The 71,879-nt window shown below is 43.7% G+C and overlaps 2 protein-coding genes across 6 annotated transcripts; both read right to left on the bottom strand.

Moving 5' to 3' along the window:
* Positions 1 to 11,895: 11,895 nt before the first annotated feature.
* actn2b (actinin, alpha 2b) lies at positions 11,896 to 32,206 on the bottom strand. 3 transcript variants are annotated; one of them, XM_018749229.2, is made up of 21 exons: positions 31,872 to 32,206; positions 28,362 to 28,476; positions 27,615 to 27,734; positions 27,384 to 27,470; positions 27,211 to 27,298; positions 26,641 to 26,719; positions 25,566 to 25,647; positions 24,647 to 24,732; positions 23,756 to 23,848; positions 23,009 to 23,239; positions 22,551 to 22,698; positions 21,979 to 22,129; positions 19,247 to 19,355; positions 18,091 to 18,231; positions 17,060 to 17,242; positions 16,633 to 16,767; positions 16,152 to 16,331; positions 15,635 to 15,781; positions 14,195 to 14,260; positions 13,023 to 13,181; positions 11,896 to 12,153 (listed from the first exon to the last, which is right to left on the bottom strand). In XM_018749229.2, the coding sequence occupies exons 1-21, from the start codon at positions 32,019 to 32,021 to the stop codon at positions 11,995 to 11,997; spliced, it is 2,709 nt and encodes a 902-aa protein (XP_018604745.2). In that variant the 5' UTR covers positions 32,022 to 32,206; the 3' UTR covers positions 11,896 to 11,994. The 3 variants fall into 3 exon arrangements, with proteins under 3 accessions (XP_018604745.2, XP_018604744.2, XP_029107350.1); XM_018749228.2 differs by lacking the exon at positions 24,647 to 24,732 and adding an exon at positions 24,053 to 24,138; XM_029251517.1 differs by lacking the exons at positions 24,647 to 24,732; positions 26,641 to 26,719; positions 27,384 to 27,470; ... (1 more) ...; positions 28,362 to 28,476; positions 31,872 to 32,206 and adding an exon at positions 24,053 to 24,138 and having other exon boundaries at positions 27,211 to 27,297.
* An 8,973-nt stretch (positions 32,207 to 41,179) lies between these two features.
* p4ha1b (prolyl 4-hydroxylase, alpha polypeptide I b) lies at positions 41,180 to 71,578 on the bottom strand. Of its 3 annotated transcripts, XM_029251272.1 has the most exons (16): positions 71,456 to 71,556; positions 67,894 to 67,991; positions 65,389 to 65,485; positions 64,710 to 64,861; positions 63,414 to 63,551; positions 62,822 to 63,061; positions 57,160 to 57,365; positions 55,640 to 55,816; positions 49,295 to 49,365; positions 48,867 to 48,932; positions 45,304 to 45,403; positions 45,011 to 45,064; positions 44,623 to 44,688; positions 44,332 to 44,400; positions 43,711 to 43,807; positions 41,180 to 42,436 (listed from the first exon to the last, which is right to left on the bottom strand). In XM_029251272.1, exons 2-16 carry the CDS (start codon positions 67,988 to 67,990, stop codon positions 42,366 to 42,368), a joined length of 1,701 nt encoding a protein of 566 aa, XP_029107105.1. In that variant the 5' UTR covers position 67,991; positions 71,456 to 71,556; the 3' UTR covers positions 41,180 to 42,365. The 3 variants fall into 3 exon arrangements, with proteins under 3 accessions (XP_029107105.1, XP_029107104.1, XP_029107103.1); XM_029251271.1 differs by lacking the exon at positions 48,867 to 48,932 and having other exon boundaries at positions 71,456 to 71,578; XM_029251270.1 differs by lacking the exon at positions 49,295 to 49,365 and having other exon boundaries at positions 48,867 to 48,937.
* Between the last annotated feature and the right edge of the window lie 301 nt (positions 71,579 to 71,879).

Genomic DNA, 71,879 nt, shown 5'->3' with positions numbered 1-71,879 from the left:
TGACTTGGATACTATAAGCGAAATTAAATTAAACTGGTTCACAAGCTTAAGTTTCATATGCTCCACTGTGTACCGCAGCTTCTTGTGGGCTTTGACCTGCTCTCCGTGACCCTGTGGTGCGGCATTTTCAATTAGGCCTCCCGCTACAGTGGAAATTGACCCATCAACATTAACTGCATGTTGACTGCTAATTAGCCAGATAAGCCCTCATGGACACGGTACATGTTTAGTACCATGCTTTGATTGTTCTTTCATTACACATAGTCCATGAAACTCCTAGAATCTTCCTTGTCTCCATGTCTCCTAAGTGGCACCAGCATCGCAATGATGAGAGCAATCACTGACATGATGGCACCAGTTCTGCTGTCATCAGGGGCTTGCGCTCCTCAACAAAGGTCATTGACTGAAACTCCACAGACATTTGCTGTTGTGCCTACAGAGGACTCTCGTAAAATTGTTCTAAAGTCTTCTGGAAGATTTTTAACCGCTTATCAACAATTAATTGGTATAATAAGCAAAGAGGAGACAAATATGTCTATTATTTTATAAAAGTTTCACGAGAGGCCCAGCACTGACTATTTTGTAATAACAACCCAAACAACAACAACTATAATAATAATAATAATAATAATAATAATAATAAACAGAGGGATGCAGTGGTGCAGATGGTTTGGCTGGGTCCTGCTTGGGGAGCCTTCCAATGGACTGGCATCCCATCCGGGGTGTGTCCCCTCCCCCTCCAGCCTTGCGCCCTGTGTTGTTGGGTTAGGTTTGGGACAAGCAGTTTCAGCCAGTGTGTGTGTGATTATAATAACAATAATACATCTGAATCAAAGAATGTAGTTTTTTTTATTATTTGTAGTAGTGTACCTACACTACTTTCCATAGGTTTATGAGGTGGTGAAGTGGTTTAAGACTTTAGTGGTACAAGACCTAGAAGGGCTGTGTTTTACTGCATTCACAAAAAGATGTAACCTCAGCTGACCAGCCTCAAAACGAGTTTAAACCTAAGGCTAATGAAGCAAATAATATGTTTTCACTGTGAATCAGGTTTAATTTAGGCTTCAGATATAGAAAAATGCAGTGTACACTCAGACCAAGAGATGCTCATCATGTTTTTGCTTATAATTCTTCACTTGATGTGACCTTCAGACAGGAGTGGTCACAGAGATTAGTAAATCAGTCATGCTGGCAAATCTCAGACTAAATGTTACAGTGGACTGGAGCTCAGCGCTATTTCTGACAACAGCACACTTTTTCAGGACTTTGTGGCCAGCCATGACCTTCTTTACCCTTGCAACTGACCTCACCCTTTACAGGCATGGAACAGCTGGCCAGAACTGGGCCACTTTCCTGGGCCGGATGCCATCAGCTGAAATTCCTGCAGGACAAAAATACCGCCAATGATATCTGGGAACAGTCCCAGAACATGAGGAAGATGATTTTAGGGTTCGAAGAGTCTCATAATGAGACTGCAGTGAAGTGCTTGATAAACTGTCCACCAGCAAACTGTCACCCATGGACCCACTCAGTGGGTTTGACACTGCAGGGTCTGCGAGATCCAGGTAGTTCTGCGGATCATTAGGAACAATTGTACGATTAAGGTGCTGTATGCCAGCTCTCCAGATAAGCTAATCAATAAGAGCTGCACATCGAAGCTTCTCCTTGGTAGTAGAGCATTGAATTTAGACAAGATGAGTTTCAACAAGATGAGAAGTTTTGTATCCCTGTGGTCTTGTGGTCAAACTGTGGAACACAGAATTAAGACAGCTGCATTACATATGCAAATTTGCTAATGTGAATTCCAGTTAGATGGTTTTTTTTTTTCAGTTAAATGATTAATCCCACCTCCAGCTGTAGTTCCCTTGAGCAAGATACTAACCCTAAAACTGCTGCAGCAAAATTATCAGGCTATACACACATTTTTCAGAACCGCTTGTCCCACATAGGGTCACGGGGAACCGGAGCCTACCCGGTAACACAGGGCGTAAGGCCGGAGGGGGAGGGGACACACCCAGGACGGGACGCCAGTCCGTCGCAAGGCACCCCAAGCGGGACTCGAACCCCAGACCCACCAGAGAGCAGGACTGTGGTTCAACCCACTGCGCCACCGCACCCCTGTATCAGGCTACATAAACAGGTAAATAATTCTAGGTTGCTTTGGAGGAAAGTATTAGATAATTATGTAAAATAAGCAAATAATATGGGTAGCACAGTGAGTAGTGCTGCTGTCTCACAGCCCCCTGGGTGACCCAAGAGGATATGGGTTCAATATCTGCTCAGTCTGTGTGGAGTTTGCATGTTCTCCCTGTGTCTGCGTGGGTTTTCTCTGGGAGCTCTGGTTTTCTCCTACTGTCTAAAGACATGCTGTTCAGGTTCTCCCATAATGAGAGAGAGAGCGTGTTCCACAGATGTCTGGATGAGCGACCCTTTGGAAGTAGTGTATCTAGCAGTGTAAGTCACCTTGGTGAATAAGGTGTGTGGGCTGATAACACTACATAGAGTTCATGGAAGTCACTTTGGAGAAAAACATCTGCTAAACACACACACACAGTCTGAAACCACTTACCCCATTGGGGGTTGTGGAAACTGGAGCCAGAGCCTAACCCGGCAACACAGGGCGCAAGGCTGGAGCGGGAGGGGACACACCCAGGATGGAAAACCAGTCCATTGCAAGGCACCCCAAGGAGAACTCAAACCACAGACCCCGTGGAGAGCACGACCTGGTCAAACCCACTGTGCCACCATGCCCCCACTACTAGCTACTAAGCAAATAAATGTAAATATGAAAACATGTGTCAGATCTGTTCAAAGACATCATGAACCTCTAATGGAAGGTGAGTTTCCTTCTATGCCCAGGAGTACACTGCTCACAAGGGATACCTGTAACTGTCAAGGGTCTCTCTCAACTGCATCCTTGAAAGTTAAACTTCCTGCCAAGTAGGTCTGAGCTTCCTGCTCAGTAACCCACTGAGTGGGTCTTAAAACATCTGTTTTATCCCTCTATGTAATCATAAACCTTTACTAAGAGAAAACCAAAACGTTAGTAGACTACAAATACTTGGTAATGACCATATGAGTTCTACAAGTACAATAGATTTGTCTCCTGGGACTATGCTCCCACAGCAATACAGGGTTTCACAGACTGCAATGCATTTAATAGTGTGTTGTGGAAAACAGCACATGTCACAGAAGCCCAGCATTTATTTGCACTGAAGACACTGAAACATCTAAAACATCTTGTCTTTCTGAGCTTTGAACTCTTTCTGCTCAATTAAAGAACCCATGGGGGACCTTTCCTTAAGCACACTACTGAAATAGATACTAGCACCGACTCAGAAAGGACAGGAAGCTGAATTTTCAAAGGTGCAGTTCGCAAAGACTGTAAACAGGTACAGGCATCCCTTGTGGACAGTGTACTACTGGGTGTAGAAGGAAACTCACCTTCCATAAGAGGTGCATTTCAAGGTAAATGATGTCTGTGAAAGTCCTAACAGCTGAAGTTTCAGGTAAGAGTCTAAACCCTTCCTAGATACTCTTCAAAACAGCAATCCTTTACCTCCCAGCTGACGGACCTTCACCCGTTTTTCCTGCCTCCTCGGCTAAGAGCCTGGGAATAATGATTGACTCATGTCTGTCTTTCACTAAGCAAATCAAAGCCACAGCTCAGACCTCTAAATACATCCTGTATAACATCCGTAGGATCTGCCCTATCTAACAATAGACTCTACGCAACTCCTTGTCCAGGCCCCTGATATCCTGCCTGGACTACTGCAACTCTCTCCTATCTGGCCTTCCAGCCTCTGCCATCAAACCTCTACAGCTGATACAGATGCTGCTGCATGAGTTGCGTTTGACCTGTGGAAGCGTTCCCATGCATCACCCCTCTTTGTCCCAGCTCAGGATTTGACCCTCGATATCTATAGGAGCTGGATCAATTAAAGCCGCAGTTATTGAAATTCAAGTGGAATTGTTTTCATCATGTAAATTTATGAGTAGAAATATGTAGTAGGGTCAGACGTCCTTATTTATTTGTTATTGAACTGACTGTAAGCATCGTTTGAGAAACACTGGATTAGTGAATTAGAACATTGTATTTTTTCTTGCAGATGTACATCACTTTGAAGAAAAGTGTCTGCTCAAGCAATAAATGTACATGTAAATATGGGTTTCTGTACAACTGGCAGAATAAAACTCCTACTGTGAGAAGTGTTTCACGTTATTACAAAATGTTAATTCAGTTCATTCATTCATTTTCACTAGCCACTTGTCTGGGTCAGAATCATGGGGGTCTAGAGCCTATCCTGAAATCACATGGCACAAGGCTTAAGGGGAGTACACCCTGGATGAGAAGCCAGTCGATCACATGGTAGACATATGTGCATACTCAGACACAAACACAGACATAGTCAGAGACTCAGGGCAATTTAGCCTTAGCAGTTCATCTGAGTCTCAAGTCTTCGGACTACGGCAGGAAACCAGAGTACCGAGAATAAACCCACACAGACACAGGCAGAACATGCAAAATCCACACATGCTGAGCTGGATTCGAGTCTACCTGCTGCACCACTACATCACCAACAAAATATTATCCTTTAAATAAAACCAAACAAAAAACTTCTTTGCATCATGTGTAAAACATCTAAATATTCTGCCAGGAATGTTTCCCCACACCTGATCACGCCTCATCATGTCACAGGGAGAAAAGAGATCCAGAAGAAGTTTAGAGTACCTTGAGATTTCTGGGGGAAAAAATCCATAGATTCACTATTATTTTTTCAATAGAATTTTTTTTTTTTTTTGTTAAGCTGATACCCATGTCCTCTGCTGGTGTGTCCCCTGCCTACAGATTCTGAAATGCCAATGAAGTCCATGACCCACTGCCCTCACCACCAAGCAATTTACATAATGCAGCCTTCACTAAAACACACATCAGGAAAGCCATCCACAATTAAAAAGCATCACTCCCTAAGCCTTGGTGAGTGAAGTGGGCTAGTCATCCTTCAGTGCAGTACAAAGGCTACCTCAGAGCTCAGCCTCTGTGCCACAAATGTGAAGTTACTGCTATTGTCCTTCAGGGGAAACAAAAAAATAAATAAATGTCACAAAAACTATTCAAAATGGGACATGAAAGCAGAGGCCATTTTAATTTTGCGCTTGGAAACGAGATGCACGCAACTTGCAATTTTGCCTGTGCTTGATGGGAAGACAGTGATGAATTTCAATGCGCTCTTTCAGTGGCGTTCGATACGTGATGCTCAAAGAACATGCGCTCTCAATCAGAAATGAACCCCCTCTGCTTTAAACAAAGACACTGACAGCTTGATGGCAACAAATCATAAAGGATCACTGGGGTACTAATTAAGTCATTATTAATGATTAGGCACTGAGTGTAGTACAGAGACGGTATATACACATAGCACAGTAAAACCTGATCAGCAGCCTAGCGCAGACAACAAGCTCACTTTTTATTGATGTCTTATGGGTGAACTCAGAACGAGCATTTTTGTCACCATGTACACAGTGGTCCAGGTCCACAGGAAGGAGTTTGTGGGAGGTTGTGTCCGCACTTCGTTTAAGATCACTTTGGTCACTGAAGGAATGTGGGGTCCTAGTCCTCTAAAGGCTGATCTCCAGCTGAGCAAGTCAGTGAGTGAGTGAATGAGAGAGTGAGTGGATGGGCAGGTGGATGAGTGAGCTTGTATGTGGGTGAGTGGGTGGGTGGGTGAGTGAGTAGGTGGGTAGGTGGGTGAGTGGGTGAGTGGGTAGGTAGGTGAATGAGAAGGTGGGTGGGTGGTTGAGTAGGTGGGTGGGTTGGTGGGTGAATAAAAAGGTGGGTGTGACTGAGTGAGTGGGTGGGTGGTTCAGTGAATGAATGAGTCTGTATGTGGATGAGTGAGTAGGTGGGTGTGTGAGGGAGTAGGTCAGTGAGGGGGGAAATGAGTAGGTAGATGAGTGAGTAGGTGATGTGGTAGGTGAGTGAGTAAGTGGGTAAGTGGATGCGAGTGGGTGGGTGAGGGGGTGGATGAGTGAATGAGTGGGTGGGTGAATGAGCAAGTGAGTGAGGAAGTAAGCATCACACACCCATCCACTTCATACACAGCTTCCCATGTTTTCACACAACACAGCACACATTAACCAAGCTGAAAAGCAACTATTTAATTCCATATGCAGATAATAAGCAAACTAAATAAAACAACAGTGAAACATAACTGCAGATACCAGGAGAGATGAACATGACAAAATAAAGTGTCTAATCCATGCATTTCCAGTCCAGCTTTGGTAATCGGCTTAGGAAACCCATCATCTCGCTTCATGGTCCATGGCAGAAATCCCTCTCCTCGGGGAGTCACAGTTCTGTGGACTGGGAAGCACATTGGTCTAATGAGATGAGGAGGAGAGCAAAAACAGAGAGGTTAAAACCTCAGAGCGATGTATTAAGTGCCACTGTATGATAATTCCCATCTTTGTCGCTTGTCAGATGCATTCTACTGCTCTCAATAGTATGTGTTCCAGGAAGTCTTTACCAACCCACCTCGCATTGTTCCTGGTGTTCGCCAGTGATAAGTTATTGTCAAAATAAAGATTGGTTCACTTGGTATCACCTTTCATAATCATAGCAACATCCATTTCACAGACTTTAGTTTCCAAACTGATTTACAAGTTAATGGTTTTACATTTATTACAGTTGAGTTGCCACTATTATTTACTTTCAAGGTATATATATGTAATATCTGTTGTTACCCATGTGTCTATATAATAATAATAATAAGAAGAAGAAGAAGAAGAAGAAGAAGAAGAAGAAGAAGAAAATTGGCAGCATGGTGACACAGCAAGTAGCGTTGCTGTCTCACAGCACTTGGGCAGCACAAGAGGATGTGGGTTCAATCCCTGTTCAGTCTGTGTGGAGCTTGCATGTTCTCCCCGTGTCTGTGTGGGTTTCCTCCCACATTCCAAAGACATGCTGTTCAGGTTCACCCACTGTTTATGAGTGACAGAGAGAGTGTGTTCCACTGATGTATGGATGAGTGATCCTTTGTAAGTAGTGTATTTAGCAGTGTAAGTCACCTTGGTGAATAAGGTGTGTGGGCTGGTAACACTACATAGAGTTCATTGGAAGGCACTTTGAAGAAAAGTTTCTGCTATAAACAAATATATTTAAAGAAATGTAATAACAATAGGGGGGTGCGGTGGCGCAGTGGGTTGGACCGCAGTCCTGCTCTCCGGTGGGTCTGGGGTTCAAGTCCCGCTTGGGGTGCCTTGCGGCGGACTGGCGTCTTGTCCTGGGTGTGTCCCCCTCCGGCCTTATGCCCTGTGTTGCCGGGTAGGCTCCGGTTCCCCGTGACCCCGTAAGGGACAAGCGGTTCTGAAAGTGTGTGTGTGTGTGTGTGTAATAACAATAATTTTATTGTTATTATGTTGTGCATATTTGAAATATAACTAATTTTTCTGAGAAATTCTTCATGTCAGTGCTCATAAGCAACTGTATGGTTTCTTCAAATGTCCTCCATTGAGGGATAAGAATTCTGCCCAAGAAGGTAATGGAATCATCAATTCAGCAGTGGCATCTGCTGGTCTATCTTTCTAATTCAATTTTCCATGTCTAATTCAGTTTTCGCAAGACCCAAAAATATCATCAGTACTTGACAAAAAAGATTAAGACAGAGAATATTGCTTCTGTAACAGCTGTGGAGGAATAGTGTCTCTCCAACAATTTAATTGTTTCTATAATTTAGTTTCTCAGCAGATGCTTTTATCCAAAGAGTCTTACACAGCTTATAGTTCATTCGTTCAAAACACCGCATGTCATGAAGCAATGAACTTTAACATTGTCTCCAAGAGTTATTAAGGCCCCGGCAGAGATTTTTCTTGAACAAACTTTTCAATAAATAACTACAGTATATACAGCTAAATATTTTTAAAATATTTCATAAATTGAGAAACAGACCAAAACAAACACCCGATTACATTCCGATTAAAGCCAAAGCCCAGGGGACACGTTGGAGATTATGATAGACATGAATTTAAATCCACAATGGTCTGAACCGTTTGTTTTGCATGAATGTCTGTTTTCCTTCACATTTCTGTATGCAAACAATACAGTGCAATGGAGTAAAAGACTGGGTTTTTGAATTATGAAATTATGTAGCTTTCAAAACAATAAAACTTTAACAAAATAGCTGCCCTAGAACCTCATGAAAGGATTAACCTCTCTGTTGAAGGGCACATCGGCTGTAAATGTAAGAGACACGTTTCATTTTAGCCAAAAAGAGGCTTTCTGTGATGCACAGCACACAGCACACAGGGGAACGGGAAACAAATCAATGAACATCGAGACCAGCATTCATATCTGATCACAGAAAATCTTACAGCCTTACAGTATAAAAAAAATCTAATATCTATATCTATAATATAAAAGTATCTATATAAACCTAATATCTATAACTATAAAAGGTGTAGCGTAGTGGTTAGAGCTACTGCCTTTAGACCCAAAGGTCACAGGTTTGATCCCCACCTCTGGCTGTAGTACCCTTGAGTAAGGTACTTAATTACAAATTATCCAACTGTATACATGGGTAAATGATTGTAAGCATGTAGTAACTGTAACCTTAACATTGTAAGTTGCTTTGGAGAAAAGTGTCAGCTAAATGAATAAATGTAAGTCACAAACAGTATGTTAGTTTGGGTGGCATTGTGGCACAGTGAGTAGTACTGCTGTCTCACAGTGCCTGGGTGGTATGAGAGAATGTGGGTTTGATCCCTGCTCAGTCTGTGTGGAGTTTGCATGCTCTCCCTGTGTCTGTGTGGGTTTCCTCCCACAGTCCAAAGACATGCTGTTCAGGTTCCCCCATAGTGTGTAAGTGTGTTTCACTGATGCATGGATGAGTAACCCCTTGTAAGTAGTGTACCTAGCAGTGTAGTCACCTTGGTGAATAAGGTGTGTGGGCTAGTAACACTACATAGTACCTGTTGTAAGTTGCTTTGGACAAAAGTGTCTGCTAAGTGAATAAATGTAAATATATGATACTTTTGTTCATGAAGTGGGAATTGAGTAAAAAGGTTACAGATGTAAAGAAGTGTAATTTTTGTACTGTTCCATATAACTGTGAAATGAGTACAGCTGTAGATCTGTGCCTCTGACTTCTTATTCATATAAGCAAACTCCTGGGCTACCATGTTGGAAATGCTGCTCTATGAAAATAAAATTAATTGAGTTTAACATCTTGGAATGACAGATATGACAAAATGTTATTTTAAGCTGAGTTAAAGCTGTTGTGGTGAGCGATGAAGTTTTGGACCAGGAGATGAACGGAAAAGGTTTGAGAAATGAGACATCAATGCACTCAAGTCAACATTGCAAGTTAGCAGGTTATCCAGGGTAATGTTGATGTTCACACCACTCTGGTAGCAAAGAGCTTTAAAACTGATTCACTTCGATTGTAATTGACGTAAAGCGATGGTAAGAAGAAACTTTATCGTTGACTGAAAATCTGTACTTGAAAAGAATAGCAATACGTAAATATGTTTTAAGGTTAAAAAAGGTGTTCACAATGAATGATGGAATTTGTATTGTTTATGTGTAACAGAAACCTGTGGGAGGCCATGCCAGCATATGTATTTAATTCTTTTATGATTATATAAAGAATCTTGTTTTGATACTCATTACTTCAAGCTAATGCTGCCTTCTTGCACATCTGCAAGCATCTGGTAATTAATGCTGAGTTCTGCAGATACCCTGGAGATTGTCGTTGAGGACTTTCTGGGCCCCAAACACTAGGCAAGGTCTCTAATACCTGGAACATTTCAGAAGGTCTGCAGGAGACTAAAGGTGGTTGTGCCAAGTTTGGCAAAGGTGAAGGGGGACAGCTGTGGGACTGCTGGGGGTGGTCCTGCATGTTTGTTATCTAAACTAAGATTTCAAGGTCATAGTGGAAAAATCTGCCCTAAAGCTGCATAAGAATGTGCTGCTGAATACTACTAAGAGAATGAGAGAATGTCTAGCTGACACAACATGCAAAGGTCTACAAAAAATGTCTGCCATGTATTCCTCTTGACAAAACAAGCTGTTTGAAGACATTCCTCCAGTATCAGTATTTTTAGCCTATTCACTAAGTTAAATTACTTAGAGCATTCTTTGAATTTTTTATAAAAGAATAATGGCAGGAAATGTGATTTAATAAGTACACTAGAGCACGACTGCCCAAGATTGAAAAGGATGAAAAATGGAGCGGTGGATGGGAAAAAGCACAATCAGCAACATCACAATGGACAGACTGGCATAGGAGTAAAGCGCAGCACATGAGAGAAGGGATGAAGTGAAGGGTTTAATGGGGGAGAGAGGCATTCGTTAAGAAAAAATGCAAGAAAAGACACGTTTCTATTGAGACAAGGAAGGATTCAAAGAGAGTTGGCGGACATAACGTTTGGGAGCTTGGCCAAGAAGAGCCTAGTGTAATGTGACTTGGCAAGAGAGCAGAAACTTCATATACTTAGTGTGTCATTTCCCACAGTTTAATCAGCTTTCCGAGAACAAATTACATATAAACACACACACGCACACCCACACAACTTTCAACAAAATCTGCATCAGAACTGAAGGAAGAAAGCTCAAAATGCCTTTTCTTAGCTTTCACTTTTAACTACTGCTTAGTAAAATACAACTCCAATGTTTTATATTATATATTAAAATATGAAATATAACATTCACGTAACTCACAGCTGCTAGGTTGCGCTATCAGACGTAGGTATTCATCCAGCTTTGTCTGTGTACAGTTTCCCAAGTTTCTTCCAGGTGCTTTGGTTTCCTCCCATACTGCAGAGACATGTTTCACATGATCTGGTCACTGTAAGTTTCCCTTTGTCTGTGTATGTGTCAGTGAATGGGTGTCTAATAATTTCCCAGCAGTAGACCGATACCTTGTCCAAGGTGTACCCTGTCTCTGACTCTGCATTACTGAAATGGTTATTGACAATGAATAGAATGACAATATCTGAATTAAAAACAGATCTGCAACACAAGACATTGAACACTTGCCTTTTTATTTATAAAATTTACTTTCTATGAAGCCTTTTGAAATGGATTTTTTTTAAAATAAAAACATTTTGCACTTTTGATTTGCTGTAGTTGATTAAGCAATTCAAACTGTGAGGGGTGGTGCAACTAATTTATAGATGGCTCTGGTAATCTGCAATCAATAAACTGCAATCAAAAATGCGATTCAAGTTATTTTTATACCAGGGTTTATTTGATGTCTGATTTGCACAGGTATAAATACATGTTATAAATTTTACAACAATTCCAAAAATTGTACCACATGCTGATGAATCAGTGTTGATAACTTCTGTTTCAACTCAAATGTTTATAAATAGCTAAAATTAGAATGCATTCTTATTCCATTTGAAAAGATTCCTAAACACAGTTTTTTGGAAAATATTTAATATCCTAGTGGCTGAAAAAGGTTTATATTATTTAGATAACGTACTGCCTACACTCACGGAGGCAATGTTCAATAAATTATTTGATATGCAGACTTCCTACTCCTTTCATAAACCCATGTATTTTGGGCAACATTTTCCTCCAGTAATGTTCTGCAAGGTTATCATCAGTAAAGTGGAAAAATTCCTGAAAATTAAGTCAATATGCTTTGTAGCACAAGTTCTGTGTTTTCTCCAAAACACAGATAATAATGATTCTTAACCCTTTATAAATTATGTTGGCAATGTGCATACTTGCTTTTCTGGATCAGAGACAAACTTAAAAATAAGTCATTAGACACCAAATCCAATTGGAGTGTTTTTTTTTTTTTACATACTAGATTTTTAAAAAATTCTGCTTTATAACTGATAAAATAAAATCTGATATTTCAGTTTACTTGCAAAAACAACCATGGTGCCACACACTGCAAATAAAAATTCTTCGATAGCACAAATAATTGTTGCATATACTGTGAGTTTTGAATATGACAAATCTGCTCAGAGGGTGCATGCATTAGGTCACAGGTCACTCTCTCCATAAAGAGCAGTGGAGAAGGACGTGTAGTCCAGGGCCCCTGGCACGGCCCCGGGACCGCGGTATGCTGGCATCCTGGAGATGCAGTACTCCGCCTGGTCCACAGGCAGCTCCCTGCGCAGCTCCTCTGCCAGGATGTAGGGCTGCGGGGACAACGGGTCACGATGTGGTCAGGAAGGTTCACAGATACTTAATGTGACTTTATTAACAGTTCTCACCACTGAGTGGGACACAAACACAAAGAAGGGCTTCCTAAGATCAAAGTCACTAATATTTTACCACAGATTTTACAAGATAATTTTTTCTAATCCAGATATTACATTTATTCATTTAGCTGACACTTTTCTCCAAAGTAACTTCCAACGTTATCCTACGTACAATTATTGACCTATTTATACAGCTGAAGCAATTCAGGGTAGGTACCATGCTCAAGGGTACTACAGCTGGAAGTGAGACTCAAACCTGTGACCTTTAGGTCTAAAGGTAGTAGTTGTAACCACTACTATTACTAACTATTATAGCCTGACGTTCTTAAATTTCTTTAATAAAAAAGAACTGAAAGTGTGCAGTGTGTGTGTGTGTGTGTGTGTGTGTGTGTGAGAAAGTGTAACAGTTCAAAATAATAGCAACAAAAAACAATTAGAAATTGTAACACAATAAGAATGCCAGAAAAAAAAGAACAACCTATGCAATTCTTTATTCTGTACAATGTATATATACTGTATTGTCTACATTTTCTGAGGACCCTTCTAGGGCATGGTCATAAACATATCTTGCTCTCATACATTTAATAAGGAGGCCGACTTTTAATGTGCACTCAAATTTATGTTCTGTGAAACTGACCAGACAAAACTCAGCAAATCCTAAGATGGGTACAGAACCAGGATTCAAACCTCAGCTGTGTGAAGTTGCATGCTGTGGCTACCTGAAGGGCTGGTGAACGGCTGTGGTTCCCAGCAATATTCCCCCAACCCCTCGTACCCCTGACCCCATGGAGCAGCATGCAGCCCACCTTATCTCCCGCCAGGATCCTGAAGGAGGCAACCACTTGCTCTGCCGTGTCCGAGTCTCCCGTTTCCCGTGTCATGAAGTCAATGAAGGACTGGAAGGAGACCACGCCGGTCCCGTTGGGATCCACTAGTGACATGATGCGGGCAAATTCCACCTCCCCCTGTGTGCAGGTGTGGGAAATCAGAAGGAGTGCAATAACAAAGACCTAGTACCTTAAATGAGCAGTACTGATTTAACACACGGAGATGGCAGAAACAAAATGAAACTCATTACTGGAGGGCGGTGTAGGAAGGGTGGGGCAGCAGGAAGAATGATGTTCAGACATAGAAGATGACAGTTCAGGCCCTAGGATGGGTCCTTTTGTTGCACCCTTATTTAAAATGTTTACTGTTAATTGATCTGGTAAAAATGCCTTCTGCAAAAAATTATAAATAATTTGAATGGTTTAATAACAGTACCAGGTAGGTACCAAAATACTATAAAAACCTACAATTATTAATTACTGTTAAGTGTGGAGAATGTTTTTGAAACCTGCTGACACTCCACTTCAACCCGAATAAATGAACAGAAAAAACTGTGTTCAGAGTATCTGGTGTGCATGAGGAATGCTAAAAAAATTGCAGATTTTACACTATCACACATGCACAGTTAAGTGTAAGTAAACCTACTGAAAGTGCTACATCAAATGCCCATTTTAATGTTTGTGAAGCTGTAAGGTACATACTGGCCATTTCATTTTATGTTCAGGAATCCAAGAATTAAAGGAAATGGAGTTTCTCTCATTTTCAAGTATTTACAGAAATCATATGCAATACAAATCATTGTCAATTATGAAAGAAAACAAGTTTCCAGCAAGTGTACTTAAAATTTTCAAAGGCACTGTATGTATGGCCATTACATACCATGTTATTGATAAATCCTATCCTACAATATACTGCATGTTATTCAGCCCTTGTACTCTGTTCTTGACCTTTTTGGCAGATAAATGCATATCATAAAAGTTACAGTGGTTACTTCTTGATGACCTTGACACAGTCCTTAAATTATTTGGAGCAAAAGCAAACAGTCCCGTTTAAGGCCGAAAAGTTCAAATGAGGTTTATTGATCCTAGCAGCCTCTCTGTGAACAATATTCAATGATGGTATTGACCCAGTGCCATGCCTGCATTCCTACCAAGTCATAGCCCATGGAGATCAGGCAGGCTCTGAACTCATCTGTTTCCATCCCCCCTTTCTTCTTCTGTAGGCGGGGGGCGGGCAAGGGGCAAATGTAGGCGGGAAAGGTTCGAGGTAGCCCAGGGATGAGGTCAGGGTCAGAGTGCGATCGCACAGGGAGTCGAAGGTCCAGCACAGAGAAGGTGAGTCCACATTTGGGGAGGTCATCATGGTCATGGCGACAGAGTGTCATGGACAAATGAGGAAGAGGAAGCGATAAACACGCACATATATAAAAAAAGAACAGAAAAACTGACCACAGAGCTAAGACAAGGGACAAGCGGTCATGGGAGCAAAAAAAGCAGCAGATGCACTGGGTCTTTAGGGATGGAATTTGAGACAACTGGTATAGTGAGAAAGTGCTAAACCATCAGGAGAGCAGCGCTCAAAGCTAGGGGCTGAAACTCGCTGGTCCCGTGGCCTGGATGATTACCTGTTTGCCGTGGCCCACCTGGCCAAGGCTGATGAGACAAGCCTTGAACTCCTCCCGCCGCAGCTTGCCCATGCCATCCTTTGAACGCACAGGCATCCAGGTGGCATGCAAGACCAGGGTCACATATATGTGCTCAATTTTAGTTGATGTAAAGCCAGAGAATTTAATGGAACTATATGTGGTAAATGACATTCTAGCCCCTGTACCTTGAACATCATTGTGCACAAATAAATTTGTTAGAACAGTGGACTTCCAGGCTGTGTGTGTTAAAATATTCTGAACATACTTCAAAACCCTTTAATAGAATAGAATATTTTTAATATTAACCTTTTTATTTGATCCCACTACAGCTAGTGTGGCTCAGCACCTACAGACTGAAGCTACAATAGCATTAAATTTGAATATGGATAATTACCACTTTCTCCTTATGCAGCTTCTAATCAAATAAAAGATGATAATGTTAGCAAAAATGGTACATCATATAAATGTAATGTTACAGCGATTAAAACTTTTTAAAAAAAATCTGGCCTCTCGTCATCACTGGTTCTACTTTGTTACATGTTATTTAAAAAATGAGTAGCTTCCTTTTTACATTGAAAACATTGATATCCCACGTATGGGGTAGCAGGTAACACAGTGGTTAGAGCTGTTGCCCTTGGACCCAAAGGTTGGTCGTTTGAATCCTACCTCTAGCTGTGTTACACAATAGAGGTCCAAAATTTTGTTATAAAAGGCAAGTTCCAAAGGTGTACAGTAAACAACCGTGCAGTGTGCACAACACTGGTTTACCCCCCAGAGTCAGTATCCCAGCAGAAATAGTAACCTCACAGACATCAGATCACCACAGATGCTCTCCCCAATGACTGTACCCACCAGTGACTATATTTCCTGCCAGTGACAGTAAACATCCTGCAACTGTACTCCCCCAATGACAGTACCCCTGGTGACAGCTGTGTTGTACTATACCCTGTCGAAGTGGTTAAAAGAGGATCGGAACTCATTCATCTGCTCCTGGCTGATGCCCTTTGCATCACGGGTCAGGATCTGCGTCTCGATTTCATTGATGGTCCTGGCAATGGTGGTGAGGAGAAGCTCCCAGCCCACACGAATGTGCTGCCATGGAAACACAGAATCAGAGACGGTGGCAGAATGCCACAGCCAAGGTCTGCAGAAGTCAGTGTCTCCAGTATTCAAGCCTGACAGTTTTAAGTGTCTGCAAGGTCTATGGAAACCGTGGTCTGTACTACAGTACAAACACTATTTATGTAATTTCATCAAAATAAAACTGTACCAAGTGTCCTTTCTATCACCAATTAATTTTCCAGCTTGGAAAAAGTATACATTTACCATACTCATTGAATGAACACACACAGACACACACACTTCATATATATTTATGCATGTCCTGGAATATGTGCATACAAATACTGTATAAGTTCAAGGTCATTGATCAATAGTGTAAGACATGTCTGTCTCACAGTACCTCCATAGTGTAATTGGTGTGCTTGTTGTCAAAGATGAGTGATTCCTGGATAAGCTGGTGGTCCCCTTCCAGATGGTCGATATTGGGCTTGTAGTTGACGATGACGTGCTCGTACTGCTTGAGCTGAGTCATCTGGTCCTCAAGGGTTCCGTTCATCTCCACAGCACTACGGCCGATTTCCTGCCAGGGACAAGAAAACATTTTGACCGGCACCAGCCTCAGATGTGTGCCCAAGACACAAACTCACCTGGTCTCCTTGGCTTCTTCCCTGATCTTAAAAACTCTGTGATATCGGTTCATCCCATGATCTACTAAACTCACCAGTGCTTTATTATTTTGCAGGTTCATACTTTGGAAACATGAGCCTGTAAGGCAGCCTGAACAATACAAATAATTTAAAGTTTTAGTCTGAAACTTTCACACCTCTCCTGTATAATGTCTTAAGTGGACAATGTGGACATTCTCACGACAGATCTCTGACCTCCATTCTGGTCTGTATCCAGGGCCCGATAAGGTTAGCCTGAGAGGCGAACTGTCGTCTGAGACGTTCATTGGCATGTTGGCGGGCAAGTTCCTCCTGGAGAGAGCTGTCTCTCTGGGGGACCAGCTGTTTCACCTGGTTGTGCACACACATGCCCAAAGAGTCAAAGAAACACAGACACACAGTACCACTCCAGGCATAATATAGTATGGAAATGACAATTATTGCTGAACCTTGGAAGGTTGCTGCAATGTTGGTTCTCTTCAGAAAATTTGTCAGCTGTATCAGAATAATATCATACATTGTAAATAAAAATATTTTGAATGAAGCTATCCTAAAAATAAAAACATTCACATGTTAAAACAAAAAAATCTGTGGTTCATACATCATACATGAAGTGCTTATGTTAAACATTATAAAAGGTGACCTTGTCCCACTTGGCTAAGACCTCCTCTGGGCTGATGGTGCTGTAGGGGTTGCTAAGGCTGGTCTTCAGGCCGTAGCTCTGCGAGATCTTCTGTACCTCGCTGTGGATCCCCAGGATGGCCTGCCTTTCTCCATCTGCCTCTGGCAGTGTGGACTTGAACTGCTCATGAGCAGAAATCAGGTTCTGGGGATGGCAAGGGAGCATCAGAGCATGAGACTGTAAATTCCAGAACAGGCTGGATCAAAAGCAGCCACAGAGACCAAGGATCTGGAGTTCTACTTCCACTTAGTCTGTGTGAAGTTTGTATGTTCTCCCAGTGTTCAAGTGGGTTTCCTCCCACAATCCAGAGGCAACTGTGGCAGAAGGAAATGGTAAACCACCTCCCTTACCATGTAAGACTGGCCACCATGGGTCGACTTCAACTCAACAACACTGCCCCTTACCCTAAAACTACTGGTTTTAAGAAAAACTGTAAGAAAGGTACAACTGGTGCACAACCTGACCATTATAGTCATGATCATTTTTAGTTTAGAAATGTAACTGTTTTGCTAACAGCAGCACAATCTTAATCAAGCTCATCTGCTGAATGGACAGCCACAGCTATTACATTTGCATTTAGTATTCAGCAGGAGTTTTTCCTCCAAAGCAACTTCCAATGAACACTATGCAACAGTATGTAGCCCACAGCATTTCAGCAAAGGTGACTTAAAATGCTAGATATTCTATATGTAATGAGTCTGTCATCTATGCACCAGAGAAATACACACATTTAATTTTAGAGTCACCAATTCACTTGAAAGCATGTCTTTTTATTATGGGAGAAAACTGGAGTACATGTACTATAGAATGAGCAGGAAATGACCCCACATCCTGTTGCATCACCCAGGAGCTATGAGATAACAGGACTACTCTCTGTGCCACTATACCACCTTTTACATTATGGTGATGTATTATGATGTCTTGTACAATATGGCATTTAGCACATCACTGGATGCCTTTGACATATGAACTGTGTTTTATAGCTCAGTTACTTGTATCTCCTCGATGGAGTGCACGATGAACATGTCCTGCAGGTCCTCCATGGCGCCTTCCATCCAGTTGTTAAATGGTGCTGCCCGCTTGGCAAACTCTAGGAACAGTTGATCAATGGTCTCCAACAGTTTCTCCGTTCTCTGGAAACAAGACAACGGTCTTTCATTTTGGTGTGCATATTTATTACACATTTTAGGTTAGTAATTCTCCATTTAATAAGCAGTCTCTGTGTAACTTCACTAGTGATTTTTATTCTCTAACTATCAATGTACAGGTACAGTATATCCGCAAAAAAGACACCAAGAATGTAATTTTTTTTTTTTTTTTCCAATGAAATCTAGAAAATTAGGTTTTAATAGCATAATTTCACTTATTGGTTAACCCCAACCACATATGGACATTTTGTTTAAATGAAAGAAAAGATAGATTAAATAGATTTGTCACTGACCAAAGACATTTGAAAAAAATATTATAATCAGAAATAAAATGCGTGTGTGTGTGTTTTTATTTCTGATGAAATAATGTATACATTTAATAATAATAACAAAATTCAGATTTTATATATACAAACACACACACACATAATATATGTACCATCATACCACCCAGGATGTATCACAGCTTATACTCTATGCTACCCTGGAGTAGCACCAAACCATCATGATCCTCTATTGGATACATACTTTCTGAAGGAGGATGGATGGATGGATGGATGGATGGATGGATGGATGGATGGATGGATGGATGGATGGATGGATGGATTTGGAGTCCCTGACGATTTTATAGTTTGCACTTCACTAGCACTATCATTTAAATAGTCGCAGTGCTGTAAATTTCTGTGCATAGCTGAGGAAAGTAAATAGTGTCAACATCTCCTCAGCTGTTGATTCTTTAAGACCAGGATACAATATATTTGACCTCAACTGATCCTGTGTCTGTGATGCAGTCTTTACAGATTACACAGTTGCAGCCACTGTCAGTCACAGATATCCCTGGCCCGCATGTGGTCTTTGCACATTTACTGGGAAGGTCCTTGAGTTCCAGCACAGGTCAAAGGGGTCTGGCAGCTCTACCCAGGATGTTTGCCAGCCGTCCATCCAGCCAGGCAACCAGTCGTCCAACAAAGGACAAGAGCAGCAGCTGCATCTGTCCTACCTCAAGTGCCTCCCTTCTCTTCTGGGTCAGTGTCCCCAGCTGGTCCCACAGGTCGCAGATCTTCTGACACCTCTCGTTGACGGCCGCAACAGCATGGTAGTCCAGCTCACTGCAAAAGACAGTAAACAATAGACAGTAAGCAAAATCGGGAGCTGCTGGCTTTCAGTACTGCAAAAACCAACTCAAAGACAACATCTGCACAGAAAGGTACATTATATATGTCTATGCTGATGTCTGTCTAAGTTGAAATTTCCTCAGCATTGATCATTGTGGCAAAAGCATTTTATTGTGGAATATCTGAGACAAACAACTCAAACACTTTGTGAGAATTCACTAAACCACCTCACACTCCTTGAAACACCAAAAATGTTAGAAACTAACCTTAACCTATCATTTTTCATTTTCTTACAAAGTTGCTTTTATACCTGTATATTACGAGTTAGACTGAAAATGCTAAGACTTTGTGGAGAATCAGTCACTTTTTCACTGGGTATTCATCCTACCATGGTTAGCAGGATCAATGTAACAACTGTGTGACTAAAGCAGAAAGAAGCCACATAATACTAAAGTACCACAATCACATTCTTACTCTTGATTCCAGCTCCAGTCACACACGGATACATCACTGTAATCCTGATATTCAAAAGCAGCCGTTGACCAATTCCGAAGGAAGATAAAGTCCTTATAACCAGCCACGCTATCTCAGTCTAAAATTATCTCAAGCAAAATTTAAATAAGGCATGACTGGGATACCAAAGAGATAATGTGTGTTCTTTGTGGTGCTGCTGAGCAGAATCAGTTATGGTATGTTGTTATCTAATGCAGCATGGCAGGGTATCACACTGAACTGAAGGCTACTGTCTGTTCTGGTTTTTGCATAATTCCCTTACCTAAATACAATATGAACACAATCTCTTCTTTTATATGATATTTATATGATATATATACAATATTTTAATGACGTGCAAGAAAAACGAGAACACATGGTAAGATATTTTTGCAAGTGCACAGAGGTGGCTTAAAATGAAATAAAATAAATATATGTGGCATCATGTCTTATTTTGACCAATTAAAGCAAGGAAATTGGCTGGAGCAAAAAACTGTGCAGGTATTTACCCTCTACTTTATAATTATTTCATTCAGAGGACTCCGTTGTTCAAGGGAAATTTCAGTGTTAGGTTTGACTACTAAGCTACATTTGGTGATTTGCCTGTTTATATACCTGGGGAATTTTGGTGGTGTAGTGCTCAAGGACACAGCTCTGTGATATGACTCCAGGACCTTTAGATGACAAAGCAGCAGCCCTACCCATTGGACCTCCTGCAGCCCTTTATAGGACAAGTTAATAAGTGTCTATACAAACACAACATGTACAGTAAGGTTATGCTACAGATTTGAATAATGAGGCACTCCTGTAGTATGAACAAGGTGCCTGAATTGCTCAAAGTATGTTATGTGTATAAAATGAGTGAAAATTGCTAATCACCGAAAAATAAACTCATGAAGCCAATATGACAGACTACATAGAAAAGTCAGATGTGAAATTTCCAACACGTTAATTCTGTCCTATGTAGCTCAATGCACATGTACAGTACTTAACCACGGTTCGCAAACCAGGCTTTACTGAAGATGCCGGTGTTTGGCAGTCCTTTCCAGACAGGGTCTACACTGACACTGTAAGTCCATGCCAGCCACGTCACAACGGGTAAAGCAGGATTAGTCGGTAACAGGAGGCTAAACACCAGGGCCAGGGGGAAACAGAGCCGTCGAACAGAGGAGGACCTCTGCAAGATGACCTGGAAAGCCCTTTCAAGACAAACGTCTCCGTAAATAGAATGTCAACTGGACAAATGGGATACATGGATGCCTAGGTAAGCAGGACTCCCTCTTCTACCCCCCCCCCCCCCCATCTTCCTATGGAAGAAGCATGGGAGAAGACAGTCACTGCTGTCATGGATGGAAAAAGACAGGTGCAGGACAGCTCGTATATTTAGGGATTTGTAACACAAAGGCAGGGATGTGTTCTTGTTCACTCACAGGAGATGAGCCAGAAGAGTGCCACACTGTTCAGAAAAAGGACACACCGTCCAAAGCCTGACATCATTTCAAACTAAATAACCACTGATGTTACCAACTGGCTATTTTAAGATCTGCCAGAGTCTCATAAAGGCTCGTGTTTGTTGTTGTGAGAGGCACACTTTTTATGGGTTTATTTGTTTCAAAGTGCCAATTTTGAACATTTATGGATCTTTGTCAGGTGGTGTTTACAGCGCTGAGTGCAAGCTTTGTGTGAACCTGCATGCCTTGAAATGTTTCGGTTTGAATGCCTATGAATAAAGGCACCTGTGACACCGGCTCAGGGTGCCTATCCACAAGGTGACAACTGAGGTTGGGCAGATGAGCTTTCATTTCCAGTGCTTACATACAACTATCTAACATACAAACTTAATGAGTATATACCTAATTGTTGGAAAACTAAAAATAATCTGAACTGAAATTAAATGCTTTCCTCTAGAGAAGACTGTCAAGATGCAAAACTTCCAAAGTACATTTTCTATTATAATTTAAGTTGTGTCTGTTTCATTACTCCTGTGTTTATAACAAAAGGTGTAACACAAGACAATTAAAACTAGAAAATGGTTGCAGTGAGGAACCAGAAGGAACTTCACAGTGAAGGACTAAACCTCAAACAGTGACAGCTCAACAAGGGTAGGCCAGGGAATGGGATTTACTTCAGCTCCTGGGCAATGGCAGCAATTTGCTCCACTCTGTCCTGGTGAGCAGCCAGGTCACTCTCAAAGGCCTCATGTTTCCTTAGCAGGGCCCGAACCTCAGTCAGGGTAGCTGATTCATAGTCTTTCTGGGACAAGATCTGCTCCTTGCCTGCATCAGTGGAAAATATTTACTGTCATCATGTTGCATCACTACCGCACCGCAAAAGTACATTTAATAGGCCAGAATGCATAGTACAGAGTTTCACATCAAACCCAACACAACCAATACAAAACCATCCCTATTATAAAATTTGGAAAGCACAAAATAATCCAAACACTCTTACAGCACTTCATGAGCTTTAAAAACCCACAACATGTACTTAGTATGATCACAAAGCATATCCAAAGCAACAGCAAGCCAGACAGTCATTGTGCCCTCAACACACCTTTAATGAGGGTCAGAATACCCAGCATGAAGACCATAGATGAGGGCCAACACACCCTACACAACAACAGTACATAAGGTTCGACACATCCTGCATGAGGACCCTCCACAAAAGACACGCTTCAGACTGACAGCCGAGACTCACCTTGGGCCCAGGTTTCATGGGTGATGGCTTTCTGGCGGAACTTCTCAGCCAGGTGGTCCAGTCTCTCCAGCCTGCGGATCTCGTTCAACAGCCATTCCTCATACCCCTTCTCAGCCTGCTCCAGGCCCTGCCAGGCACTTGCAATGTCCTAGCACCCAACAGAGCAGAGCAGGTTGACAGGCAGCATCACTCTTAGACAGGGAGATGTAATGAATTACTGGCCATAGTAACAAAGTATCTCCTCTAGAATTTCTTCCGCCATATATGGAAGTGAGGAAACGGGTGAAAACATGATATAGTTGAGCTCAGAATCATGGCATTAAATTCTCCATTTTGATTTCTGTACCATGGCAGTGCTGGCAGAGTGAGATTCCCCTCTTGGGGAATAAGAGGCTATTCTTATTACCAGATAACCATCTTGATGCTAGAATTTCTGCTGCGCTGACTGATACACTTACCGACACCATTTTTCCCTCTGATGGCATGAAGGCAGGTCGATTGCTGATGCGTAGCTTGGTCTGCAAAGTGTTGAAGTTGATCTCCAGCTGGCACTTCTCTTGTACCTTCGGTGGCTTATGCAGGCGTCGGTAATCCCTGAAGTCTTCCAGCTTGGCCTGCATGGCTGCCATGGTCTTCTCTGGAGTCCGATTCTCCAACCAGGGGGTGGTGCGTCGAATCCACTCTAGAAGCTGATGGTTATATCAAACACAACAGAAAAATTCTATTTTTATTGTATTTTTGTTGTACTGTCTGTGTAAGCATGTAATCAGAAATGCTGCAGCAGGAAGCTGTAAACCAGGGTTTCTAAATCATGTGTAGGAGGTACCCTAATGCTTAAGAACATGAACTTGCATCCAGCTAGCTGCTAGTTTATGTCCCAGGAAGCTGATGTAACAACAATTTCTATCAATAATTATTGTGTTCATCACCTTAGATAAGGTAACCGCTGAAAAGCTGTAACTTTATCACAGTAATGCACAATCAGTATCGTACTTTGGGACTGTTTCAAAGAACATAGGAGCCTTACTGGTTATGTTGGCTGTCATCAAAACGCTTTTAGTGTGCTCGAAGGCACAAAAGCTGTGTTGAATTGGAGAATCTTTGTCCACAACTGTCTATCAGAGTGTACATAGTAAAGTCTACATGAGGTCTAAACGACAACAAAGGTTGAAATCTTGCGATACTCTGACAGGCGCATCCTTTACCTCACTGGCCAACTTCTCATACTCTTCCATTAACTTTTCATTCTCCTGGTTCACCCCCAGTACTTTACAGATCCTGTTGGCAGCAGTCTCTGCCTGCAAAGTCAGAGAAACCACTAAATGCCACACTCACAATCCACACTGTTTTAGCTTCCAGCAGTGCAGTCATCAGACCTAATGCATCCATTAAACTATGTAAAAATGACAGTGCAGAACAATGTATGAACAATTTGTCTATCTTTGTGATCCCAGGAAAAGTATGCCAACATAGAGAAGCACATGAAGAAAATGACAAAATACCTGTTCTGCTCCAGCAAAAGCATGATAGAAGCAGGACACATAGGTCATAATAGCTCTCTCATCAGGCTTGGGGGTGTTGACAATGTCTAGTGTGGGGGGAAGAGGACAGGTTGAAGGGAAGAAGGGATTAAGGATGGGTGAGAGACAGAGAACACAGTAGGAAGAACAGTCCTAACAGAGGCCATCATACACCACTGACTAAAGGAGGTGGTAGGACAAAGCATAAACAAGGGCACCAAGATATCCAAGGTTCTTGTAAAGGGCTGTGGACCTAGCGTTGTCAAGCAGGACAGGACTCCGAGGCAAGACACTGAGCTTGTGGTTTGGGCCTAAGAAGGGATTGATTGTCTTACGAAAAAGAGAGGGCAAAAAGCTTTATATCAATTCCTCAGCATTATTTTACAGACATTTTCTCTCTGCCAGTGGCTTAGTGTCTGCTGTTGCCTCCCGGATCCACTGCTCTAGTATAGCCAGTAAACACTAAGTCAGCTTGCGTGGTAAGGTCAGATGGTTTGAAGGCAAGAAGGACTAGAGGACTCAGAAACATGAGGAAACGTCTGAGAGGGCAATGGGACAGCTTCACGGTGCCCTCACCTTCTGAGCCCCAGCAAAGGCATGATAATAACACGACACATAGGTCATTATGGCCTTTTCGTCAGGCCTGGCTGTGTTCACTAAATCTGTATGGAAAGAACAAAGTCACCTGTTCAGGCTATAAAAGAAGAGCACGAGCAATCTTCTCAATAGTGCCCTTCAATGCTTCAACCATACTATGTCCTTCCACTTTCTGAAGGATAGAACTCATTCTAAATTCTATTTTTCAAAAAAAAGTACAGGTCACCCCTGCTGACATAGTGAAAAGAACTGTACCCCAGCTTTGACCATAATCTTAAATGTGAACGAGTTCTGGGGAAATGTCTAATATCGAATACTTAAATCTACTTCAATTTAATTTTATTTGCATGTTCTTCTAGCTAGCTAATGCCTTTCTCTGACATTACTCACAATGTGAAACTTGAGCATGAAGATGCTTTTTTTAATGATGCATCAATTACACCCCTGGGTAATTTGTACAGCAGGATAAATACCTTGCTTAAAACTATTACAGAAGTGTAGATTTAAATTTTGGTCCTTCATCTGAAAGGCAACAGCTCTTACCATTCAATGCTATAAATGTATTATTATGCAAGAAAACATGAAATGTAATCATTTCTTAGAGGTCAACACATTTTTCTTAGTATGAGTGCAGGGTTCTCTTTGGTAATTAATCAAATGAGGGATTCATTACTAACATCCTACCTCCATACTTGCAAAAATCAGACAAATTAAGAAAAAGACCAGCATGATAAATACAGTGATAGGATTCGACAGCTTGTTAGGAATTATGCTCAGATTTGAATCATTGCCAAAATATATGCCAAACACTTGCCTGCAACACATGGACATACGAGATATTTTTCCTACAACTTTTTTCCCGAAAGACTTTTTCCAAATACCTTGTTAGGTCATTTACCTTCAGCATCCAGCATTTTTGGGATGTCCAGATGCTTTTCTGCAATTTCAAGTGCTAGGTTCAAGTTGCCAAGGGGATCATCCTAACAGTGAGCAGAGAAGTGAAATTTATATAAAAAAAAAAAAAAAAAAAAAAGAGTTCTCAGTCTAACAAATCTCATTATCTACGCTCCAACACAGACACAACCACACAGATATTGTAAATCGTGCAGTTAAAAATAATGTAATGCTTAAGGTGAATCAGAAGCCCATAAGACTGTCACAGTTCAAGATGGCAACTTTCCAAAAAATTAAAAACAGTGCTTAAAAACCCCTACATTTCCTCTCATACAGTCAGGTAAATTCTTTTTTTTTTTTAAAAAAAAAAAAAAAAAAAAAAAATCAATGGAAATAAAGGTAGACTTTGGTACAGAGTCTACCAAACAAACTGGGAGCCGAAGAAAACAGAGTAGAGTATCACAGCCTTGTATGTCACTGGGGGACTGCTGCACCTAGGCAGCAGGGTGTGGTAGAAGTCCCATTTTTGGTGGCCTACACCCCACCTGGAATGATGGATAAAACTAACAACTAACTAGCGTTGTAACTAACCAACATATTGATAATTTCAGCTCAATTCTATATAGAGAAAACAACAATCACAACATAACACTCAAATGTCTTCACTGTCACTTGGTGATAAAGCATCTAAGACAACAAAGACTCCATGTCCTATATATACCATAAAGGTACACAGGCATGGGTCGCCTACTTGACACAGATACCTTCAGACTGTGAAAATCAAGCAGGTCAGGCCTGTGTCTGTGGATGAGGGCACTGAAGGCCAGCCCATCTTTCCAGCTACATAAAACAACAACAGCAGTCGTGCCAGTCAGTACCATGCATGTGGGAAGACAAATGCTCAGACACACCATTAGGTCAGGGATTCTCAACGACAAATTAAGAGAACGGTTTAGTATGTATCCCCTAACTTGTATTGTTATATAATATCATGGTGCTCAGTGTGGGTAGATGGACTCCATAATGCGATTGGTAGTGGTGGGTGAGTAGCTGTAAGGATTTATTCTCATGCTGAAGACCTTGTTCAGCTTGGTGTAGTCAATGAGGTCAGGTCGATGCCTGTGTATCAGCGCACAGAATGCCAGTCCATCCTTCCAACTTCACGCCCAGTGGAGGAGAAAGGACTCAGGTCATTGACTAAGTGAGACTAAATAAGGACAACTCAAAATAACCAGGATAGTTTTGCTCCTCATCTGACAACAGTTGTAATGTTAGTACTAGGGGCTGTTCCAGTACAAGAGTTTTCCAGTTGAACCAAATCTGTAGAAAAAAATGCAGCCATCTGGAAATTGGGTATCTCCTCAAAGGTGAAGAAAATTATAAAAAAAAAAAAAAAACTATTTTAATGGCAACCCGCAAATTCATGGAAAACTTTAATATCTTTAAAATACTACAAACAACAGAAGGACTTGAAGTTTTCCCTCACCTGTAATATTTTTAGGTTAAGAAATACATCAGTATTAATCCACATACATTCCATCTTCCAACTCAATTTCACAAGTAGAACCAATTAAAATTTAAATTAACCAACATGTGTATATATCTTAAAATGATGTATTGTAACCTCAGCTCCTGTATGTTCGACCCACCTGACATGGAAGTTCTGGACATTGACGTTCCTGTAGGGGGCAGTCTTCCTCTGGCACCACAAGAGAAGGCCTTCCTTCGCAGAGGTTTCTACAGCAAGACTGAGGCTTAACAATCATAGCCTGTGTTTCTCAGTATTGCCTTACCTATGAAATAAACCCTAGGCTCATCTTACCTTCAACTGAGATGTCTTGAATGGCAAAGCGGAGAATGATCGTCCAGATCATACCCAGAGTCATCTTCACATTCCCATCTACGATTTCTGCAAAAATAGTCAACAGTCGGGGTTCAGTATTTCTGATGTTTCTGTTTAGTGAATCTGGTATTCTAACTGAAATGTTTATAATTTCTACATCAACCCAGTTTTTTTTTTTTTTTTTTCCAGTTTTCTATTATAAAATAGTACCTTCAGCTCCGATGGAAACCAGCTTAACCCCTTTACTAGTGATAAAATCGAGTGCCTTGTTGACATTAGCTATTTTGTGAAAGCGCATCTTTCCTCTGTCTGGTTTGGGTAGCCTTTCACCTGTAAGAAAGAGGAGGCAACACGGGTCATAACTGTAATCTAACTAAACAACTGTGCATTAACTGTGCTGTTATCTGAGGAGCTTCAAATGGCACTCTAGGTACTTTCCAACCAAAAGGAAAATAGCTGCAATGCAATTCAATGTCTTTCAAGGTAAACTGGTTACTCAAAATTTCTGTTTTGAGCTCACATCTGACATCACACCATCAAGGGTACCAGCAGAGCTTAATTAAACAGGCCATGGAATCTCAGCTAAGTGTTTTATCAGACTCTTCTAAGAAGGCATCATCTGCCTATGAGTTACTGGTGGCTACCAAAAAGACTCATGCCAGCTGGGAGAACACTCCTCCAGTTGGTGCCGACTGTCTGGCATGAGGAGGTGTGACTTACAATATGCCCGAGGTGGCAGGGTTGGGGGATGTTTTGGGTGTCTGTTGAGTGCAAGAAGGAAATGGCAACTAAAGTAGGTGAGGTCAACTTTTAACAGAAAACTTGTTTAAAATTTTCAACATGATCTGTTGATACATTTTAAAGTGAATGGTATTGATGTTTCTGCATAAAACATGTGTTTTGTCAACCACATTTTGGTGGGCGCAAAAAAATGGGCATTTGACTCAAGTAAAGAACCTGAAATAACTTCAAGGAGAAGCATGAGTTTGAGGCCATTCCTAAAGTCCTCTTCAATGTTCTCGATCTGTGTTCCCGCTTTCCTCAGGTGAGAGTTACACCATGCCGTGAATGTCTGCAGGAAAAAGACGTGTTTCAGAATCTAAAATATTCATAATGGAAGTACATTTTACAACTTTTTCCTTAAACATGACACGGAGATGAGAAGTATGTATAATCGTAATTTTAAACTTTAAATAGGCAATCATTTTATTTAATACTTTTCAAAGCACATTTGCATAAATGCTATTTTATTACTTTTTTTTTAACTGTTACTTATATTTTATGTTGCTCCTACAACTGAGTCCAATTCAGGTCCCAAATCAAAAAAAAAAAATATTTCAGCTAAAGATTCTTGACCTTAACTGTTTCAGAACCAAATAAATGTTGATATTTCATGCCGAATCCAGACATTTGCTTCAAAATGTCAAATTTTGCTATTTATTACCAAGTATGTATCTTGGGTAGTATGAGAAGATTGCATTTTTGTTAACTTTTTCGTTTTATAAAAGAAAAACTATAACTTCCCAAAATAATGTCTTGTTTAGTTTTAAAACAGACCACAAGTTGGTAAATAAATAAAATAAATACCTGAATTTTTTCAGCAAACATCAGCAGTTATATAAAACATAAAATTTTGGTTGAATTCAAAATGAACTGATAGAAGGTGAAGTAATATTGAAGTGAAAGATGGGTACCTACTGTATAAAAAAAGTTTCAGTGTCCTAGGCCTGGGAAGGGGGGACAGTTAACATGGGCTTATAAGCTGCCCACTTGGTCACATACAAACTATTCCAAGGATTTTTAACGCCCTAAACCTGAACAAAATCAAAAAATACTTCTTAATACATTTAGAAACTTTGCAGGAACTGGACTTAAAGAAACCCTAAGAGTAACAGAATATCTCTTCATAATAATAATGAAAATTTCTACAACGTTTCTACAATTCTCCTAAATTTCTACAACGTGAAGCTGAACTCTTCTTATTGTTTTTACTCTTGTAACTGTCTACCATCAGGGCATTTCTTCGGCAGTCAAAGCTTGGAAAAGTCCATCCCTCTGCCTTGACCAGAGCCAAAATCCTCCATCTCAGTGGTTCTCCAAGGTCACAGACACAAGGCTACTGAGCCTAACTATGAGACCTTCCACCTTAGCTGTTAACTTAATCAATTAAGTCTTCCGCCTTGTGGGACCGTAATAATAACACCTTATTTTAACCATAAATGGGAGACTTGTGGGGGCAGGAGAGTCTAATTCCCATTCAAGTCCACCGAAGCTGCCTGCTTCCCACAAAAAGTCCATATCACTAAAGAAAAAGTGCATGACAGAATCAAGCAATCCACTGGACATTTTGAAAACCTCCTGTCTAGTGTCAACACACGGAAACTAATGTGGTACAGCCACATAACCAGGTTGAATGGTCTTGCAAAGGTCAAACTGTAAAGTACTCTGCCAGAAGGAAGAAAAAGACAAAGGAACAGATGATAAGTCAACATCCAGGAATGGAGAGGTTTGACCTTTCTATGTCCCAGAGGGCAGTAACACATTGTGAGGGATAGTGGGAGATTGTAAGAAAGTCACCAGTGGTGCCCCATGACCATCAAGATTAGTGGAATGATGGTGATGAATGACTCCTTCACCTACTAAACTACTGCCCGAAGATGTAAACACACCGAAGGATTCAGCCTCTGAAATGGAATTCTGTCACTGTTTGATACTGACACTTATGTAATGATGGCCTTGTCCCTCCCACCTGCCTTAAGTTTCTAAGAGGATTGGAACCACAGAAATGATCAGCGAAAGCTAATGCTGTTGTCTCCTTAAGATGGTTAAGACAGTGGAGAAAAAACTGGACTGCAGTAGCACTTAATACTGTTACCACATGGGATGATTGGCAACGTATGTAAACAAACCACATTAACTCTTTAGGGAAAACTAAGGCATTTTTCCAAGGCTATATATAAAACAAAAGACAAAGAACTCTTAAAACAAAGACAAACTCACTCCTGATAAGTTCAATATATCTAATAAAACAAAGATGAGGAGGAAGCATAATAAATTATTCATTTTCTTTTACTAATTGAACACTTGTTACCGCAAAAGATAAATAAACAGTAAAACAGCAATCACATCCCTACGTCTATCTTAGGCCTGTAACAGCTCCTTTCCTTTTGTCTTCAATGGTCCATGGGGACCATAAGAGATAATGCGGGCTAGGTCCTTTCATTTACCTGTGTGATACTGTGAATGGAACAGTGCTTCTAATTACAAACAAATCATAAATTTATATATAGTTAAATTATATTTATTTTTTCCTCTCTCAGCTTCTCAGTTGGGAGTTTTTTTTTTGTTCCTTTCCTCCATGGTCAGTAGGCATACTTACAGCTTCATAGAAGCATTGGTAATGTATTACACTAGTCTGTAGTCAGCTGTCTTCTTTGTTTCTTTGTCTGATGTATTTGTTTCTTTGTCTTATGCCTATGTTAAAGTGCTCTGTGTCACTGCGTGAAAAGAATGCTCTATACAAATAAACTGAATTTAGTCCATATTAACTTTCCCCCACTGTTATTATTATTACTGGTAGTTGCAGTAAGAGTAGTAGTGGTAGTACCGTTTTATTAAGTGTACAGCATTAAAACACTATTGTAGGCCGATCACTGATGCATCGCTAATGTAATGTTGCTCTTAATAATTTGTTATTATTGGATGGATCCATATTGTAATTGATATTGTTGTGATTATAAATACCCTTAATTATAATGATATCACTACCTTATTTCATATACGAACAGAAACAACCCTAATCTTACCCCCACCCCCAGGATTTGCATATCACTCCATTGAGTGCTATGGGTAATTTTGTTTTGGTCCCCCAGAATATTTCACAATTTATTTTGCCAGAAGGTTCTAGTTTCTGCATGAAACTGGTGGTTTTGAGAACCTCACTAGAAGGTGCTTAAGTGGGGGAAGGACAGGAGTCAAAGTGAGCCTGTATTAATCATTATTAGTGAAGCTCAGCATTCTTTTTGACGGCCCCTATAAAAGAGGAATGGCGACGCAAGGGCGCTGGATTAAGGCACTGCGATGACCTTCAGTGTGCAGTTAAAATTAGATGTAGTGCTGTCATGTGTCACAGACATCTGTTGACAGCTTGCATTCCGCTCATATCGGTGGGATGGAGGGTCGCGGTAGCGAGCCGCTCTATTGTTAACCATCACTTCACAGGACATCTGCGCTACTCATGACCCCCATGACCTCAGCACCACAATGGTCATATGCCAGAAACTTCCAGCATACTAAGAGCAGCAGGACAAAGCAGCCTAAGAATGATGCATCCAACCCCAAGGCACATGTCACAATTTCAATTCAGACAGAAAAGTACATCTGCTCTGTTATCTGCCTGGGGAGATGTGCAGAAAAGCAAAGGCTGAGCACCACAGAGTTGGAGCTCAAGGTTAGAGCAGCACTCACCTTCCTCTGCTGCTTCTCCCAGGCTGGGTCCAACAGTAGGTCCCTGTCCCACTCCTCCTCCTGCATCATGTACTCATCCTGCTCGTACCCGTTACTGTACTGCACTGTGCTCGTGCTCGTGCTCGTGATCTGAATCACCTGGCTCATCATTGTGCCGTCTTAACGGGTCAAATGAACTTTTTCGAAAATAATTAAAAAAAAAATGTACACAATAAGAATAACAATATTAATAATAAAAGCTGTGGTGTTGGTGGGTGCTGTGTTTGTTGCTCGGCTTAACGTGGCAGGTGATGAGTTCAGCTGACGCTCCTCCTTTTCGAGTCCCCTCCCGGCGTCCTGCGAGTTCCGACACGGCTCATCGCCGCCTCCCACGTCCCTTAAAACCCGCGAGTCACGTGACATGAGAGCGCAAGGGTGCGCGCTCGCTCTCGCTCTCTCAGAGAGAGAGAGTTGCGCGGTGGTGTCGGAGTCTGAGGTGTACAGTTTTCATTTTAGGTATATTCATTCATTCACTCATTTAGTCATTTCTCCAAGCGATGCGCAACTCTGAGAAAACAAAAGTGATTCTCCAAGTGCAGTCAATATGTCCAAAGCCACCATTTTTAAATCTGTTTTTACATTTACATTTACATGGTTTGTTCATTTAGCAGACGCTTTTTTGTCCAAAGCGACACAGTACATCTCAGCAAAAGTACAATTTATGCAGTACATTAATAGAAAGAGACATAGCTGCAGACATGAAAGTCTCAAGTAAACCTAGTTTGTTACCTACCACTTGCTGCACCGAGGTTTGTTCGAGTAGGTGCATAAAACACAGGATAGACAAATCCTGATACCCTCCCAACATTTTTTTTTAAAAAATATTCTAATATACACAAATAAGCAAGTACAATGCTGGCGTGGTGGCTGAATAAAAGTTGTATCAGGGGATGCTCATGAAGTTACGATACATGAACAATTACACCATAAATGAGCTGGAGAGATCTTGGGCGAAGTGGATCCGGAAAAGGTGAGTTTTCAAACCCTTCTTGAAAACAGACAGAGTTTCCGCAGTTCTGAGTGACAGGGGAAGGTTATTCCACCACAATGGACCCAGAACCGAGAACCTCCGAGCTTTGCCTTTCATGCGCGGGACCACCAAGCGAGCAGAAGTAGACGAGCAAAGGGGTCTGACTGGGGTGTAGCGGTTTATTAAGTCTTGTAAATAGCTGGGAGCAGTTCTATTGATGCATTTGTAGACAGTAACCAGGGTCTTGAATTTGACTCTGGCAGCTAAAGGAAGCCAGTGGAGAGAAATGAGTAGAGGAGATACATGGGAACGCTTTGGCAAATCAAACACAACTCGTACAGCAGCATTCTGTATCAGCTGCAGAGGTTTGATGGCAATAGCAGGAAGGCCACACAGGAGAGAGTTGCAGTAGTCCAGACGGGAAGTCACCATGGCCTGGACAAGTAGTTGGGCAGAGTCAATAGTGAGATAAGGACGGATCCTACGAATATTATGCAGGATGTATCTGCAAGACCAGGCTGTGGCTTCAATGTGCTGAGAGAGTAACAGACTCGCATCAATCGTTATTCCCAGACTCTTAGCCAAGGAGGTAGGCGAAATGAGTGAGTTGTCCAGTTTGATCTACAGATCGTGACAAGAGGACAGGCCAGCTGGGAGGTAAAGAATCTCTGTTTTGGAGAGGTTGAGTTGGAGGTGGTGATCATACATCCATAAAGAGATGTCCAACAGGTAGGCATCAATGAGTGCGGAGATATCTTATGAACCAGGTGGAAAGGAGAGGAAGAGTTGGGTATCATCAGCATAGCAGTGGTATTTAAATCCATGGGAGGCTATGACCGGACCGAGGGAGGAGGTGTAGATTGAGAAAAGAAGAGGACCCAATACCGAGCCCTGCAGTTTTTACTTTAATGCAACTACTTGTAAATAAAATATGAAAACACAAAGTCTGCAAAGTGTTTTTATTTTTATTCATAGCAATTTCTGAGCCTTTTAGAGAACCTAACTGATGAATACCTTGAGAGGCATCTGTGACTGACCCCTACTCTTGACTTACTTCAAGTTAGCTGGTAGTTAACAGTTAGCTGGAACACGGCCTTAGTGCATCAAACACTGCCATTTCATATAGATGCACATATTGTAACAACCTGCGTTACTGTGTTTGAGCGGGAAATGTGTTTATTGCAATTGGTTAGCTTTTGGTGACGTACGGGGAATATAAGGGGGTGATTGCGTCTGCCGGGGGAGAAAGAGGAGAGAGCGCTTAGGGGCGTTAATCAGGGTGGGATGGCTGGCTCGAAGCGCAGGTCCTGGAGAAAACGGGGGTCCTCGAACTGAGAGCATTATTTCCCTGGTGCTGGTGTTCGAATAAATTGTTTGAGATGAATACTGTCTCTGTGTCCTTCTTCGCCCCATCCAAACCCATGGCACTGCGTGCCACATTGGTGTGAGAAGTGGGATGGGGCAGGACCATGAGAGGCTGGATTCAGGAGCAACTGAACACCGAAGATGAGGAAGGGGAAATTGGTGCGAGAACGCAAGCCAGAGGGATGGAAGAACGACGTCCGGCAAAAGAAGAGCCTCTGACGGTGGCGGCCGAGGTGGGGGAGCTGTTGTGGAACACAGGTGTCCAAGGGGATTATTAGGCATTATTTCCCTAGTGCCGGTGTTCTAATAAAACATTCTAAATGAACGCTGCCTCTGCATCCTTCTTCGCCCCATTCAAACCCATGGCACTGCGTGCCACATTGGTGTGAGAAGTGGGATGGGGCAGGACCATGAGAGGCTGGATTCAGGAGCAACTGAACACCGAAGATGAGGAAGGGGAAATTGGTGCGAGAACGCAAGCCAGAGGGATGGAAGAACGACGTCCGGCAAAAGAAGAGCCTCTGACGGTGGCGGCCGAGGTGGGGGAGCTGTTGTGGAACACAGGTGTCCAAGGGGATTATTAGGCATTATTTCCCTAGTGCCGGTGTTCTAATAAAACATTCTAAATGAACGCTGCCTCTGCATCCTTCTTCGCCCCATTCAAACCCACGGCGCTGTGCGCCACAAAGATGTATATTTTACCATGTCATTCTAAATCAATAGTTAAGAATTGTAACAACTCTAATTTGTAAAAAAGTTATGGTTTGCAATATGGATATGGCTGGCTAATGTACCCCATTTTTTGCCCTTATATAGTGTAAATTAAGCATTTTATCATTTCAACTCAAGTACATGATACTTTAGTGCATTTAAACGTTAGAAACTGATCAACATACATGATTATTTCTCTACATTTGCCTAATTATATTAACATATGCAATGTATTACTGTATTAATGTAGTCTGTGCACCACAGGAAACAAAAGCAAGGCAGCTGGTAGCTTATTGGTTAGACCTATTGCCTTTGGGCCCAAAGGTCACAAATTTGAACCCTATCTCTAGCTGTAGTACCCTTGAGTAAGGCATGTACCCTGAATTGCTCCAGTAAATACTTCCCCAGCTGTGTAAATAACTAAGCAGCATAACATTGTAAGTCACTTTAGAGAAATGTGTCAGAGAGGCTAAATGTGCCATGCCAATACTAGCAGTTTCCTGGATGTGAGGTTCTGTCAGCAGATGGTCCTCAGGGGCTGTTCAATTGTACCGCGATAAAGAGCTGTGCTATTTTAGAAGCAGTCATGTGGACCATGGGCATTTCAGCCGCAGGACAAAGTGACAGTGAGCATGCCCAAGGCAAGGTGAGCTCACCAGAGCAAGTGATCACTTCCCCCTGTGGAGACTTGTGCAGATAGCACCAGGAAGTGTCGATGGTCTCGAACCTCCTGCCAGACACCCCCCTTGACGTGGCTGAAGACAAAGGACAGACACGTTTTTACACAATTGCAGCAACCAACACAGAAAGTACAGTTTCTTTGCATTACAAACACCATACCAGGGAAAACGAAAAGCAGGTTTTGTGTTCTTCTACATTATTCCGAGTGGCTTTCAGGTAACTGAACCACAGGGACACATTCTGGTCTTCTGAGTTTTACATCTACTGGGAACTGCACATTGATGATGACAAACAATACTTGGCAATGCTATATGTTAATTGTATGACTCACCTGATTGATTTTGTATAATTAATTGTGATTATTGTTGAGAAATTCTTGGGCTTTTTAACTTAGGTACAGTCTAAATTGGGTTCATCACTGTCTGTGTATAAATATGTTAAATGTGAAGCATTTGGGTTTGAAGTTTGAGCAAATATTGTAATGGCACTGGAGAGAGCTGATTTGGCTCAGTGTAAATAGTTGTGATCTATGTCTATTTCTGTACATAGTTTTGTGTTCCATCTTGATTGGTTGTTCTATTGTTCATGCACAGTTCGTCACAAGCAGAATTCTGGGGAGTTCCAGGGGTGGCACCTTAACCGTTGGGTGCAGTATGGGGGCTGTGGGTGTCTTAGCGGTGCTCTCGAGTGTTAGTGAGTGACTTGTACTGTCTGAAGCATCTTTGTTAAGACTGCTGCCAGAAAGACATGTATTCTGTAAATAAAGAGCATGTTTCTAGTAGCTCTGTGGGGGGATGCTACGCTGGCGTCAGTAGTGGGATAGAGCAGGGTTTGAGGGAACCGACCCAGAAAACACATCACAGGAGAGAATGTTTGCTGGAGATGGAATACCTTGAGTGGAGGACCATGCAACTGCTGACTGCCCTGGAGCAGCTATGGGATCCCCACCAGCACGCCGGCAAGCAGCTTCCCGTGTGACAACACCCAAGGACAGCGGCATGCTCCAAGCACCCCTCCAGGACCCCAGCTTCAGGGGAGCACCGCAGCAAACAGCACTCCGGCTGTAGCAGTATTTGGAGCACAGCCCCGCCTAACGGCACGGCATAACGGCTGAGATGCGGCGACTACAGCTGCATAATTGGGGCTATTCTTGGAAGAGAAAATGCTGACTCTCCTGCTGGACATCAGAGCAGACCAATGTCATGAGCTGCTCATGGTGGCCCTGAGATGTTACTTCAGCTAGCAAGAAACAGCAGACCATTACCGTGGACAACTCGCAGCCAAGCAGCGCAGGAAAGGGGAAGCTCTGGGAGCGCTGGCTGTGGATGAACAACTCCTGGCACGATGGGAGTACCCAGAATACCTTGCAGCCATCCAAGAAGATTTGGTGTTGCAGGCATTCCTCTGGGCGCTTGCCCCGGAGCACTTGCAGCAACACATCAGGCTCACTGCCCCGGAAAATCTGGACACGGTGCAGCGTGAGGCGGAGCGCGCAGAAGCCATCCTGAGAGACACTAAGGATCCTGTGCATTCTTGCCACACTCTGAAGGATGTCACTGATGAGGCAGATGGGGAAGATTCACGCCAAGATGAGGTGCCGCCCCCATGCCAATGGCCGCCTATCATCTGCTGACGTTGTCAGGAGCGAGGTCACCAGGTGCGCCACTGCGGGGAGGCCACTCCTGCCTCATTTCAGAGAAACGTCGGAGGGGTGATGCCGTGAGGGGAGTGTCACCCTGTGACTGTCTCCCCTTTCAGGGAGTACCATCCTTCTCAGTGGGGCGTCTGGAGATGCTCTGCTGCTTCTGTCTGCCCTGCCTCATACAGGGTGTACCCTGCAAAGCCCTCCTGGACAGGGGGTCTATAATCTCCATTGTTCATACTGGGGTGCTGCCTGGAACCCTGTGCCATTCCCCGAAGGATGGTCCTTGGTGTCGGCGAACCTGCACATGGTCACAGGCGAGACCTTGGTGATGTGTGGGAGAAGACGCTTGCGTATAGCCGTGGGCAGCCTACAGCTAGAGCACGAGTTCTGGCTTGCAGAGATCCAGGATCCATGCATTGTGGAGATGGACCTTTTGGCCAAGATGGGGGCAGTACTGGACCTTGGCAGGCGATCGTTGCAGCTCGCAGGTGAGACTATCAGCCTCACTTACCCCCCCGTGGAGGTGGTGGAAGACCCTCAAGAGATGGGCCCTCCTCCCCAGTTCATGGGTAGAGGAGACTGGGGCTGAGTGCGGAATGGTGGTAGAGGTAGAGACCTGGGCACACAGTGAGATGGGGCGCAGACAACACAGCGGAAGCACCGCCAGTGTGAGACACCCTCCCCAACCCTCAGCAATAACTCGCGAAGCAGTACGGGCACAGTGGCAGCACAGTGGGGAAGAGTTAGACAAGGGCCAGCGAGAGCAGTTACAAGAGCTCTTGGATTCTTTCATGGACATTTTCACAGCCAGGGGTGAGGACTGCACCAGGGCGGATCTTGTGTAGCACTGCATTCAGACAGGCAATGCAGCCCCAAGCCGCCTGAGACCACATCGCCTGGCACTGGCAAAAAGGCAGATTGCAGAGGAGAAAGTTAAGGAGATGGCATCAGCAGGCATCATCAAACCCTCTAGCAGCCCCTGGTCAGTGCCGGCAGTCCTGGTGTTGAAAAAAGACGGCAGCTGGTGGTTTTGTGTGGATTTTAGTCGCCTGAACGCTGTGACCAAGCAGGACTCCTATCCCCTGCTGCTCATTGACAATGCGCTGAACTGCATCGCAGGGTCACAGTGGTTCAGCTCCCTGGACCTGCGGAGCGGCTACTGGCAGGTCGCTTTGGCATCGAATGCCTGCGAGAAGACGGCGTTCACCCTGGGGCGGGGCCTATGGCACTTCACAGTCATGCCTTTCGGTTTTGCCACCTTCGAGCGGCTAATGGAGTGGGTCCTGTCGGATGTGCCCAGGGCTTAGTGCACCGTTTATCTGAATGACCTGCTGGTGCACACCTCCTTTGAGTTCGCACTGGCGAATGTAAAGGAGGTATCCGCTGTCATTCGCGCAGCAGGGCTGAAGCTGCACCTGGCGAAGTGCAATCTCCTCCAGCAGCAGGTGAAGTTCCTGAGCCATGTCGTAGACACAGGCAGCATGTCCACAGACCCTGACAAAGTAGGGCAGATGCGAGACTGGCCCACCCCACGGGATATGACAGAGCTGCAGAGTTTCCTCGGGCTGGCGGCCTACTACCGCCGCTTCATACGTGGTTTCGCCAACATTGCTGCGCCGCTGCACCACCTCACTGCTAAGGGAACCCCGTTCAAGTGGACCTCCAAATGTGCAGCTGCCTTTCACCGCGTGAGCTGCAGGTCCTGGGGAAGCTTTTCGTCGAGGAGACAGACGCCAGTGATTGGGGCATTAGAGCCGTGTTGTCGCAGGTGGGTGAAGGGGGTGAGAAAGTGGTCTCGTTCTACAGCTGCCGGCTGAGTCACCCGGAGGAGAACTACTGCGTCACCTGGTGAGAGTTCCTGGCTGTAGTGGCAGGTATTAAACATTTCCACCTCTACCTCTACGGGAACAAGTTTCTGCTGCAGACTGACCATGCCTTGCTCACATGGCTTCTCAGCTTCAAGGATTCAGAGGGACAGATAGCACGGTAGCTGGAACCGCTGCAGGGGTATGACTTTGAGGTCCGACACCAGCCGAGACGACTGCACGCTAACGCTGATGCACTCTTTCGGCACCCCTGCAGCACAGACTTGTGCGGGCACTGCAACCGGCTGGAGGAGCAGCAGGGGACCGCAGCTGGGACCTGCGCTTGTGAGACATGGCATGTTGGGACATGGCAAGCGGTGGGGGGTCTGCCGACGACTCAGGACTATTCTGCCAGGCCCAGGAAGCTGATCTGGAGTTGGTGGTGGTGCAGGGTTTCCTATGGTTGCCATCCAGGAGTCCACTTGCTGCACCCCCGACCTGCTCATGTTTGGGCACGAGCTGAGGACGCCGGTGGACTTAGCTTTCGGCAGCCCGCCGGAGCCCGAGGTGAGTGGGGAACTGGATCTGGGGTACCTTCAGCAGCTGCGGAAGCGCTTGGAGTCCACGCACGCTTTTGCCAGGTGCCATCTGACAAAGGTGGGGGGTGACAGAAGCGCGTGTATGACATCCAGTGTCGTGGGCATCCCCGAGTGTGGGTCTACAGCCCTTGGAGGAAACGCAGGCTCTTCCCCAAACTCATGGACAGCTGGGAAGGTCCCTGTATCATTCTGACTGGCTGTCTGACGTCATTTACAGGGTGCAGATGTGACCTGGGCATCAGCCGGTGGTTCTACACCACGACAGGTTTGCCCCTTACTGCCCTTAGGAACCCGCATTGGAACCATCCGTCGGGAATCCACCAGGTCCAGCAGACTCACCGCCTCCACACAGACCCAGGAGAGAGCACAGGTTGCCACAGCACCTGAGGGACTTTGTGTTGGCAAGGTTGACAGTCATCGGGACAGACGACTGCAGAAGGGAGGGCAATGTAATGGCGCTGGGGAGAGTTGATTTAACTCAGTGTAAATAGTCATTTATATCTGTTTTTGTGGATAGTTCGGTGTTCCGTGTTGATTGGTCGTTCCGTTGTTCATGCACGGTTCGTCATGAGTGGAATTCTGGGGAGTTCCCGGGGTGGCACCTTAACTGTTGGGCACGGTACTGGGGCTGTGGGTGTCTTAGGGGGCTCTCCAGTGTTTGTGAGTGACTTGTACTGTCTGAAGCATCTTTGTTAAGAGTGCTGCCAAAAAGACATGTACTCTGGAAATAAAGTGCACATACCTCTTCACCTGAGTCTGTTTCCAGTAGCTCCATGGGGGGACACTATAGCATTAAGCATATTTAACAGTATATTGTTTGTAATGGGCAAAACGTGATGTAATGCCATCTATTGGTGGTTTCTTATATATTTTACATATAACCAAGACTTCTATGCTTCCTCTCTGACAGGAAGTAGTTCTGTTGTTATTGTCAATGCACATGGTGAAGTCCTCCCCTAATCTTTTCAAATCTTTTTCACCCTCAACGCTGCAACAGGATTGCCTGTATGTTTTCATTTTGTTTCACTTTATTAATGTTATATTCTCTATTTTGTTATAAGAGGTTATAATTTTGAGTAGTTATGTAAACCATTATTGACGGTGTTATCTTATGGAAATATATTTTCTAGAAATTCTCTGACAGTGTTTTGATAAATCAGAGTGAATCTTTAAGGATTATTTTAATTAATGCATATTTACTTTGTACATTAGGACAATTGTGATGCTTTATGATTTGTATATTTTGATATGGGTTATTATGTTTTGTATTTTCGTTTCTGAATTAGTTTCACCCCTTGCCTAAAACAATTAAACCTGTGGGCAGAAGAAACACTTGTTTTCAGAGTTGTGTGAAGGATGGGAGTTTAGCTGACTGTCAAACCACTAAGGCTATGTAGAGGACAGTACACCCTTTGTCTTATACAGTCTGCGATGTAAGTTACCGTTTCTGCAGTATTCCAATTGAACATCAAATATTTAAAAAAAGTCCCAGTTTCTCAGTAACAATTTATTTTATAGAAAACATTAAACATGTCCAGAAATATCCCCACAAAAGACAGAATGTCACAATATATAAATAGCATCATTCTCCCACAGAGTTCCCAGGAATACCAGAGGACAAACAGCACAGTCTGTGTATAAGAACAGGAATGACACTTCCACACAGCCACCATCCAAACGCGTTTCACAAAATCTGCAGAAGCCTGTTCCCAGTGACCTTTCTTAGTGAAATCCGACTAGACCACCATTAAAGTACCAAGGAATGCCGAACAGTTACCTCTGGAGTGAATATTGGAACTACGAACACCAATGAAGCATAAATGAAGAGACATCTTACAAGATGCTTTTTCTGGAGCAAAGTCGAACATGAGGATCAAGAGTAGGAACAGCTGCTTCTGACCATCTTTTTAAAGGCAGACGTGTGTCTGCAGCAAAGGCAGTGTTTTCCTTCCTACACTGAAATGTAAAACTTCACAAATTTAAAAATGTTTAAAAAGCCTGGCTGAACATGGGGTAGGGATCATGTAAGGATTTGAGGGGTGTATGCCAGGAAATCCCAGTAAACATATATGCGAACATGTGTCTCAGCACAACATGATGGAGAAGAAGAAGAAGAAAAAGGCTTTGAGGTTTATAGTCAGACAAATGGCAGAAGGGCTGAATCGGAGCAGGACAAAGAGATACAGAGTGCCTGTACTGGCCCCTGGAGGGAGGTTTATGTCACCCCAAATTTAGTGCCAAGTCAAAGTCCTTTGAGGATCGGGAGCCATAGAAGGAAGGACCAGAGCAAAGGATTTTGGGAAATTTGTTCAAGGCACATAGCTTGAGGCAGTGGTGAGCAGCATAAAGTCTCAAAAACATGTCCATGTTGGGTCACTTAGGTGACTACATACTTGAGCTGGGGTTGACTGACAGCATGAAAAACATACCTGCAGGTTCCATAGAGCTCAGATCTAATAACTGCAGAATGGATATAACCGCAAAATACAATGAGCCTGCAGGGACAACATCTACAGATGTTAGTGAAGAAAAGAGAGGGGCAAAGCAAAAGGATGACACGCTGGTCCTGGCCTCGGGCAGGGAGAGGGACAGCAGATGGAGAATTCACAGCCTTGCGTGCAGAGTGGAGGAACTGGGGTCCTGGGGGCTTTGAGGAAGAGGAAGAGGTCCCCCCTCTTATCATTCCACTTCGGTTAGACCACAGGGCCGCCTGAACTCCTGCCCGCGCTCATGGATCCATTTATTTGATACTAGAGGGGGAAAGAGAATCATAAAGAAATGAATGGCTCAGTACTAGAAAGTGTTTTCGTAACATGTGTCAAAGACGCCTGTAACATGATGTGGAATGTAGTAATGAAAGTAGAGAAGTAGAGAGAAATTATTATGTGGTAATGTATTTACAAGTCATCCTTGCATGATCAGACTGATGGGGCTAAGGTGGGTCCAGTAGTGTGATTGACCTGTCATTCCAGTGTATCATATTTGTGATTTTCTAGAACCATTTTGGCATGATGGCAATGCTGTTATATATATAAATAAATCTGGGCATGCTCTGTGGTGGGTCTGGGGTTTGAGTCCTGCTTGGGGTGCCTTGCGTCGGACTGGCATCCCGTCTGGGGTGTGTCGCCTCCTCCCTCACCCCTGCGCCCTGTATTGTCAGGTTAGGCTCCGGCTTGCCGCAACCCTGCTCAGGACAAGTGGTTGTTGTGTGTTTTCACTTCAACAGTTGGGTTTCACTTGCTGATAAACCAACAATCGAAGAGAAAAATTGATCATAATGGTATGTTGAAAGATGCAGTGGCATTTACTACTGTTCCTTACCAAAATTGCATTTACTTTACAACAAAATTTATTTTATTTTGATGGTTCACATAATAACGTTGTTTTTTTTTAAACCAACTTTGTTCCACTTTGAATTTTTTTTCAGATTTGTTTTAGACAATTCTAGACAGTATGTTTTTAAAAAATAATATTTTGCAGTACTGGACTGTCTGGTCATTCTGAGCTTTGATCACACATGGATGAGCTAAACTGCACCATATTATTTTTTTTCCCCCACTGTAGTATCTTTCAAACACAAAAACAGTTACAGTGGAAAAATCAAATTACATTTTGCTATGTGGAGGGTGTGGTGGTGGAGTGGGTTTGGCCTGTGCCTGCTCTCTGGTGGGTCTGGGGTTTAAGTCCCGCTTGGGGTGCCTTGTGACAGACTGGTGTCCCATCTTAGGTGTGTCCCCTTCCCCTCCAGCCTCATGCCCTTTGCTGCCGGGTTAGGCTTCGGTTCCCTGCGACCCAGCTTGGGATAAGTAGCTTCAGTGTGTGTGTGTGTGTGTGTGTGTGTGTGTGAGAGAGAGAGAGAGAGAGAGTGTGAGAGTGTGTGTGAGTGAGATTTCGCTATGTAGATGTTAAAAACAAAAAACGCTTTTGTCACTTATGCTGTACATCCAGACATTGAGAAACTTCAGTGAAGAGAAAAAAAAAGTATAAATGTGAGCGTGAGAAAGGTCAGAGAGGGGATACCCACCCCACTTGTTGCCCACAAGGACGGGGCAGGCTGCATGCCGCGTGCTGTAGTCACCCTCACCACTGGCAAACAGGTTGTACCAGAACACGGCTGTGCCCTGCAACAGAGAGACCAACTATTGTCACAACACACAGCGAGTATAGCAGGAAATATGCGGCTGTTGTTTCTAACTAATGGCACTGAACAGGGTGATGGCAGAGAGTCAGACACTGACTGGTTGGAACATCAAATCTACGCACAGCAGGAAGATCTGTTGCTATTGTACAAATAGATGGATGAAACCGGAACCTACAATAACATTCAGGTACACACAACTTACATTTATTCATTTAGCCGACAGTTTTCTCCAAAGGAACTTACAATGCTAAGCTCCACACAAAAGATTCACCCAATTATACAGATGGGTATTTTTTTCTTAATGGAGCAGTTTAGGGTAAGTAACTTGCTCAGGGGACTACAGCAGAAGACTGGATTCAAACTTGCAGCGGTGCCACCGCACACCCCTACTTATCCTACAGCATAACCACTATCAGCTTTATTGCAGTAATGAAGTTATGTCTGTAACAAATCATTTTGCATCAGCCCCATACTGTGGCTGCTACTAAACCACTTCAGCTGTACCTTGATTGGCCAAACTGCAGCACCCACATCTGGGAAGACTGTGGCGCCCCCTGCTGTAACATTGCTCATCTGCAGAGAGAGACAGAGTATCACAGGTGAGAAATCGAGGGAGGGTCACAATCTGTGATGACACCACTGCAAGGAGGTGCAATGTTGTACAGCGCACATACATCACAGGGCCTTCTGAAGGATGAGAGATGTAATGGAGACGATGGAAGGACAGTGGAAGATGAAGAGCCTGACACTAAAGGCGTGATGAAAGTGAAGCACCAGATGTCAAATAACACTTACATAAAAGAGCCAAGTAGCAATGCGGTTTCCTGTGCCCAGCTCCTTGAAGGCATCTGGCTCATCTTTCTTTAGTGTGATGAGATAACAGAAGGAGGTCTGATTGTATACCAGGTCATATAAGCAACACTCATGACAGAACAAAATATTATTTTGTACTGGTCATAAGAAAAGCTTGAAATATTCGTTTTCTAAAAAGAGTTCCCACAAAGTCTATTCTATTAGATCAATGTTAACAGCTCTTGTGGATTAATTTTACAAGGAAAACAGCAATGCAGTAATCGTAACCACTTTCAAGGAGCAGTTCTGCTTAGATCCCACATATTGCAGTGGCACATCTTTGTATCAGCCTCCTTTTAACTTAAAAATTAAAAGGGACATCTTTGCTTACCCGTCCAAAATCAAAGTGAGGCTCGTACTGCCCACCCACACCATAATTTGCTACCTGAGGAGGAAGGGAAAGTTATTTCACCGAGATATCCTAGCACAGATCAGTGTGCTTACAGAGAATGTGATGAACACCAAAAAATCCCACTTGTAACACCACTGCCCTTCCTATTATTTTTTTTTCCCCCCTTTACTACCTTTACTACCTGCCTCATAGTTACAGACCATCCTAGGGGGCAGATTTACGCTTAAACCTCTGTTACAGCATCCCCCACACAAACTATTGCATTCCATCACCTGCAGCTCCTCAGCTGTGTCCATATTGAGGCCTGTTATGTCCTCGATGCGCTGGTTGATTTTCGCCACTACCGGGTGCTCGTAGGCAGTCAACCAAGCACTGGGAGAGGGGTGAGGGAGGGGATAGGTACAAGGGGAGAACCCCAGGTGGGACACAAAGGGGTAGGACAAAGAGAAAGGGTGAGTGTGAAGTGTGCACCAGTGGACTATGTGTAATGTGTTAATGGACTACAAATGTTTGTACAGCTTGCTGGTGCGTCAGCTTTGAAACAATATGGCCCTTATTCATTTTATAAGGGTCGTACATATGAGCAAACTGCCAATACTTGTACCCATTTAGAATTTAAGTACCATAATCCATATTGGAAATGGCTATTCATTCAGCACTTCAATTAATGATGAAATATGTCCAATTTAATAGACAGATGAATATCAATAAAGATCTTATAATATTCTAGGAAGTCAGACTATTATGATATGTATGATAAATGCCGGGGGGGGGGGGGTGCGGTGGCACAGTAGGTTGGACTGGGTCCTACTCTCCGGTGGGTCTGGGGTTCGAGTCCCGCTTGGGGTGCCTTGTGACGGACTGGTGTCCCGTCCTGGGTGTGTCTCCGGCCTTACGCCCTGTGTTACCGGGTAGGCTCCGCGACCCCGTATGGGACAAGCGGTTCTGAAAATGTATGTGTGTGTGTGTGTGTGTGTGTGTGATAAAGGCCTTCTCCATCGGTACCGTATGAAGGACAGGCATTAGGAGCAAAATTTCAGGGCATCAAACTGCATGCTTTTTAGTGGTTAAAAAAAAACATGGTAAACACTTAACATGCACAGAGAGATTGAAGGACAGAGGAAGGAAGAAGCAGAGCTAAGAGATGTCCAGACAGAATCTCCAGTCAGCGCGGGTACTTTGGGCAGGACACATGTTCCAATAAAGGACAGGGCATGAGGGTATGTAACCTGATGACTGACAGGTCATTGCCCAGGGAGGTGCTACTGTTTTCCCTTTTGAACATGGTACAAAAATTAGAAATGCCCAGAGAAATACACAGCTGTATAAAATTGTTAAAGTTAGCATAGCTAAGATTTGGCCGAAACTTTTGGTGCTTAGACTCAGAAATGGACTCAATATGTGCCATAAGAACAATTTATTTAAGCTTATGATACTCACACACATTGTCTGAACCGCTTGTCCAATACAGGGTCACGGGGAGCCGGAGCCTAACCCAGCAACACAAGGGGCAAGGGGACACACCCAGGACGGGACACCAGTCCATCGCAAGGCACCCCAAGCGAGACTCGAACCCCAGACCCACTGGAGAGCACGACCCGGTCCAACCCACTGCGCCACCGTGCCCCCTCTGCTTATGATACTCTGAGAATATTTTTAATATATATATTGTAGATAAATGTATATAAAAATAAAATGGTTTATATTGGTGGGGGGGCGCGGTGGGTTGGACCGGGTCCTGCTCTCCAGTACGTCTGGGGTTCGAGTCCTGCTTGGGGTGCCTTGCGACAGACTGGCGTCCCGTCCTGGGTGTGTCCCCTCCCCCTCCGGCCTTACACCCTGTGTTGCCGGGTAGGCTCCGGTTCCCTGCGACCCCATATGGGACAAGCGGTTCGGAAAATGTGTGTGGGTGTGGTTTATATTGTTCACACAACTAGTTTTCAGTATAGAAATATTTAAATGAAATGAGCCCTAGCTGCATTTACATTTTATATCTTTATGTTGTTGCATTACTACTAAATCATTTTTCCTTTCTACAACTGCATGGAAAATGCTCAGTATTAAAGTGAACTGTAGAATGTTTTAATTGTTTAGTAAAAGCCTGGTATGTTTTGAAACTTGATCCATTTTTGAAGGCCTGCAGGAGAACAGCCAATGGCTTCAGCTAGAGTTCCTTCAATAAATGTTATGACGGATGTACTCAGTCTGAGATGTGGGTAAAGCATCAAAAGTCTTTTGCACTGGATCACTGAATTATGTATCATATGTGAGTGTCAAGAAACTGCCTCCTGCGATTCCTATAATGAAATTTTTTTGCTCCCTGCCTCTGACCCTCTGTAAGAACCAGGAACCTGAGGTCCATTAAGTACCTTGAGAACAATATCTGTGCAAAGGAACCAATGATCAGATTCAGGTGGAGGTTTTTCAATGACCAGCAATAGCCCAGAGTCAAAGAGCCAACACAGGAAGTGTGCATCCAATCATGTCTGCATCACCACCTTCTTGTGCTCCCTCAGAACATGGAGGCCTCTGTCTCTCCCCTTGGGAAATGTTGAGCAGGGCAGTACGTGCCTGGATGCACATACAGGCTAAATGCTCCTGCCCAGACCCCCCCCCACACAAGCCCGACACACCCAGACAGCTTCCACACAAAGAGTCAGGCTGGGCGTTTCACCCGGCAGTAATGAGCAGGCTGTGTAAAACCACAGCGGGTCTGTGTGGGTGGGTATGTAATAACAGGGCACTATTTTAAATCTTAATATAAAAAAAAAAAAAAAAAAAAAAACTTGTTAAAAAGAAAAAAATGAGATAAAGTCTGATGCCTGGTAACTTGCGAAAAATGATAATTCTCTATAAAATTCAAACTTGTTAACATGTTAGTACATAACAAAATGATCCTACACTAATATTAAATTCAACTCCAGGTCCTCAGAGCTTACCTTCAAATATTTAATAATGCAGTATATATAAAGGACTGTTATACTCTATAAAGTGTATATTGTAGTCTCCTTCACTATCACAATTAAGAGAGCTGTAGGGGCCAGTTTATTTAATGCTCGTGTGAGTTGTTTACAGTTTTCCCACAAGAGGGCGCACTACGCCTGAGCCACAGTATGTAAAGGCTTCGAGGTTATATAAAAAGAAGGAATTCTGACTGTAATTTGAGGCTTTCCTAAAAATATACAAATAAAAGTTTTGGGAGGAGTTTTAAAGGAGGCTATACTTGTGTTTTAAGTCATGGAGTGGACTGACTACTGCTGTAGTGCACATCTCAACACCTATGAAACATTATTTGGCATTAAGTGGGAAATCCTGGCGATATTTTAGGCCCATTTTCTTCAGATGGGCCGCAATAGCTACACTTCCTCTTCATTTAGCCTTTTCACGTGTGCAAAGCACTCAGGTTGCTCTGCTGACTCCGTGTCAGACCCAAGAAGGGAAGGGAGTGTTTTGTCATGCTTGATAAGTTAAACTGATGACATGGCTCAGATGTGGATCTCATCTCCCTTACATTTAGCAATCCCTCGGTCCTCTCCATGTTTTATTAGGAACTCGCACTGCTATTCATACGGCAAACTATATAAACCAGAGAGAGGACATTCTGGCAAACACAGGAGTCAGTGTCAGTGGTCTAGATGCAGGTTCAGAGTTCTCCCGGCATCTCACCGCAGACTCCATTAGGGTAGGGTTCACCTTAACAGGAGAACAGTGGGCGAGGAAGGGAAGTTCAAACCACTGCAGTCGAGCGAGCACCCGCAAAGGCGAGAGCGGGAAGGGCAGGCAGCGAGCAGACGGGGAGGGGTTCCGAGGGACCCCGACCTTTGAGACCCCTTACCTCTTGGAGACTCTGTACTGGGCGGTGGTGAGCTCCCCAGTTTGGGGGTCATGCACGGTGGCACGCCTTAGCTAGGGTCCCACAGGGGGCAGAGAGACAGAGAAAGAGCAACAGAGCAGGGTGAGAGGCAATGAATGCAATGCTGTGGACAGAGCAGAGTCAGTCGGACCATGGAGGGAGCCTCTCCAGACCACTGCGATCTCCAAGCAACAGGACTCAGGCACTGCCAATAACCCCTTATTAGCAACCTGGGGCAAGCATGACCCTGATTACTTTTTTCGTGCTTGTGAGAATGCACAATGCAAAGATGGATTTCTCTGACTGAAGACTGAGTCATACGTAGGAGCGCAATGGTCTGAGTGTGCAGCTAGGGGCGGGGCACTGCCAAAGGCCCCGCCCTCCCTGCCACTCCCCCCTCTGGCCCTTACCTCTTGCTGATCCTGTAGTGGGCGGTCTCCAGCACACCAGTGACGGGGTTGGAGATGGTGGCTCTCCGCAGCTGTGGAGCCAACCGGTCCAAGAGGAGAGAGGTTACAGACTACCTACCACTCAGTCTGGCTGTGCTCCGTACTGCACGCTACAGCTAAACTGTGTGATCTACCTTGTGATGCAGTTGGGCTGACATCTGCTGCACAAGTTCCCCCGAGAGGATACGTTTGCTCCAGTTCAGAGAAACATTTCCCGCTTATCATTGCTTCCAAGGCTCCATGAGTCACCCAGCATACACCCCGTTTCCAAACGTTTATCTCATAGACAAAATCCAAATTTCCAACTCTTGAACAAGCGATGACATTAACTTAACCCTATAGCTTCTTTTAAGCTCCCAAAGATACTTACACTGTATATTTTTCACACTTAATTGTGCTTTGCCCTCATTAAATATTATGCAGTTTCATCTTCAAAACGTGTATAGAGGTCATGTACTATACAGAGTTATTTGCCAAACAGGGCTGGTAAGAACTCAGACAAGAATTAAGCTGCCTAACCCTTGTGGGTCTCAACCCTAGAACAGCTGACTGTTTATCCAGTGTGGAAGGACCTGCCAAGCTGTCTTGTCCCTGTTCCAGCCAGAGAAACTCTGAGGCTTAAAGAGGTAGACATGCAGAACTTGGACAAATCTGAGCTCCTTCACTTTACCAATCTGTCCAACTACATACTAAACACTCACACCTTCTCAACAGCTTTGTATGTGAAAGTCACCCTGCACAATGGGAAGAACTAGAAGGTTAACAATAATTAAGGTATTAAGTTTGAAGGTTTCCAGTAGGTTCTCATACAGCAAATCAAGCAAATAATGGAATGCACCAACCCTTCTTGTTCAGACTCCCTAAATCCACATTTTTTCATATATCTGGTCTGCGATTATAAACACCACTTATCGATAAGACCGAATTTTCATTTATCCAATCAGTGAAATCTTGTCCAGCAAGACAAACTGAGACCACATTGAAAGTAGCTGTATGAGACTGACAGTCGCACTGCATCACGGGAACCGTGCACCCACACTCTCAGATGCAGTCAGATATTCTATGGTCTCCCTAGGATACTCCTGTGTTTGTGTCCTCTATTTTTTACTGCAGGGGGCATGGTGGTGCAGCAAGCTTGGCCAGGTCCTGCTCTCAGGTGGGTCTGGGGTTTGAGTCCTGCTTGGGGTGCCCTGTGATGGACTGGCATCCTGTCCTGGGTGTGTCCTCTCCCCCTCCAGCCTTGCACCCTATGTTGCTGGGTTAGGCTCTGGTTTGCTGCAACCCCGCACAGGACAAACGGCTTCAGCCAGTGTGTGTTTACCACTGTGCTTTGTTTTCATTTCTTTAAAAATGACATATAGCCTTCTTCTTCTTCAAGCCAATTCATGCACACTACCACAGTAAAATTATTTTTATAAAATCTTAGATTTATTTTATATACATTAGGCTTTACCCTTCAAATTTTTAATTTTTTTCTATTCTCTATAAATCTAAACACAGAACATCCATCCATTGTTGACAACCACTTGTCCCAAGCAGGGTCACAGCAAGCTGGAGCCTTACCCAGCAACACAGGGCACAAGGGGGAGGGGACACAGACAGACAGACACACACAGGAGGGGACACCAGTTCGTTCTAAGGCACACCTAAGCAGGGCTCGAACCCCAGACCTGCCACACAGCAGGTACTGGCTGAACCCACCATACCACTGCGCCACCACAACCCCCATAAACACAAAATATTATGAAATAAAATGAAAAGTTCTTACCACTATTCAAAAAAAAACTTAGAATATGAGGAAAGTTTTTATACAGGCATCTATATTTGCTGCTACAGCCACACGCAATTCAAATAAGCTCCATGGACATACACCATTCTAACAAGGTTTTGGAACACAATTCAAATAAGTTTCACTGATGCAATTAAATTTAAAAAAAAAAAAAAAATCTTAATTATCTTTATCTTCCAGAAGTGAGCTGTAAAAAGTGAAACCACTTTAAAATAAACAAATAAGTAAGGGGGAGTGTATAACATTAATGTGTTACACTACTTTTTGCTGGTGATATTAGACTATTTAAATCATGAACTCAGTAATTTCATTATCCAAGTTTTTTTGCTCTGTTTTCAAGAACAAATGAGAACTGGTTAACGGGATGAGTGTAGTTAAGGTAAGAGACTGTACTGTAGTACCATTGAGTGATGCAACAGGTAAATATCCCAGTTGAAAAACTGGGAGAGAGTACTGCAAGTGGACTTGAGCAGAACTGTCAGTTAAGCAACAGAATAATTATAAAAATAAAATACTTTCGTTATTATTCTATAAATAAAATTACTGTATTGTTATATTAAAGATGTTTTAGTATATCCAGAAGTGCTTCTTACAGTGCACCTGGCACCAGGACACCCTAGGTCGGAGGTCGATGATCGACTTTGTAGTCGTTTCTTCTGACCTTCGGCCATATGTCTTGGACACTCGGGTGAAGAGAGGGGCTGAGCTGTCAGCTGATCACCACCTGGTGGTGAGTTGGATTCGATGGCGGGGGAAAAAGCTGGACAGACCTGGCAGGCCCAAACGCATAGTGAGGGTCTGTTGGGAACGTTTGGCGGAGGCCCCTGTCAGAGAGGTCTTCAACTCCCACCTCCGACAGAGCTTCAACCAGGTCCCGAGGGAGGTGGGGGACACTGAGTCTGAATGGACTATGCTCCACGCCTCCCTTGTCGGGACGGCGGTTCGGAGCTGCGGCCATAAGGTCTCCGGCGCCTGTCGCGGCGGCAATCCCCGAACACGGTGGTGGACACCGGAGGTAAGGGATGCCGTCAAGCTGAAGAAGGAGTTCTATTGGGCCTGGCTGGCTCATGGGACTCCTGAAGCAGCTGACGGGTACCGACAGGCCAAACGAAGCGTGGCTCTGGCAGTCACCGCGGCAAAAACTTGGGCTTGGGAGGAGTTCAGTGAGGCCATGGAGGAAGACTTTCGGTCGGCCTCAAAGAGATTCTGGCAAACCGTCCGGCGACTCAGAGGGGGGAAGCGGTGTTCCACAAACACTGTTTACAGTGGAAGTGGTACGCTGCTGACCTCAGCTGAGGATGTCCTCGGGCGGTGGAAGGAGTACTTTGAGGATCTCCTCAATCCCTCCGACACGCCTTCCGTAGAGGAAGCTGAGGCTGGGGACTTGGAGGGGGACTCGTCCATTACCCTGGCTGAGGTAGTCAAAAAACTCCTCGGTGGCAAGGCTCCGGGGGTGGATGAGATCCGCCCCGAGTTTCTCAAGTCTCTGGATGTTGTGGGGCTGTCTTGGCTGACACGCCTCTGCAGCATCGCGTGGAGTTCGGGAACGGTGCCTCTGGACTGGCAGACCGGGGTGGTGGTCCCTCTTTTTAAGAAGGGGGACCGGAGATTGTGTTCCAACTACAGAGAGATCACACTCCTTAGCCTCCCTGGGAAAGTCTATGCCAGGGTACTGGAAAGGAGAATCCGACCGATAGTCGAACCTCGGATTCAGGAGGAGCAATGCGGTTTTCGCCCTGGCTGTGGAACACTGGACCAGCTCTGTAACCTCACTACGGTGCTGGAGGGTTCGTGGGAGTTTGCCCAACCAGTCCATATGTGTTTTGTGGACCTGGAGAAGGCATTCGACCGTGTCCCTTGTGGCATTCTGTGGGAGGTACTTCGGGATTATGGGGTTCGGGGCTCACTGCTACGGGCTGTTCATTCCCTATATGAACAGAGCAGGAGCTTGGTTCGCATTGCCAGCAGTAAGTCAGACCTTTTCCCGGTGCATGTTGGACTCCACCAGGGCTGCCCTTTGTCACTGATTCTGTTCATTATCTTCATGGACAGAATTTCTAGGCGCAGCCAGGGAACGGAGGGTGTCTGTTTTGGTGGCCGCGAGATGTCGTCTCTGCTTTTTGCGGACGATGTGGTCCTGTTGGCTTCATCAAGTCAAGACTTGCAGCGTGCACTGGGGAGGTTTGCAGCCGAGTGCGAAGCGGCGGGGATGAGAATCAGCACCTCCAAACCGAGGCCATGGTTCTCAGTCAGAAAAAGGTGGATAGCCCCCTCCAGGTTAGGGGGGAGTTGCTCCCTCAAGTGGAGGAGTTTAAGTATCTCGAGGTCTTGTTCACGAGTGAGGGAAAAATGGAGCGGCAGGTTGACAGACGGATCGGTGCGGCGTCCGCAGTAATGCGGTCATTGTACCGGTCTGTTGTGGTGAAGAGGGAGCTGAGTCGTAAGGCGAAGCTCTCAATTTACCGGTCGATCTACTTTCCTACCCTCACCTATGGTCATGAACTCTGGATCATGACCGAAAGAATGAGATTGCGGATACAAGCGGCAGAAATGAGTTTCCTCCGCAGAGTGGCTGGGCGCACCCTTAGGGTTAGGGTGAGGAGCTCAGTCACCCGGGAGGAGCTCGGAGTAGAGCCGCTGCTCCTCCGCATCGAGAGGAGCCAATTGAGGTGGCTCGGGCATCTGTTCCGGATGCCTCCTGGACGCCTCTCTGGGGAGGTGTTCCGGGCTTGTCCCACTGGGAGGAGGCCTCGGGGCCGACCCAGGACACGTTGGAGAGACTATGTCTCCCGGCTGGCCTGGGAACGCCTTGGGGTTTCCCCAGAGGAACTGGAGGAGGTGTGCGGGGAGAGGGAAGTCTGGAGGACTCTGCTCGGACTGCTGCCCCCGCGATTCAGCCCCGGATAGCGGAGGAAGATGGATGGATGACAACAACAACAACAACAACAACAACAACATAGGCAGTCCCCGGGTTACGAACGTTCGACTTACATACAATCCCTAACGACAACCCACCCCCCCATAAAGTCTACTATATTAAAAATTCATGTTAGATACAATGATTCGTAATAAACAGGCGCTACTTTGTGAGCGCATCAAAAAATTGCACATGTACAGTGGCTCATCAGCGCATGAGCCCAAGGTAGGACAAAGACTTCCTTTTTTAGTCGGACCATGTTGCCGTTAGTTTCTTGTATGTTAATTTTTTGTTTTTACCCTCCTAACCATGGCACCAGAGCGTAAATGTGATACAAGTGATAGTGATGCATCCAAGAAAAGGAAAACGATCGCGACTGAAAGTGGAAATAAAGCGAAAGGTGAAATGCCAACGAACATTGGGAAAGCAAAAAGTTTCTTCAGTGTTTTGCACACGTGCACAAATACTCTCTCTCTCTCGGCTATAAAAGACACTTCTCAACCTCTTCCCAGAATTCTTAAACCTACCTCGCTTTGCTCTTCCAAGTCCTGTCCCTCATCATTCCCCAGTCCCATTCCACATCTCTTCGAAAATGACCACTCGCCTTGTCCCTCGACCCCGATTTCGGATCCTCGCCTCTGTTAAGTTAACCCATCGACCGACCGACCATGTCTCTCGTCCTTTCATTCGGAATAAATGATCCTGCACTACAGAGGGTGCAGTGGCGTGGTGGCGCAGTGGGTTGGACCGGGTCCTGCTGTCCAGTGAGTCTGGGGTTCGAGTCCCGTTTGGGGTGCCTTCCGACAGACTGGCGTCCCGTCCTGGGTGTGTCCCCTCCCCCTCTGGCCTTATACCCTGTGTTGCTGGGTAGGCTCCGGTTCCCCGCGACCCCGTATAGGACGAGTGGTTCTGAAAATGCGTGTGTGTGTGAGAGATCCTGCACTTGGGCCCAGCCTTCTCTGAGTCCTCTGTTCATCATGACAGTAGTAACATTTATTATCTTTTTCTACGTCTCTCTCTATTATAAATATTGTACTTACATTTTTTTATTATTAGTATTATTGTCGTCATCATTGTCATTTCATCATTACATTATTATTATTTAATTACTGTATTGTTATATTAAAGATGTTTTAGTGTATCCAGAAGTGCTTCTTACATGTTTTTATACATAGAAAGGTACACTGTATACTATATACTATGACAAACATTTGACTAACTGATGTTAGACAAACCGTACCTAACTGTTCCGACTTGCGTACAAATCGGACTTAAAGACAGACAAAGTCAGTTCACTTCTTTAGGAACGGAACTCGTTCGTAAAATAGCAATAAAGTGAACATGTGGCAGAGGACCATTTAAACATCTGTATTATAGTCACAAAGTACATATGAGAAACACTGTTGTAGGTCTGTTCACATATGTATGTAGAACCTGAGCAAGGCCACACTATACATGATGGCGGTGGTGCTGGTTGCGGCAGCAAAGGCCTCAAATGAGAACCACTTCTCAGTATTAGCAGCTACTGTGACCCTGGGCTGCAGAATATCCCAGTGTGACCCCCTCCTTGCCAAACCCACCCAAGGGCAGCAGCACTCACCCTGGGCTTGGCCAGCTCCTTGACCGTCGCAATCTCACTCTCGGAGATTATGTCGTGGTAACGGACAATGCGAGGGCTATCCCACTCGTCTTCCTGCTTCACAGGGCCTAGCAGGTAGCGTGGGCTGCGTCCATTGTCGAAGTAACGGCAGAACAGGCGACTCTGCCTGCGAGGAGTCTGGAGAGAACGGGGGTGTTATGCGCATGAACACAGGAGTTGTACAAATGAACGTGGGCAGACACACACACATGCACATCACAAACACAGATGGAATGCACGTATAGAAAATGCATGTTCCTCAGGGAACATATACAGTGAGCAGATTAGTAAGTCTGTACTCATATACAGTGGCAGGGAAAAGTGTGACTTTGCATCACCATTTATCATCATTATTAAATGTTATTTCACTGATCTCTTCATCCGAAGCTATTGGAAATGTTAGATGGTCAATTTTACAATGATTTACCCATTTGTACAGCAGGGATGGATCAATTCAATGTAGATACTTTGATCAAGGGTGCTACAGAAAGAGTGGGATTTGAGCCAGGAACTCTCAGGTTAAAAACTGATGTCATGACAAACTTCAATCCCATTAAAAAAAAAAGAAAAAGTTGAAAAAAACCTTTGTACAATGCTTATAGTGGCAGATTAGATACACAAAGTACACGTAATAACGAGGGCAGTTAGTACCATAGTGGTTAAAGCTGCTGCTTCAGGTCTCCCAAAGGCTGCAGATTTGATCCCCTCCTCTCGCTGTAGTAATCATGAGCAAAGTACTAACCCTACATTGGTCTAGTAAAATTACAAAGCTGTATAAATGGGTAAATAATTGTAAGCTTGTAATTGTAATAATTGTAACCTTAACATTGTAAGTCGCTCTGGAGAAAGCATCTACTAAATGAGTAAATGTAAGTCAGGGAGGAGTCCTACATTTTAAAACAGATGTTAAGACCTATTTGCAAGCTATTTCAGAAAGTAAAAACATGACAGCAACTTGTGGTTTGCACACACACATTTTCAGAACCGCTTGTCTCATACGGGGTCACGGGGAACCGGAGCCTACCCGGGAACACAGGGGCGTAAGGCCAGAGGGGGAGGGAACACACCCAGGACGGGACGCCAGTCCGTCGCAAGGCACCCCAAGCGAGACTTGAACCCCAGACCCACCGGACAGCAGGACTGTGGTCTAACCCACTGCGCCACCGCACCCCCACTTGTGGTTTAGCTTTATTTTATTTTTTGTGCATTTGTATTGCAATTTCTACCCCTATGTTTTTGGATATTCTATTTGTATTTGTTTGTATTGTTTTCTCTGCTGTTCTTTTTGTTTTTAAGTATAAACAAATGAAAAAATTGAAAAAGGCTGCAGGTGAACAGCTCTGAAAACAACACTACCTGCTGCCCCCTGCAAAACATCACTTTCTTTGTGATGGCAGCAATGTCTCCACACACTTTCTGGATGACCTTCTAATGTGAAAACTCTCAGCATTTGCAGTTTGCCTATAGGTAACGCTCCTCACCAGCTTGACACCCTCTCCGCGACACAACTGCTCGTATCTGTTCCTCTCAGGAAGGGGGTCATTGGTACGCTTCCTCTTGGTCTTTGGTGCTCTCTTCTCCCTTTTCTCTTGACCCTTCATTGCCTTCTCGCTCTCTTCTTGATGCTGCTTCTTCAGCTGGTACTCAAAGTACTTCACGTTGCTGTTGGCCCGCTGATGATCAGGATCTGAGGGCACATGTCAGGAAAGAGAGCAAAGAGAGGAGAGGACAGTCAAGAATAAATGTCAGTAGTGATATCCCTATCCTAGTCTTTGCTGATGATGTTTCTTTGTCACATTGTCAATGTGCTCTATTTCATTATGTTGGCTTTTTTGCATTTTCCATTCACTTGGAAAGCACAGTTTTGGCATTTGGCACTACACTCACCGGTCACTTTATTAGGTACACCTGTTCAACTGCTTGTTAACGCAAATACCTAATCACATGGCAGCATCTCAATGCATTTAGGCATGTAGACATGGTGAAGACAATCTGCTGAAGTTCAAACTGAGCATCAGAATGGGGAAGAAAGGTGATTTAAGTGACTTTGAAGGTGACATTCTTGTTGGTGCCAGACGGGCTGGTCTGAGTATTTCAGAAACTGCTGATCTACTGGGATTTTCACACACAACCATCTCTAGGGTTTACAGAGAACGGTCAGAAAAAGAGAAAATATCCAGTGAGCAGCAGTTCTGTGGGCAAAAATACCTTGTTGATGCCAGAGGTCAGAGGAGAATGGCCAGACTGGTTTGAGCTGATAGAAAGGCAACAGTAACTCAAATATCCACTTAACAACCAAGGTATGCAGAAGAGCATCTCTGAACGCACAACACGTCAAACCTTGAAGCAGATGGGCTACAGCAGCAGAAGACCACACCAGGTGCTACTCCTATCAACTAAGAACAGGAAACTGAGGCTAAAATTTGCATGGGCTCACTAACACTGGACAATAGAAGATTGGAAAAACATTGCCTGGTCTGATGAGTCTCAATTTCTGCTGTGACATTCAGGTGGTAGGGTCAGGATTTGGTGTAAACATGAAAGCATGGATCCATCCTGCCTTGTATCAACAGTTCAGGCTGGTGGTGGTGGTGTAATGGTGTAGGGGAATTTTTTTGGCACACTTTGGGCCCCTTAGTACTAATTGAGCATCATTTAAATTCTGGCACTGGGTTCCAAGCACTGAATATTAGTACATTTTAGAATCTGATGCTTTCTGGAATGTTGTGGTACTTTCTAGAACAGGGATCTCCAACTTTTTTGTGAGTGAGGACTCCCGAAGGGATAAAATAGTCTAGAGAGCTACCGTGATTGCCGGACTATAAGCCGCTACTTTTATCACACGCTTTGAACCCTGCGGCTTAAACAACGATGCGGTTAATCTATATATTTTTACGGGCTAACGGCCTATAGCGGGCGCTCTAGCAGGAAGCGCAAGAGCGTGACAGACAGGCAGGAGAAATAATGCGCCGAGGAAGTCGCTAGTTTGATTGACACACGTTAATTGTGTTTTGAACAGTCATTTTGCGCGTCATGCGCACACCCTTATCATGGAAAACACACGAAGAAATGCATATGATGCATCTTTTTAAGTTAAAGGCAATCAATCTGGCTGTAGAAGAAGGAAACAGAGCCGCTGCACGTAAGCTTGGCATCAATGAATCGATGGTGAGACGTTGGAGACGGCAGCGTGAAGAACTGACTCAATGCAAAAAAACGACAAAAGCTTTCAGAGGTAATAAAAGCAGATGGCCTGAACTTGAAAACGTTCTTGAAGACTGGGTGAACACACAGAGAGCAGCCGGCCGAGGTGTTTCCACCGTGCAGATCCGACTGAAGGCCAAAACAATCGCCACCGAAAAGAAGATTGAAGATTTTACAGGTGGCACAAATTCGCCACGGAACGAAAGTGACGTTGAGAGCGACAACGAAAGAGAGACTGAGAAAGTGTGTGACGAAGTCATTCTGAGGCTGTTCAATTCCGACACTGAAGACAACGAATTCAGTGGTTTTAGTGAGGAAGATGAAGAGAGCGATCAATGACTTTTTTAAAAGGCTAACGATCAACAGCTGGTAGGCTTGTTATTTTTTTAACCGGCATGTTACTATAATGTAATTTCACTGCTGCGTTACTGCCGTGTTAAGGCACTGTTCGGAAAAAAGCCGGTATGGTTATCTCATTTTACTGCTGTGTTTAGTAATTAAACATTTAAAAAAATCTTTCTATGTACCATCTTTCTGTGTACCATAAAGATATCGTGGTTCAGTGTGAACCTGCGGCTGACAGGCAGGCGCGGCTTATAGTCAGGTGCGGCTTATGTGTGTAATTTTTCTTAAATTTTATGAAATTTGGGTGGTGAGGCTTATAGTCAGGTGCGCTCTATAGCGCGGAAAGTACGGTACTTGTTTGATATACTCAAAAAAATATAATTATTTATAATAAATAGAAACACAATTATGCTTTTTTTTTTTTAAACTTTCAATAAATAACATTATGTCAAAGGGATAATGAAATATCTTGATATCCTGGCATAAAAAATGTTAATGATTTTTCACAAGCTGTTTTAATATTTATTTACATTTATTCACTTAGCACCGGGGGTGCGGTGGCGCAGTGGGTTGGACCACAGTCCTGCTCTCCGGTGGGTCTGGGGTTCGAGTCCCGCTTGGGGTGCCTTGCGACGGACTGGCGTCCCGTCCTGGGTGTGTCCCCTCCCCCTCCAGCCTTACGCCCTGAGTTGCCGGGTTAGGCTCTGGTTCCCCGTGACCCCGTATGGGACAAGCGGTTCTGAAAATGTGTGTGTGTATTCACTTAGCAGATGCTTTTCTCCAAAGCGACTTCCAATGAACTCTATGTAGTGTTATCAGCCCACACACCTTATTCAGCAAGGTGACTTACACTACTAGATACACTATTTACATGGGTCACTCATCCATATATCAGTGGAACACACTCTTTCTGTCACTCACACACTATGGGGGAACCTGAACAGCAGGTCTTTGGACTGTGGGAGAAAATCTGAGCACCTGGAGGAAACCCATGCAGACAGAGGGAGAACATACAAACTCCACACAGAGCGAGGAGGGCTCAAACTCGTCCTCTCGCACCACCCAGGCAGTGTGAGACAACAGCGCTACTCACTGTGCCATTGTGCAGTTATTAAACAATCAATCCTGGAAAATATTCCAAGAAAATCTATTGAAATATGTACACTTCTGATTTTTCTTTCACATTGCACCGAACACATTTCCCTACAGACTCATCACACTGGATGGAAACCATTTGCACGAATCTGTCTTTCTCCAGTTGCTTCATTACGTTCGCTGACATAGCCGTGACTTGCCTTGCGATTGTGTTTGCCCTGAGTTGAACAGAGAGTGCAGATATGATTTCATCTCCATTCGTGTGTTCGCTATCACAGTCATTGCTCCTTGACAATTTCACCATCCGAGAAATATTTTTGTGTTTTGTCAAAAATGAACATGAAGCATCGGTTGCAGCCTGTGTGACGTCTTAGCGGGTCTGGTAAGAAAAAAAAAAGATTGCTGCCTGCTTAATGTTGCTTTCAACTCGTTAACTTTTTTCTTTTCTAAGCAATGTACCTGGTGGATAACTGCTATTGAAGTTCTTGTGGATCATGGTGAAATGTCTTTCTGCGTTGTGCCTCTTGGATAGTGCGATGCTAGCTCCACAGATGAGGTATACACTTTTGCCTTTGACATTTGTGAAGAGAAACTCTGTCTCCCACTCCTCATTAAAGTAATAAGTCTTTTTCTTTTTTTGCAGGACTGGTTGCGCCATCAGCCATAATTAATCCTTTGTTGTTTTTTTTGTTATAGCTGATTTCACCTTGTTTATGCCATCAGCTCGCTATGGCCTCAACTCACATTAGCCTACAAGAAACGTACGGTACGTACGTTAACAATAACATGTGTAAACTTCTAAATATTACAATTTTTTAAAATGATTTTTATTTGATGTTTTAATGCTATATGAAATGTTAACACCTTTTCATTTTTTGTAAGTATAAGGAAAAAACTAAAATCAATAATTAAAATTGAGCCTATAGAACGTGCTTGGCAGGTGACTTACAGACTACATGGGAGCTACCACGTTGGAGACCACTGTTCTAGAATCTTTGGTGCCTACTAGAATCTTCCACTGGCTGTGAAGTACCAAACTAAAACTGCACACTACAGAGGAACGAGTGGTATATTTTGACTCAGTAAAAATTTAATCATAAAAGAACTTTGAAAAATTGCTCTAACAAATTGTGCTGTGTTATTGATGTAAGGCATCTGTTCATTTAACAATAACATCAGCAGAGTCTTCACCGTTTATATAGTACATACAAGCAGTCCCTGGGTTATGAACGTCCGACTTACGTACAACCCGTAGTTACAAACCACCCCCTATGAAGCCTACTCTATTAAAAATTCAAGTTACATACAATGATTCGTAATAACAAACGGGCACTACTTTGCAACGTGCATCAAAACATTGCGTGTCTACAGCAGTTTGTCAGCTCGTGGGCACATGAGCCCAAGGTAGGACAAGGACTTTGTTCTTTTCAGTCAGAACACGTTGATGTTAACAGTGACTCGTGTGTTACTATATCGGGATTTAGTTTTTTGTTTTTACCCCCCTAACCATAGCACCAAAGCCCAAATGTGATCAACTGATGGTAATGCATCAAAAAAAGCAAAATGATCACAACTGAAACTAAAGTGGAACTAATAAAGCAATCAGAAAAAGGTGAAATGCCAAACATTGGAAAAGTGAACATTAAAGTTTCTTTAATGCTTTTTATACGCACACTCTTTCTCCTCCTCTCTGTCTCTATTATAAATACTGTAGTTACATTTATCATCATCATCATCATCATCACCACCACCACCACCACACACCCACACAATGTCTACAACCGCTTGTCCCGAGCAGGGTCGCGGTGAACCGGAGCCTAACCCAGCAACACAGGGCGAAAGGCCAGAGGGAGAAAGGACACACCCAGGACGGGATGGCAGTCCATCACAAGGCACCCCAAGCAGGACTCGAACCCCAGACCCACCTACAGCATCTCACACACACACACACACACACACACACACACACACACACACACACACACACACACACACACTAGCTGAACCGTTTGTCCCATACAGGGTCGCGGGGAGTCGGAGCCTAACCCGGCAACACAGGGTGGAAGGCTGGAGGGGGAGGGGACACACCCAGGACGGGACACGAGTCCATCGCAAGGCACCCCAAACAGGACTTGAACCCCAGACCTGCTACATCATTACGTTGTATTATTATTACAGTATTATGATATTAAAGATGTTTTAGTGTATCCAGAACTGTATCTTTAATGTTTTTAATGCATAGAAAGGGACACGATATACTATGTACTATAGACAAAAATTTGACTGACGTTAGATACGAACTATACCCAACTGTTCAACTTACATAGAAATCACCCAAAGTATTATAGTGTATATTAATCTTCCATAAGGGTCCATACTTTCTATGAACAGAATATCAAATGAAAGTACTGTACCTGGAACCCTACTCCCATACTGGAAATGTCACCCACTTATCCCCAATAACCACGCTGCCTTGTTACGATGTGCGCTCCTGCTCACCTATTTCAAGCAGCCTATTGGTGAGCTCCAGGGCCCTCTCCATCTCGCCCTGCTGATAGATGGCATAGCTAAGGTAGTCCAGCACAGTGACCTTGTCCACAGCAGACTCCTCTCCCTCATCCAGCTGCTTCAGAGCCTGGGCCATCCACAGCTCCGTGTGGTAGTAATCTGCCTCGGTGTAGGCGATCTTGCCCAGCTCAAAGCAATCCTCTGCTGTCATGGTGCTCCTGTAAGTCACACCTGTGGTGCAGTCACAATGGACAGTCTTTTCAATACTAAAGACAGAAGGACACCAAATGGTTCATCAAACACAAACCCCATCGAAACAGCAGCTATGGATTCAACATCTGGAAATTTACTGTTAAACATTAATTCTTTCAGGGCTGTGGTGACCTGAGGGATATCCTAGAAATTAGGATGGCATGGTCCATCACAGTGGATCACTTTTATCCTAGAATTTTACGTATAGCTGAAGTTTACTCTCTCTCTCTCCCCCCCCCCCTCTCACACACACACACACACACACACACACACACACACACACACACACACACACACACACACACAACCTGTTCCTTTGCCATCTGCTCACCAGGCAGGTTTCCAGTGGAGATAGTATTGGTGTCCAGCTGGTAAGTGTCCTGCAACCTCAGTAGTGCCTTGGCCGCACCCGTCTGGTCCTCGTTGGTGGGGAAGTACTGCCTCTGGATGGTGAGGTTGGAGATGAACACTGGAACAGGAACAGCAACAACTCATTTCATACCGAAAACCTTATACGCTGGCAAAACAGTTTTCACCACAACTGAACACAAGCCCATGGTCTGCAACAGTTAACCACAGAAATGCAAGAAGATGAGTCAGTCAATATTATTCTCCCGAAATAAAACACACAGAGTTTTGTTAGCGGTGAAGAAACTATGTTTCAGTACAAGCCTGTTCTAGAACTTCACAATAAAACATGGCACAAGCAGAAGCGAATAGTATCTTTGGGAACATGACAACTTCAAGGGTGATTATTTTTGACTCTTCACTAAAATATATATATTTTTTTAATATTCATTAGATTATTCTAAATTACCTGTATGTTGCTGAGTGAAAGCAACTTGTATTCAGATGGCCAGCTGATAGTAGTCTGTAAAACACACTTAAATAGAACCCTAACGATAAAATAAGCCAGCAATGGGCACTGAACAGGGGTTTTGAGACAAATTAAAAATTATTATTTTCAGTAATGTAAGTCATTGTAAAATTTTTCTTAATGTAGCTCAAAGCTAATACAGTAGAAATATTAAAAAGTGCAACAAAGCATATTTGAGATTTTTACAGAGATAAACTAAATAATTAAGCTTTTTTCATTGAGACTTAGTAGTGAAAGTGACGCTAAATGTATGAACAAACTGATTTACAAACGGACTTCCGATCCCAACTGTGGTCGTAAGCTGAGAAACCAGTGTGCAAATACACACACACACACACACACACACACACTTTCAGAACCGCTTGTCCCATATGGGGTCACGGGGAACCGGAGCCTACCCAGCAACAAGGGCGTAAGGCCGGAGGGGGAGGGGACACACCCAGGACGGGATGCCAGTCCATCGCAAGGCACCCCAAGCAGGACTCGAACCCCAGACCCACCGGAGAGCAGGACTGCGGTCCAACCCACTGTGCCACTGCACCCCCCAGTGTGCAAATATTTTTACCAAAATACTTCACTTGCTGAAGAGAGAGCAGAGGTCTGAGACACTGACCACCAACAAAGAATTTGGGGAGCTTATTATAGGTTGATATTCTGGGACAGCTACAGACAATGGCGTTGAGAAAATGCAATGCTGTCACTCGCTCTTGAGTGTGACTCAATGACAGAGAACCTAGTGGTAATCCTGACCATCAGTCATGTCCTTAAGCACCAGGCTCTCCAGTTCAGCCCACTCCGTATTCAGCCTCTTCATCAGCTTGAAGGCGTTCACGGGATGTCCCAGGAATCCCTCAGGGTCCTGCGTAGCCGTGGCCGAGAGAGAGTCCAGCTTGTCGGCCCACCTGGAGGGGCAAATATTCAGATGCACAAAGGGCTGTTTAAGTGTTCCTAGACTAGGCTCTTCGCTGGGAGCGGGACATTCTGGAACTTTCCAGCACAAATATATTCACTTTATTTGGTTCAATTTAATTTATTTTCACAAAGTGCTTTTCATAGAGTGAGATACTGTAATAATACGGTTTCCAGAGCCCCCTGCATGAGCCTCTAAGCCCCAAACTGTTATCATCTCATCTTTACCTTGAGCACAGAGGCAACTGAGCCCTTTGGATTACAGCTCCCTTCTTACTGCACCTCATGTTCACACTGAACGGAGTGATTACGTTGCAATTACAGTTCTCAGTAGACGCTTTAACCCAGAACAAAAGCTAAGCTTAATACATTTTTAAAGCTTTTCCAGTCAGCGTTACAAGATTCTTGGTCAAGAATTCAACAGCAACAGTACTTCCTGCTATCTCTCAAGGTTATTGAGTGAGCATCTGTATCTGGATCAGTTTTGTGTGTGCACATGCACATGTGTGCAGTTGCTTACTTTTTGATTTTCTCCAGTTTACTCTCCTCGGCCTGGACATAATCTTTCAGTGACGTGACCAGGTCCTTCTCCGTGTAAAGCAGATCAGTCATCTGGCCTAGGAGTCAACGGTGCAGGAAACAAATTGCTACGAGCTTCATTTTTAAATCTCAACATCATTAACCATAACTACAGTATACAACAGAAGTGAGTACACTCCTATGCAATATCACTTAAATGTTAAATGATTCAAAATTGTATCACCTCTCGATAATTGCATCACTTATAAGTTTAAGAGTAGGGTATTTGCTTTTATGTAAAATTAAAAACTAACAGTTTAGATCTGCTGTATTAAAAATACAGGTTCCACAGTAGGAACCAAACACAACAAAAGTCAGTACAGCTTAGATTCAAATCTTTTAATTTTTTCAATATTTCGTATGTCCACCTTTATTTTTGATGACAGACTCAATCCTCCTCTCCTGTGAACACCAGAACTTTCTCAATTTTGGACCTATGGGCTGTGTCTATCTGCATATCTGCATCATGGCTCCACATGGAAAATAATTGCCAGAGGAACTGAAAAAAAGAAAAGACTTCACAAAGATGGAAAAGGATACAGGAAGATCGGTGACCAACTAAAATCAGTTCGAATACAGTTGCAGCATTAATCAGGTCGGTGTAGAACGAGCCACAGTACTACTAATCAGAGCTGCAGTGGCTGTCCTCCTAAAATTATGCCATGGACAGTGTGCTTTTTGCACAATCTAGCGCTGAAAAACAGACGGGCAAGTGCTTCAGACTTGGCACAAGGGTTATCGATGGAAATCTGAGTTTCTGTGACAGCTCAGACAGTGTGAAAGACATTACATAACGTCAACTTCTATATGGTGTCCAAGAAAATAACCCTTGCTTGCTCTTCGGCACAAAACTGCAAACTTAAACTTCGCTAGAAACATGAGAAGCCTGATGAATATTGGGAGCACATTCTTTGGTCAGATGAGACCAAGATAAATTTGTTAGGCTCAGATAGAGTCCAACATGTTTGGGGTGAACCTGCTAGGACTACCACAGTGAATGCATAGTCCCGACGGAGTGTGATGATATTGGCTGCATGAGTACAAAAGGTGATGAGGAGAAACATTTAAAGATAGCACCATGAATGCCTGTGGATATAAAGTACTGTGCAAAAGTCTTAAGCACTTAGATGTTTCACAAAAATATTTATTTTAGATACTTATTTAATGTCTTCTGAATTATTTTCAATGGGAAAAGAGCATGTTTTAGATTTCCAAGCATTCCTTTTGCAAAAAAGTTACAGTATTACAGTAAGGGTTTTGTATGTCATTACAAAGAAAGTACACACACACACACACACACACACACACACACACAGAGACCACTTGTCCCAAGTGGTGTCGTGGCGAACCGGAGTCTAACCCAGCAACACGGTGCAAGGCTGGAGGGAGAGGGGACACACCCAGGACGGGATGCCAATCCATCGCTAGGCACCCCAAGCAGGACTCGATTCCCAGACCCACCAGAGAGTCAGGCCAGGCGCGACCCCACTCGGGAAAAGCAGTTGTTGACGATGGATGGTTACTAAGCTTTGTAGGAAGTTCATTAATTAAGAGCATTATTTTTGGAAGCATTCTCACTTTACAGCTTTCTTCCCCAACCAAGTGCCTAAAACTTTTGCACAGTACTGTACCGAAATACTAGCTGACAAGATGACTCCCAGTCTCCAGAAGCTTGGCAGAAAAGGAATATTCCAGCATGATAACGATCCAAAAGACACTGCCAAAATCACACAAAAGTTGCCAAAGAAAACAAAAGTGAAAACTATGACCTGGCCAAGTATGTCGCATGACTTGAATCCAATAGAACATCTTTGGGCCATTTTAAAGACAACTGAAAAAATTTGTCTCTGAAGAATGGCAGAACATCTCTCTAGAAATTTGTGCAACACTGGTATCTTCTGTGCCAAGGAGGAATTAAGGCTGTCATCAAAAATAAAGGTGGACATACAAAACAATGAAAAAATAAAAGATTTGAATCTAAGGTGTACTGAATTTTGTTGCATTGAGTTCCTACTGTGGAACCTGTATTTTTATTATAGCAAATCTAAACTCTTAGTTTTTAATTTTACATAAGAGCAAATGCCCTATCTTCAACTTTGAAGTAATGCAATTATTGAGAGATGATACAATTTTGAATCATTTGATATTTAAGTGATATTGCACAGGGGTGTACTCACTTCTGTTGTACACTATATATTGCATTTATTAAAATATCCCAAAAGTTCAGAGAAACACAGGAACTTCAAATGTGCAGTAAAAAAAAAAAAAAAAAAAAAAAAAAGAGGAAATCAATAAAACAGTTTCTGCCAACTATAAAACTGCAGCAGTGAATCCAGAGGCAAGACTCAAGAGGAAGGACTCTGAAAACAATTTGCTAAATAAATAAGCTATGATTGATTGATTTATCAATTCACCAGCTGACTTGTAAAAGTGTGCAGCAGCTCACCAATGGATGTGAAGAAGTCTTTTTCTGCTAAGGACACTTGGATGAGACTGCTGAGGAGCGACAAATACCAGACGGTGCAGAGCCCCATTCTGGACATGCTGAGAGGGAACAGAAGAAGAAAAAATGAAGAAAGATAAAAGAAAGAAAAAAGAAAAAACATGCATTGGTGCCTATAGCAAACATAGCATGTGATGTAACACACTGACACAATCCAGGTGGACCTTTTTCAGGTTCCATCCCATCTTCGCTATACTCTTGTGCAAACTTCAATTCTTCCTCTGTAGTTTCTTGTTCGACACTTGTAGCTATTTCTCCAAGACCTTCGTAACAAGTTTCTGCTTCCATACACCAATCCCACACCAACATTAATTTCCATAGTTTTTGTCATTTCTTCCTATTCGCACTGCTGGATGACTACAGGACTAATTTGGGTTGAAACGCCTTATCCATCATTAGCTTCTCAGCACCCAGTGATTTGGCAGGTCACCCTCACTAAATACTTTGCATATCTTTATTTCCAAGGGAGTGTAAATAAAAAAAAAGAAATAAATAAAATACGGATTTGGATAACGTGCATAATCCGCATTCCTCAAACCGTCAAAGGAGATTGCTTCAGGAGAATCGAGGACAGAAGTTGAAGACCTGAGTCAAATGGCTTTTCTGACAACACTAACATCTCAACACATGCCCATGGTCTTCGCTGGACCAGAGCCCAGCGTGCTTTACTTCCACCAAGGAAACAAGCAAAGGCAAGCCCACTAGAGAGCTTCTAGCAACATTTGGAATACCATGTTGCTTCTGGCACCCGCAACGGAAGCCAACAGCGCATGCACTTTGAAAAGCATAACGATTAAAGACTTGGATATGATTGAAACACTTTTTTTGGCTTATGCAATGAAATTGTTAAAAATTAAAGGTTTACAAATAGCATCAGGAAGGATTTTTTTTGTCATTTCCCTCTGTTGCACCAGACAAAGATGTGGCGTGAGGGGTTGATTACTTCTGCAGGCTTTGCGTTGGTTGACCGAAATGGAAGAGCTCGCAACAGCTAACATTACCTATGGCAAGACAACAAAGCCACCTCTGCGACAGAGGAACTGACTCCCGACGCCTAACGGATGCAGCCACATCGAGGTAAAGCTGTCGTGGGTAGAAGACAACCACAGGCGTAAGAGGAAACATCAGCAGAGGACCATCAGGGTGGATCCATGTCGTCTGATCCCTCAGTCATTCAGCGGCCCTGGAAACCTTCAAGCTACAGTGACTCACTGAACTGTGCAGAACTGTGTTCCATTTCTTAGATGATCCAATGACAGAAACCCAGGTAGGAACTCACAATACTTATTTAATTTTGCTGAGGTTTTGTTAGTATACTAAGTTACATACAGTCTTTTACCCATTTATACAGCTGGGTCACCTTTACTGTAGCAATTCAGGGTAAGGGTCACAGCTACTGCCTGTGGACATAGAGATTGTAAGTTCAAAACCCACCTCCCACTGTTATACCTTTGAGAAAGCAGTACATACATCTACCATATTGTAGGTACCTTCATCAAGGTTACTGTATGTGGTGCAGGAATTCGAACCGGAACCGTTCTTTAAATTGCAAGATGAAAGTTAACCACTATGCCATCTGCTGCCCACACTGGTTTTATCCTAGGCAAAAAGTGCACCTGTATGCTGTGGGTGATGCCTTGCCAGAAGTCTAAAGAAAAAGAAGAGAGTATAATAAAAGGAACCCACAATACCTCACACTGCTCATTGCCCATATTTCCCCATTATTGAATATCAAGCTTTCCATTCATTTCCAGAAAGGGTACAAATAATCTCCCACAGGGTCAGGGTGAGCTGATCTGCAGGAGCTGCTCCAAGGAAGGTCCACTAAGTCATTCTGCTGAGCATTACTGCACGTGTGAAAAGGGGTCAATGGGGAGACCCAGGAGCAACTGTACAACCACAGGAACAAATGTTGTCAGTGTCTTAGCAGAGCTCCACCAAGGTTGCGTTCACATTAAATTACATTACATCAGTTAGCTGACACTTTTCTCCAAAGCCACTTATAGTTATTTACCCATTTATACAGCTCAGTAATTTTTACCAGAACAATTTCAGGTTAAGTACCTTGCTCAAGGACACTACACCTGGAGGTGGGTATCAAACCTTCAACCGTTAGATCCAAAGGCAGTAGCTCTAACCACTACACTCACTACCACCTATCACTGTAAACACAGCCTTCAGAACACTGCACAAGGGCCTGAAATATCTGCCAAAAAATATATGGATATGCAGTAGTAGTATAAGTTTGGAGTGATGCATGGAGCCAAACTGCAAAATCTAAATAACAACAGTGTATTTTACAGTAAGGAACAGACAGAGCCATTTACATGTTCTTCATGCTAACTGATGTAAAAATTACATCAGCATTTAGATGACAAGTGCCATATTTCCATACCATCCACACAAGAATGACTGAAATTAATAGCCTACAGCTCAAAGATACTCAGAAATGCTCTTCTTATTACTTTTTTATACGTAGAATCAGTCAGAGAAGCTGAGAAGCAACGAGTGACTTGAGCTGCAGTTAAGCGACCTGAATAAGTAAAAGGATAAAAAATATCTAGTTGGTAAATGTTACTTATAGTGATCATGGTGTAATCATATTAAAATTTAATTTAAAAAAAAAAAAAAACTGAGAATCAGGTTATAAGTGTGGGTATTCCGTGTGTGAGTGTATCCGTTTATCCATCATTCATCCGAAGCTCGGCGCGGGGGGGGGAGGGGGTACAGACTGCCACGTCTCCGCCCCTCCCCCCACCGAGCGGCCGCGAGACCGCGCAGCACACCGCTTCACTCCTCAGGCGCGCACCGTGTGGCACTTTTAACACGTCGACAGGCTCTCAACTGATACTTTAGTATTTTACCACATTATTACATAATTCAAGCACTTCGTTCCTTCATCGCGCAGCTCCGAAGAAGTCACCATAATCAACAACAGTGACACGCTGTTTTTACACCGTTTTACCGCACTCCCGTCACGAGCTGCAGAAGTTTTCCCGCCTCAGTCATTTTCATTTGCATGTCACTCCACCTTTTTGTTTTTTTTTTTTTTTTTTTAATTTTTTGTTTAAATTCTTTTGAATATTTTTTACCGACAATACTGTGTATATTACTGTTGTGCACATCTACTAGGTATCAGTTCTGCTAACACCACACCGAGCTCCAGCGGAAAAGTGCTGTCAGAAAAGTTTGCAGCATGATGACTGTGCAAGTAGCCTAGGACAGTAGGAAACAAAACTTAATATGTCGTGCCAGAGTGCTGTCGACTTTGGGCGATGCAGGGCGAGAGTGGGAACAGAACAGAATCCAACCAGTCAGAACAACGACGGGCGAAATACATTCCTGCAACTTGAAAAGTGTGAGCACCGATCGACGGCGCACATCCCAGTGAAGTACGGATAGGAAAAGGCTTTACGAACTTACTACTTTGATTCAAATACCGACTAGTAGTGGCTACAAATAACTCAAAAAAACCAGTGAAATCTCAGCAGGAGGTCTTACTTACCACGAACTCGGCGGAACCCGCGTGGCTGGGGGGAAATCACAGCGCCTCAGTCGCTCGGACCCTGACTCTCCCGCGTCCTGATCTCCACCTCTCGCCGGGACCTCCGCTTTATGAAGTGCCCCCCCCCCCCGCCGAACCTCCCCGGTCCACGTGACGCCCCCTGGCGGCGGAACCTCGCGGCGGTACGTGCCGAACCTCACACACGTCCCGTCTCGCGCACCCGGGGGGGGAGGGGGGAGTGGGACACGCGATCCAACATCCCCTCCTCCCCTTCGTTCCACTATCGCCACGTGACGGAACCGAGATCCTCCGAAACGAGATAACGCGTTCTAATCCACATTGATAACACATCCTTCCGTCATTGAGTTATTTCGTCACAAATGTACTCAGTGACGTCACCGATTTCCTTTAAAACTGTATAAGT

This window comes from Scleropages formosus, chromosome 4 (assembly GCF_900964775.1).
Source record: "Scleropages formosus chromosome 4, fSclFor1.1, whole genome shotgun sequence".
NCBI classification, from domain to species: domain Eukaryota; kingdom Metazoa; phylum Chordata; class Actinopteri; order Osteoglossiformes; family Osteoglossidae; genus Scleropages; species Scleropages formosus.
The sequence above is the reverse complement of the archived record's forward strand: the minus strand, read 5'-3'. Positions and strand labels throughout refer to the sequence as shown.

Bases quoted from the DNA above. Each gene is read 5' to 3' on its own strand.
- actn2b (XM_018749229.2), bottom strand. From the start codon at position 32,021: ATGATGAGCCAGGTGATTCAGATCACGAGCACGAGCACGAGCACAGTG. The intron at 28,477-31,871 runs GTGAGTGCTGCT...TTTTTCCTGCAG, and splicing joins GGGAGAAGCAGCAGAGGAAG to ACATTCACGGCATGGTGTAA. The intron at 22,699-23,008 runs GTAAGTGTATCA...GTTGGGTGCTAG, and splicing joins CAGAGGGAAAAATGGTGTCG to GACATTGCAAGTGCCTGGCA.
- p4ha1b (XM_029251272.1), bottom strand. From the start codon at position 67,990: ATGTCCAGAATGGGGCTCTGCACCGTCTGGTATTTGTCGCTCCTCAGC. The intron at 63,552-64,709 runs GTCAGGATTACC...TTCCTGTTCCAG, and splicing joins GCTTAAGGACATGACTGATG to TGTTCATCTCCAACCTCACC. The intron at 42,437-43,710 runs GTGGGTATCCCC...TTCCCCCTCTAG, and splicing joins CCTTGTGGGCAACAAGTGGG to TATCAAATAAATGGATCCAT.